The sequence below is a fragment of the Coffea eugenioides genome, chromosome 7 (genome assembly GCF_003713205.1).
Source record: "Coffea eugenioides isolate CCC68of chromosome 7, Ceug_1.0, whole genome shotgun sequence".
NCBI lineage: Eukaryota > Viridiplantae > Streptophyta > Magnoliopsida > Gentianales > Rubiaceae > Coffea > Coffea eugenioides.
Window position 1 is genome coordinate 20,554,113 of NC_040041.1, and position 72,089 is coordinate 20,626,201.

A 72,089-nucleotide genomic window follows, 5' to 3' on the forward strand; every position below is an offset into this window, starting at 1 on the left:
TATAAAGTTTCTGAAGCATCTAAAACTACCCTCACTTCTTTTCCTATCCCTCCATTTTTCTTCATTTGATATAATATCATTGAAGTCCCCTAACAAAATCCATTTATTCCCCTACAACTTCATTCTTTCCTCCAGACCTTCCCATTGTACTCTTCTGGTTGCATCATCCGTACTTGCATAGACTCCAATGCACCACCATTCTTCTTTTATTTCCTCATCATAGACCTTAAGCTCGATTGAGCATTATGAAGTATGGAGCTGTAGTACTTTTACTTCCTGTTTCCATATCATAGCTAGACCACCAGCTTTTCCTACTGGTTCTACTACTAGACTATGATCAAAACGAATCTGCTTCATGACACTATCAATAACTCTTTTTTGATTTTTTGTTTCTGATAAAAAGACTACCTCTGGAGAGTGGAGGCGTATTACCTCCTTGAGTTGGGGAATTGTCAAGGAGCTCCCAGCACCTCGACAGTTCCACGCCACTACTCTCATTTACACAGTGGAGGCTTTCCTGGGCTTGCCTCCATTGCCCCTAGTTGTATTTGCAGAATCTCCCCCAGCTTCATCATTTTTGGTTTCTGCTCCTCTATCTCATCAATCTCCATCATACTGCCAACCTGATTGTCACTTGCCAGTTTCCTCTTACCTCTCATCCTGGGCTTTCCCAGTTCATTTGTGATATCATCCAGAGGTTTCCTTGTGACGCATGGCCTTCTCCTTGCCTGTACTCCTCCTCTTGCATTTCTATCTTGTCCTTTCACCGTGTGCAGTTGGTCTTCCTCAACCCCTTGTCCCTCATTGTTACTCAAATTCCTTTCCTTTTCACCTTCATCCGTATCCATTACCTGGACTATTGCAAGTGCTGTTTTGTTTTCATCTCCTTTTTTGTCTTTTGGTTCTGCGTTCTCCTTATTCTCCTTCACATTTCGCTCCTTCATACCTCCCCTGACTTCCTCCTCCCTCAATTTTTCTTGTTTTTTCTTCATCTTCTTTTGATTTTTGCACCTCCCTTTGCTCCCTATTCTTCTCATCTTTTTTCATATCTCCCACTGTACTCACTTTACTTAAATTCTTCCTAACTTCCTAAGTCTTTACCCCTACTTCCTCTTGTATCCCCCTCTCTTTTGCTTCTGTGGTTCAACCTTTTCTAGGATACTTCCTTCTACCGTTCTACTGGCTCTTAAAGGAGAAGCCATGATGTTCCCTGCTCTCATCCATGCCCCAAATTGTTCTTCTCTCTGGTTATACTCTTTCTCCACTGTTGTTTTAAAATTCTTATCTCCATGTCCTATTATTCCGCATTTGTAGCAGAAGTCTGGGCATTTTTCATATCTAAATTCAACCCATATTGGGTTCCCATTAAACTTGACAGTAGTGCCTCTCGCCAGTGGCTGTGAAATATCCACTTCTGCCAAAATTTTCATATGTCTCCCCTCCTTTCCTCCTCCGGGTGGGATGATTACTTCCTTTACTGCTGAGAACATTTGTCCGCGTTTAAAGCCCACCACTTTGCTCAGCCAGTGGATTGGGAGGTTCCACACTTGTATCCACAGGTGAGATTCATGGAATGCTTCCGTACTCCTCTCTATTCCTAGTGACCATGGCTTTACAACTAGTAACTGGTTATCAATGACCCATGGTCTCCTATTCAGAGCTTTCTCCTTGTCTTTTTCCTCTGCAAAGTTAAACTGGAAAACATTTGGTCCAAGCTCACTGACTTGTAGGTTTCTGGGGTAGCCCCACACATGTGATGTGTAGTTTTTAACCCCTGTTAAATTTGCAACTTTCTCACCCATGATTCTCCCTACCAAGGTCAACTTACATTCCTCGATTCCAGCTAGCACATCATCTGTTTCCAGATCTATTCCTTCCATCTCTTTGTTGCTAAGATCGAACCTTTGGAAAGCCTTTGTAAGGTTCTCCGCCATCCTGTGTTGCTGCTCAATGGTGCCTGTATCAATTTCAGCCGCTATAACCAGATTTGATCACTCCTTGGGGGTAACTGAGTCAGAGCAACCTGAGTTTACCGCAAGAAAACACAGAAGTTAAAAGAAACAAAACGAGTAAAAACAATTAAAAAATAAAGCCCAAGACCGAAGGTAAAGCTTTTTTTTTTAAAATAAACAGAGTGGGGTTGAGCTGCTTTTATGACTCCTCGACCGACATATCAATGCTTCTTGAGATCAATAATGAGGACAGAGTAGGGTCTTGCATCCCCTTACTGAGACAACCTCCACTAAAGCTTAGATCTGATACTAGTTTTTTGGTAGTTTGCCAAAAGATTGGTAGTTTGTGCTTTGGATTACTCGGACAAATCTGATTGGCGGCTTTTTGGTTCGGTGCTGGGGCTTGTGTTTTGAATTCTGTATTGTTTGCTTTGAATTTTGAACGTTTGGATTTTTTGAAAATTTTGGCTCTCACACCGGAGAGAGGGTCCCTACTAGAGAGAGATAGCTCTCATTTTAGAGAGGGGGGTTAGAAGCAATTAACTACTTTCCTAAAACTCTACTTCAACTAGAATAGGAAACTAACTCAAATTGGCTTAACTGTGGTCAACATGACCTTAGCCTTTATTCCCCTTATTAAGGATTCAAAAATAACTCAAGACTAACCCTAATTAACTAACAATTATTGTTGAAAACTTAATTAAATAAATAACAAGAAAAAAGCATGACACAAGTTCGGATCTTCAATGATTCTTGAGCCGATTGCACCATCAACCATCAAACAAATTTCCTTGAACTTGAAGGGAATCGATTAGTTTGGAAACCTAATTTGATTTGGATTGTTGCCAAAATCTGGTCACATAAATCCTTGTCCAATTTGGTTTACCACTTAAATCACACTTAGGAAAGCTTTTTAAAATAACAATTTGCTTTTCAAAAGTGAATCCAAGAATCAATCAAACTGAACTTCCGAATTCTAACCAAGTACAATTGGGTAAAGATATTAAAGCTATTCTTTGACAAATGGAGCATGTGCAATGGTTCGTGTTCATAATCAAGTTGAGTTGATGACATGCTTTTGGATTGCATTTATCAAGACATTCCCCGAGTTCCTCCTTTGTAAGTAAGCACTCGATTTGAGGACAAATCGTCTTTCAAAAGGAGGGGAATGATGAGAACATGAAGATTTGGATTCCCTTCAAGTTCAATGAAATTCGTTTGATGGTTGATGGTATAATCGGCCTCAAGAATAATTGAAGATTCGAACTTGTGTCATGATTATTTATTATTATTTATTTAATTAATTTTTCAACAATAATTGTTAGTTAATTAGAGTTAGTTTTGAGTAATTTTTGAGTCCTTAATAAGGGGAATAAAGGCTAAGGTCATGTTGACCGTAGTTAAGCCAATTTGAATTAGTTAGTTTCCTATTCTAGTTGAATTAGAGTTTTAGGAAAGTAGTTATAAGCTTCCAAATTCATTTAGGAAGTTGTGTCAAGTTTAAGTCAAATAAGGAAACTTGTATTGTTTCCAATTTAGATTAGATTTTTGAGTCTTGTAAGACTATAAATAGCCAAGCTTATGATATTTTCAGTAGCAAGACAATAATGAATTGAATAAAAAATTGAGAGGTTTCTCTTTCTTGTTCCTTTGAGAACGTTCCTTGATACAAAGTGAGTTGTATCTCCTTTGTTCAAGTTTTGGCTTATCAATTCAAGACCACGTTGAATTGTGACGTAATTCTACCAACACCTTTGGTTCGCTAATCCGTTAGTTTGTGGGTTGAAATAATATCAAGATTGTTCGCAATCTCGGGGATTAGAGGGGTCGTAAGGTTTTTCCATCTTTGTATCCATAACCTAGTCAAGATAGATCCTTCCGCTGCCTGATCGATTTGATTTTTTCTCGAGCAGTTCTTGAAGAATTGAGTTCGCATCAATGTATTATTCTTTTAGTATTAATTACATGAGTATTTCTTCAATGTCATAGGTTCTACAATTTTTGCATTCTAGTCCAATAGACTTGTTAAAGATTGTCCTATACCACTTTGTGCATGCATTGTGCCAAGGATCAATGATGTTTTTGACGTCATCAATTATTGCTCTAAACCAATATAGTTTGTTTGCAAGATTAAAATGCTGTTTAATGGGTGAACATAATGAATCACTATAAGAAAATTATCATTCATTGACACTAAAAAATGCCACTTTATATGTGTTTTAGTGGCATTTTTTAATCTAATGGCATTGCCCTTGCGTGTTAGCGATACTGATGCCACTATAGTCTAGGGGAAAGTGCCACAAAAGAGTTCCTATGGCAATATTTTAGCATGCCGTTGTACCAAGAATTCGTGTCATGGGTGCCACTATATCATTTTTTTTTATAGAACTTGCAAATGCCATCAATTTGAGTTCTGATACAACTTTAAATGCCTCTAAAAAATTAAGAAAGTAAAAATTTTTGAAATTAAAAATCAAATTACTCCTATTGACCACGATCATTGATTACAACTCAAGAAAATAAAAGTTTCTCCATAAAAAAAAGTCACAAATAACTAATAAATCTACTAAGAAATTATATGACAACAATCTATACAAATTCATACATTTTACAACTAAAACATGTCTAAAGACATTACCATTTAAAGCTAATAACTTGAATAAGATCATGTCTTCTTTACTTCATTAATCCTCTCAGATGCTGTGTAATCTGCACTTAACCAATACAATGAAGATATTACCTCTTCTCAAGGATTAGTGAGTAAAAATACAAACTCAAGATATTAGCAATAGTAGTTGAAAACTTTACAACGATCAAAGTAGGAAGTACAAAGGGCCACCTTGAACCTACCATAGAGAAATTGACGGGTTTTTTATATGTGTACAAGTTTAATCCCGAATTACACCCGTTTTACTACAAGCATACAGGTCAAGCTAGTAGTTTAAGGTATATATCGGGTCGATCCCATAGGGAGCAACTTTGCAAGTACTAGGTCCTTACTTACTCTATTATTTAAACTAATGATCAATTTAAGCAAGAGAAATTGTAATTACTACTATCTAACTAATCTTAACTAGATATTTGCCAAGGTAACAATGGAGAAAATTCACTAAATACTTGAGTCTAGGGATATAGATTCCACTTATGGCATAAAAGATATAAATAAATAGATTTACCTCTTGTTATAACTCTTGTTTAACTAGGGATTTTTTTCCAACATTACCAAATCTCAGTCTCATGATAAAATGGCTTAAAATAAACTAGTTTTCCCTATTCTCATAGTGAATAACTAGATCTACTCTTATTACTTGATGAAATGCAAGTTTAATTTACTTAAGAGTATCTCTATTCTCATGAGAATACTACTCAAGCTCTATTTATGTTGTTCCATCATTATTACCAACTTTCATTGAATAATCACAACTAAAACCTTGCTATTGGTGATCAAGCAACAACAAGTGATAAGCATACATAAATAAACAAGTTAATACAAGGTGTAACAAGTGCAAATCACATTCACTTCATATCAAGTAGCCATAAGTTTCATCTACTCCCTAGATCTAGAAATTTAGCTACTCATAATATATGACAAGAAATAACATTGTTTCATTGCATGAACACATATTGAATCACAAGTAAAAGATAGATAAAGAAAACTTAGCCAAGATTAGTGAAGAAGCTCCCAATGATCCTCAATTTCTTCAACATAATGAGTTGTACAATGAAGTCTCCAATTGTTCTCACAAAAGTTCTAGCTAGAGAGAACAAGACAAGACTCACTACTAAGTTCTAATGCTAAAATCTGATGAGAACTACTTCTAACATGTCCTATTCTCCCTTTTCTAATGATTCTAACATCTCTTATGTTAAGAGAGTCAAAAAGTAGTTTTTGGACAAGACATAAAGCTCCTTTTTTCTTCCAAAAGGGTCCTTGAACATGTGCAGCTGAAATAGAGATGGAAAGTAGTGTGAACATAGAGCAAGTTGATGAGTAGGTTACAAAAATCAGACTACAATACGCGACCTTGAAATATGCGACTTCAACTCGCGTATTCAAGAGTCGTGTATTGACTTCTGTGAATTTGGCATCAACTAAACTGCTATTGTCTCAATGATGGAGGCCAAACTAACTCTTGTGAAAAACAAGAAAGTTGTAGCTCTTTGAGTTAATTTCCAATGCTTCAAGAATAATCCAATTTGGAGTTCTGTGGACCGAGATATGATTAAAATACCCTCAACTAGTCAGAGCTCTATTTCAGCTTTCGACCATGCACATGTACTTCTGTATTTTGACTTTTTGACAAGGAAAATGACTGAACTGGATTTTGATGTCTGCATATCAAATGTAGATCTATCTCTTAGCTTCAAAATGGTATAAGAATCACCTCAATCCAATGCTTGTAACCCAAGATATAGTCAAAATACCATAAAGTGTCAAAACTATCTTCACTTGCATTTCTTCCTTTGAATGTTTTGCACTTCATATCTTCTTTAAACCTCTTCAAATCATTAATAATCATCCAATTCTCTTCTCAATTCATGCCATTTGATGATTGAATCATAAACCTACAAAACATGAAGTTTTCACCATTAAGATCCATAGAAATGCAATTTTTGCCACTTAAACCATAAAATGTACATTTTTACCAAAACCCTAGCTAATTAGTTGTAAAACTAATTAAAACACACCAAAATTAACTAATAAAATACACTAAAAACATGTAAAATATACTCTTATCAAAAACTAAAGGCACTTCAATGAAGAAACCTAAACACTCTCCAATATTTCTAAAATGAAAAAGGAAATAGTGCCAATCAATTTAGATTTAATCCCAAAACTTGAGGAAAAAAAATTATCTAGTATTTCATAATGCTTGACCATATCTGAACCTACAACCGCACCTTTTGGTTTGCCTAGAAGTCATACATCACAAAACTAAAATATCTAACAAAGTGAATGAGATGGCGACACATTTCACCACATGATAATTAATTGAAGATAACATGCATTGCATCCTTTATTTTTTTTTGGATATTACACCAAGGCAGAATGATTTAATGTAAATGGATTCTAAGTGATACTTAGTTGTCTAACCACACCTGCCATTACAATTTAAAATGTCAGAATATAGCAAATAAATGCACTTCATATTATGTGAATTTACAAAAAGTTATACAAAAAATGCAGATATAGGTAGAGAAGATATGTACCCAAGAAGATATAGAGTTTTCAATTATGTTTTTGAAGCGCTAAAGTAATATGCTTTCTTTTCTTGGTCTACTAATTGTTCTTTATATTGTCAAGTTTTATGCAGAGAACATCATACTATCTCTGTTAGTCAAATAATACAATTCTTCCCCTATATAGGTAATTAAAGGGCCGGACCTGTATTGGGTTTGAGCCTAATGAGTCCCAAGCTTGGCTCATATTTAATTTGAACCTAATTTTTAGATTCAAACTCAGACCGGCTCACTGAATGGTCAGGCTTATTGCCCTTTTTTTCAGGCTAAACGAGCCTAGTTCGGGCTAATCTGGCTCCATTGACAGTCCTAGCCCCTACCTAGGTTTCTGACTAGTTTTTGACCGAAATCCACCACGTGCCTTGCACTTGAGCATTTTTTAGGGACAGAAATGTCAAGTTACATTTCACGTAATCTGATCCACAGTCACTCACAATTCACAAAATGGATTTTTCATCCCTCACATTTGACAAAATAAATTTTTTCATCTCTCATTGATCATGTGTATAAATAGTTTTTTCTTTTTTTTGAAAATTCATGTATATATCTATTTGATTTTACCTGAACAGTATGAATAGCATATAATATATCTCTATTTGATTTTAGTGAGTTTCAATGTTTGAAGGATTTACTTTAATACTTATCAGTTAAGAGAAGAAATAAATCAGGGAAAGAAACCTCATCAATTAGGCAAGCAAATCTCATCAATTAGCGAACTGTGTTTTTTTTTTCATTTTTTATTTTAAACTCTTCAGAAAATGCCAGATCCAATGACACTTAAGATGAAATACCACCAAAGTGTGGCTAAATTTGCATTTAATGGCATGGTAAGCAAAAATGCCACTAATCTAGCATTTTCATAAAGTGAAGAAGTGAATTTTTTTCTCATAAAGGTGACGTTAAAAGTTTTAACCATAGCATTCCCTTGAAAAATGCCATTAAATAGATCCACTAATTCTGATTTTTCTTGTAGTGAATCTAATGAAATAAAAAAAATCAATTAAAGATTTTGAATCTTTAATTATGTTAGGAAGCTTGACTTCTGTTGCTTGACTAATCTTTTTCTTCATTAAATGCTCCTCAATTTGTGTTGCTTGTTTAGAGTTTTTCAACATAGATGAATTTTTTTTATTTGGAAACTTCGTTCATAGGGGTGGGATGGTGGCCTAATATTTTATTAATTTTGAAAAAGAGGTGGGCTTAAGCCTGACCTCCAGATGTACAACCTAGGCGATGTATATATATATGTTAGTTGATAATCGTGAGTCTAAATTGAATGAGGTAGTGACTTGTCAGATTGTTTTGGGGAAAATAAAATATTTTGCCATTTTTTCAGTTTTTCTGCTTCTAGACATTTGGGTTTTATACGCAATGTGGATAATGAAGTGGTTTTAAGTAGAATTTCTCTGTTTAAAAAATAAAAATATAATGTTATTGTGTGAAATATGAAGTATCTTAATTAGTTAAACAAAAATTTTATGAAAGTACCTAGGTACACATTAGTTGTTATCCTTCTAATTCCTATGACTGGCTTGGCATTAGCAATTAGTTATAGTTCTCGTCCTTCATTCTGAACAATGTCTCCCCAAAAAGTGGTAGAAATTTTAAGACTGAGTATGTTTTATAAAACAATATTCATTTTGGTTTCTTCGTTCAACTAATTTCTACCAAGATATATGCAGTATATGCAGCTTGGTATCCAACTGAAGTTGCTACAACTTTCATTTTTAACTTGAAAGGTCATTCAAGCCTTGTTAAATAGCATCAGTTTCTGTCCCTGAAAAAGTTATAGAAGTGCAGAATGTTAAGAAATAAAAGCAATGTAATGAAAATACTAATAAAATTCATCGTAAAATTGGAGTCTGGAGAGGAAGTATGATCATCCTTCACATGCTCCTATGAGATAATCCTAATAGGTAAGCATTTAAAATTACATTCTACCACAAATATTCATCACCTTAAGAATTTTGCATACCATGTAACACTCTCTCTGTGTCTGATTTAGCTATTTGATGAGCCTATGTGTGAATCCACTTATGCTCTAGGAATTTCAATATTTCTTGCCACTAATGCTGATGCAACATGAGTGGGATGGAGGGACACCAATAAACATGAAGCTGTAAAAAGGGCAGATCTTCTAACGTAAGGTTCAATATGATGAGATATGTCCCTATGTAACATAAAGAACACAGAGAACACCATTCTTAGGTTAAAAACATTTTCTTGTTGGCTAGAACAATATTTGTTTACTTCTTCTGTATTTTCAACTAGAAGATGAGAAGCCATTAGTGTAGTATCAGCATCACCACCTTCCTGCCATATCTTGACTTTATCTTTCTTTGTTATTCCCCTAATGATAAATCTTGTAAATGGCTCCACCATCCTAGATATTGGGAACCTGTTCTATTCTTTTTACAGTGGTATCTTGTCAAAAGTTTGTAATTGGATGATTTAGTCGTAAGGTAATTCAGTATGTGGAATTTTGTTTAATATTTCTGCCTTTGGTAAGTCAAATTGGGGAAGTCTGGAATAGTGATTGAGTTCGAACTTAAGCAGACTCAACAAAATGGATATAATGTAGTAAAACAACATATAAAGGTCCATTACCAGGTGACATGCATATCTACCGATGAGTATATACTTGCATCGTAAGTCAAATATTGGTAAGTGATAACCAATGTATCAGACTAACAGCAAAAAATACCCAAAAATGATAAAGAACAAACTAAAAGCAAAATACATGTATGTCATCTGCGAGAAGTAGAATACTATGATCCCTTTGCTTATTGAAAGGTAGGGACATAATACTTGAGCTTGGGCATGGTGAAATACTAATTAATCCTTGACACACAATTTTGCAACAAAGCATCATAAGTATCACCTTCAATCTCAAATCAAGTTTGATGTCATCTACAGATCAAACTTTAAGAAAAAGGTTATTAGGCCACAGGGTGAAACATTCAGATAATTTTTCCCTCTATGATGATGTTGATATGGAGGATGTTTCTTTTTCCAAGAAATCGAAGACATCTGGCTCAACCTCATCACACTGTATATCAACGGCGGAGGCTGGTCACCAACCCCACCGAGAATCATGAGTCTTTTAAGTTGGAACTGTCGGGGTTGAAAAACCTCTGCATAGTTCATGAACTCCAGAGTCTTATCCGGAAAGAAAAACTTTCAATTAATTTTTTGATAGAAACTAAGTGCTCTAGTAGATTTGTGGAGAAATTGAAGCAACAAATTTGATGGTTTGGTATTGGAGTAGATGCGAAAGGAACTTCTGGTGGGTTGGCTCTTTTGTGGAAAAAAGATCTCGACATATCATTGAACCGCTTTGCTAATAGTTTTATAAATCGCAATGTTCATATGCCAAATTATACCCGGCGTTTAACTGGATTCTATGGACATCCTGATGCTTCAACGCAGAAATATTCCTGGGATTCTCTTAGACAATTAAGCAACCAATCTCAGCTTCCCTGGCTTTGTATCGGCGATTATAATGAGGTCCTTAGTCAGAATGAATTTCAAGGTTCTGGTCCACGAAACAATTGGCAAATCATGAATTTTAGTCAGGCCTTGATGGACAGTAATCTGCATGATTTGGGCTATGAGGGTTTCACTTATACATGGTGCCATAGTCAGACTTATCCAAATACAATTAGAGCGAGACTTGATTGTGCTTGTGGAACTCAAGATTTTCTGGACATATTCCTTGAGTCAAAAATCAAACATATGCACTCTATATTGGCTGATCATTTGCCTATAGTTTTTAGCTTTGAGAATTTCATTAAATTTTCAAAGACTAAAAATGAGGCGAGGAGATTTAAATGTTTTATGTTTGAAGCCATGTGGATAAAGGCGGATGATTGTGAAAATGTAATTCATCAATCTTGGAAAAGTACATCTACGGAAAATGCTTGTGTTAATTTGTTAAATAAAACTGATGAATGTCAAATGGGTCTTTTACAATGGAGCAAATCAAAATTTGGTAATTTTTGTTCTGCAGCAGATGATCTAAGGAAAAAAATTGCTAAACTACAGCAAGGACTCTCACTGATGTTGTTAAGGTTCAAATTGGGACTTTAACAAATCAGTTAGAGGATATTTTGGATCAAGAAAACACTATGTGAAAGCAAAGGAGTAAAACTCAGTGGTATCGAGATGGGGATCGGAATACAGCTTTTTTTCCATGCATAGGCATCCAAACAAAGGAAGCAAAATTAGATAAATGGCCTTTTCAATGATGCCGAGCAGTGGTGCAATTCCCATGACGATCTTGAGAACATTATCTTAGACCATTTTGGATCCATTTTTTCCAGTTCAAAGCCATCCCCTAAGATAATTGATGTAGTTTTAGAAAGGGTGCAACATAAGGTATCTAAACGAATGAATGATTCATTGATGCGAACTTACTCAACTATTGAGGAAACAAAAGCTTTAAATCAAATGCATCCTTTTAAATTTTCCGGTCCTGATGGCATGTCCCCAATATTTTATCAGAAAGGCATGTCATTAGTTAGGATGTAGTTAAATGTGTTCTTGACTTCCTGAACAATGGGCTTTTTGATGATCAATTGAATTTCACTTATATTGTGCTTATCCCAAAATGCCAATGTCCATCCAATATAAGTCAATTTCGTCCAATTAGTTTATGTAATGTAGTTTATAGATTAGCATCTAAGGTTATAGCTAATAGATTAAATAAAGTTCTTTCAATAATTCTCTCGCCCTTTCAATCTGCTTTTATTCCTGGTCGTCTCATTACAGATAATATCCTAATTGCTTACAAAGTTAATCACTCTTTTAAATCCAAGTCTGTAGACAAAGAGGGATCCATGTCCATTAAATTGGACATGAGCAAGGCTTTTGATAGGGTTGAGTGGCCTTTTCTTAAAGGAATGATGTTGCCTTTAGATTTTCATCCATCTTTTATTGATCTTATTTCCAGTTGTTTTTCTACTGTTTCTTATTCCTTTCGGCTGAATGGTGTTCAATTTGGTTATCTACAACCTCAGCAGGGCATTAGACAAGCCGATCCAATTTCTCCATTTTTATTTCTTATATGTACAGAGGCTTTTTCTTCTCTATTACAAGAAGCAGAAGCTTGTGGTAAACTGTTAGGAGTTCGAATATGATAGAGTGGCCCCAAGCTTTCTCATTTATTATTTGTAGACGATATTTTGTTATTTGGCAAAGTGACACTACAAGAAGCTAGACATATTTAGGATATCTTGCAACTGTATAAGGAGACCTCGGGGCAAGAGATCAATCTTGAGAAATCAGCTGTGGTTTTCAGTAGTAACACAAATTTGTCAACCCGATAAGATATTACTCAGCTCTTGAATATTGAAGAAGTGGTCGCACATGAAAAATATCTTGGTCTTCCCACCATTATTGGATGCTCCAAATGTGAGGTATTCTCTTCTATCAATGACAAAATTTGGCAACAAATTCAAGGATAGAATGAAACATTTATCGAAAGGGGGAAAAGAAATTTTGCTGAAAGCAATAGTTCACGCAATTCTCACATATTTGATATCTTGTTTCAATTTCCCGATTCTTTACTGATGGATATCCAATCAATGATAAGCAATTTTTGATGGGGTGATGGAAATAAGGCTAGACTAATTCACTGGGTTAATTGAGATAAACTTTGCAGCAGAAAAGAAGATGGAGGAATGGGTTTCAGGTAGCTTAAGACTTTTAATCTCGCATTGTTGTCTAAGCAAGCCTGGCGCATTGCTCCACAACTATCTAGCCTACGTCATTGAGTATATAAAGCTAACTATTTTCCCAATACTGATTTCTTTCAAACTCAAGAAAGATCTCAGCCTTCCTAGTTTTGGCACGGATTATGTGAGGTCAGGAAGTATATTGAAGCAAGAAGCAGATGGCAAATTGATTCTGACTATTTTATCAAGAGCAAAAAACCTGGGGAGCCCCTAAACTATTGTCATTGTCTACTTTTGACCCCTCATCTAAATTTTGTTTCCGAATGGCTATTGAACAATTAAAACTGCACACTTTAAGGACTTGCGGTGACTCTAGGCATAAATTTGGCAGGATTTAAAGGGCATTTTTGTCCATTCATAATTGAACCTTTGGGGCCAGCACCAGTAACCCTCAATTATGAGTTCCAAACAAGAAATGTCACCCTTGTTACATGAGTTCCAAACTGTGACAGCCCCACCTTCCCCTGAGGCGAACCAGAGGGGTTAGCGGACTGCCTGCCCAACTCTCGCCAGGACTAACGGTGCAGTTTAAAGCGATTTATTGCGTTCCGGAACTTATAACGCGCGTAAACAAGTCAAAATGGCAAAATAACCCAAAATAAAAAAAATGAAATCCGGAGTCGGTCATGAATAGTAACCGACCCGTCAGAATCCAACCAAATAGCAAGCAAACATTCACATCTTGAACTTGAGCAATTACAATCCAAAGTGACATACAAAAATTCTCAAAAGTTAATATATACATGGTTTGCCAAATTGAAAGTGAAAACGGCCCTAAAGATACATTTAGGGTTTCACTTCATATACAAAACAAAAGAGATATACATATAGTTCATTCGGCAACCATCTATCAAGATTCATTCCAAAAAGAGTCATATTCCTGTAAGGAAAACAAAAGGAACGGTGTGAGCTAATTGCCCAGTGAGATACTATCACTTACGCACCCAAGTGCATATAAGCATCAAGCTTTCATTCAATATCGTAAAAATAAGCAAAGGCACATGTCAAATATGGTGATAAAAGGATACGGATGGCTCTCAAGAGCCCTTTCCTCGTTTGCATTTCTTGATCGGACGTCATTGACTCTCCGTCAATGTTCAAAAGTACCAACCGTAGACTCCACTTTACTTCCACTCCTTCCACCTAACATACCCCTACCGGGCCCGAAATCCAAACACTTGCACTTTGGTATTACTCGAGTAAACCGGAATCGAGAGTCTCGCATACTACAAGATTCCATAACACTTCCCCAAGGCACATCAATTGGCACGACCAAGCCCTCGCCGGCTCGATTCAATCAACTACCAATGGGGTTGAGCTCAAAAATAACAATTGTAGTCGTTGGATACTCGTCCAAACGACACCAAGCCATGTACTTTCATTTCAAGTAACACTTCGTGTAACATTTCAATCACATGATAGCAAGGATATAAGGCACATAAGTGAGAGTGATAAAGTACACTTTCACTTCAAGCAATTAACATTCAAAGCACCAAGTTCAAGTAGCAAAGCCATATTTTAACACATAAGTGAGTAGTACACTCACCAAGCTCGCAAATGTGGTTTCATGCACTTCCGTCAAAAGAACGTTGTGCACCACGGTCACGCCCTAAAACATGCAAACAAATACAATGAGACTCGATAACGAGTCATAAACCAAGGCCAAACATGACCCCAATAGGGTTCCATAAGCGTATACAAACATTAGAGGAAACCAGAAAATTCGGAAATGCAATTAGCTTTGGCCCTGAAAAAAACAGTTTTTGTCCTCGTTTTGCGGTAATGGCACCAATTTCACTACGATTATCGGATGAAGGTGTACGACCCACCGACTCGAAGCTAAAATACAGGGCTACAACATCACAGAAGGTCACTCAACCCAGTTTTGAGTGCAAACAGGTCAAAAATGCAAGATACTACATCAAAAACGTAAAACAGATTCACCAAAACGTATTCTAGCGGAAACATCATAACTCAGGCTCTCCAAGTCCAAATCCAGAAATTCCAAAGCCAACTGAAAGCTAAGAAACAGGGATAAATTTCATTAGAAGGCCTCAACAACCAATTCGGAATCAATTCCAGCCAAAACAACCAATTACATGCGCAATTCTTACATTCGGGTAAAACCAGAACAGCAATAGTAATTTCGACTTTTCTCATTCTACACTACTCCGATTGACCTGAAATTTTGTAGGCACCTCTAAAATGTCATTCCCTACAACTTTGATGTTTTAAGCCAAGGCCAATTCGGCCTCTAACTAGGAGCTAAAATTTTGGGCAGAATGCTCCCACAAGAACCCTAATTTTCTGAAATTTCTTCCAAACCAGAAATTGGTTGCAATTAATCACTTTTTCCACCTCCTAGAGTCATTATATACCATTTCCAATAATCATAGATAGCCACACAATCATGCTTATATTAAAACAGAAAAATCCCCAAAAATAATAAAACTTCATCACTTCAACCACAAATCAAGAAATAATCCATAAACTTGCATCTCATACTACCACTAAGCATGATTTAAGCATCAATTAAGGGAGGAGGGTGGTTCTTCACAACTTACCTTAAAAACAAGAGAGAGAGAGCAATTGGTCACCTTAACTTTCCAAATAACTTCACACAACAACTCACCAACACTTCCTTAAGTGGTTTTATGGAGCAAAATCAAGGTTGGATGGTTGGTTTTGATGATTTGGAGCAAGCTTGAAGAGTTTTCTTCCTTATGCTTAGAGTAAGAGAGAGAGAAAGAGAGAAAGAGAGGGCCGGCCACTTATGGAGGTTTTTTGATGATTTTTGGTCATTTTTTTGGTTTATTTAAGTCAAATGGTAAGACCATGAATAGTGGTCTTAAAGGTAAACCACTCAAATGGTGACACTTGTCACCTTTTATTAAATACCTACCTAACTTGTCTCTCTTATACCAATCCACTTAGCCTCCTCTAATTATCTCTTAACACCCGGTAAATTAATTCCAGTATTCAAAACTTAACCTAGTTGGCCGAATTTTTCCGAACTTTTCGCACTAGTGGGTCCCACGTCCGGTATACGCTCTTAATTTCTCAAAACCTATTCGATACTAGAAAAATCATCTAAAAATTATATCTACTCCTTAAATTCATCTAGAAATTTTTCTAATCACGAAAATGCAGAAAACAAGCCATGAAAAATCCTAAAACCTAGAAAATAACAAATTACGGGTTCTCACACAAACTCTCTATTTTCATTCTCAACTTCTTCTATGCTTAGTTACATACAAGATTTGGGTGAAACAAACTATACTAATCTACCCTAACTAATGAACTAAGGAAATTCTAGAGAAAGACTACATTTTTGTGTAGTTTCTCTAGACTCCAAAGTTGTGAAAATATGTTGTTAAACCCCCTATTTATAGATGAATTCAAGGTCCAAATGAGTTATTAAAATTGATGTAAAATACTTCTTGAGATTCCTAAAATATTATTCTACAACTTCCTTAAGAATACACGGGGTCAATACGTAGGAGTTAGGTCGCGTATTGCACCCGTGTATTGCCTCCCTTGCAGGTTTGCATTTTTCTGATCAGTCTTCAATTTTGCTCTATTTTTGCACCAAATTCAATTGATATTTTTTCAATAATGGAGGCTAAACTCGCTCTTGTACAAAACATGAAATTGCAGCCCTTTAAGCTAGCTTTTCAATGCATCAAGAATCATCCAATTTGAAATTCTATAGATTGATAAATTACCAAAATACTCTTGACTAGTCAATCCCGTGTTTCAGCTTTTGACAGCAAAAAATGGCTGACTGTATTTCAACTTTTTGACCAAAAAAACTCATGAACTGGATTTTGATACCTTCATAAGAAATGTAGAGCCGTGTCTTAATTCAAAATGGCTCAAGAATCACCTTAATCCAATACTTTTAACTCAAAATATAGCCGAAATATCAAAAGGTGCCAAAACTATCAAATATATATTCTTTTGTACTTGACTGCATTTCATCTTTTGAACATTTTGCACTTCATATTCTCTTTAAATCACTTCAAATCATCAGCAATCATCCAAATATTTTCTCAATTCACTCCATTTGATTATTGAATCATTGAACACAAAGAAATGCAATTTTTCACACTTTGAACCACAAAATGCATAATTCACTAGAAACCCAGTTAATTAGTTATAAAAAATGAATAAAACACACCAAAATTAAATAATAAAACACAATTAAATCACTCAAAATGCACACTTATCAATGCTATTGTGATTATATACATCTCTGACTTCCACACTTACAATCACTTGAGATTTTCCTCATTTCATTAGATCTGCTCATCAAAACATCAAGCTAGGTTATTTAACCATTTGGATATGTGATTTCTGCACAAAAATTCTTGAGTCAGATCTTGGCCCAAGGCGTTACAACACTAAAGGTAAAGTACGTACTTTGCACAATAATGTAATTAAAACCTTGAAGGTAAGATACTTTTTTTCTTGAATTAAAGAGTACAGCATTGTTACAATTGGTCCTTATATTGGGGTGAAAGAGGAGGGGATGGACCTATCTAATATACCGAAAGTAAGATACTTCACACAATAACTCATATGAGAAAAGTTTGATAAACACATAAAATGCCTTTATGGAAATAAATATATTTTGCTTACACATGTTTTGTTTTTTGAGAAATTATGCGTAGTTATTTTAAAACATGGTTAAGGAATTATTCAAATAGATTTGTAGATTCAAAACTTGCTAATCTTCTTGGGCCAAAAAGTTATGTTCTAGCAAAAGGTTTTGGGTTGCTTAGTAGATGAGTCTAAGCATAGACTTGGACGAACATAGGTTAACCACAAGGGGCAACCATGGCTATCAAAGATTTTCCAGTTCATTGTTAGACGAGTGTCTTTTTATTACCATTAAAGTTCAAGTCGAACATTCAATGATTTTTTTTTATATAAAGTTCTTTGATTTACTTGAAGTTTGATTATTTAATATTTTAAATTTGTTAAATTCCTACACAAATTATTATAAGCATTGGTGACTGTTAGGCTCAATACATCAATATAAATGCCTTAAATGTAAAACGAAAATAGGCGAAGTATCAAAAACTAATTTACAGAATATTTCAAAAAAAAAGTCCATAGAAACTATATTTTCATATTTAAAATAAAATAAAAACATATAAAATGTAGACTATTTTTCATTACTTTATTAATTTTAGAAACAAAAACAGCTATTACTAGTTACAGCTATAATTTTGAGAATAAGACATCACCACGTGCATTGCACTTACTCTCAAGCTAGTATAACTTAAAAGCAAAGCTAAACTCTAGGAAACATTCTCATAATATGGCTCCAAAAGAAGACAGGATAGCACACTATACATTGAATTAGGTGAAAGACTTCATCGTTTCCTCCTTTCACAACAGCTACCTCATTCCATTTTTAAGTTAACTAAATAGTAACAAGAGTAAATCTTATATATACTATCATCGTTAGATGAATATCATACAAGTGAAATTTAGATTTAAAATTTAAATTTAGCATATGTGGCATTCATCTAAGCATAACAGTGTATACACTGTCAGTGCATAGAAGATTAATCCTAATAACAATAGCAAGAATGTTATAAACCAAGTATGTGAACAAAGTAAAATATTTGATAAATATCAAGAAGGCAAACAGAAAACAAAAATCATCTTAAAAATTGTACCAAAATTTCCAATGAGTGTAGTATAATCCAAACATGAGACGTCTGTTGATAGGCATTCTACATAGATATGCTAAAGGGTACTCCTGCTACTAGCTAAGCCTCAAGAGAAAAGATGCAAATTAGCTAATCCAAAATTCCTACCAAACATCTGCGTAACTACCTAATCTTCAAAACTTTAAAGCAAAACAAAATTAATCAGTGCTTTCTCAGAAGAAAGGGATAAGATATTTAGCAGGCCTCCTTAATTTGGAAAAGGTCAGCCAATTTTTGTGAGCAAAAGAAAAAAGAATGGACAAAGAGAAATGTAAGTCGAACAGTCACAATATAAAGCAAACTTAAGTATTCCAAGCAACTTGCGACAAAGGAAAATAAAAGTTGAGGTGAATAGTACATATCTAATTTTGCAAAGGATTGACAAGATAACCTTCAATTAAATTAGCATTTCTTTTTCAAAGTAATGCTCTCCAATTGAATTATCATTTCTTCTTCAAACTAATGCACCTTCACTACTACAAAAATAGTCTTTAATGACACATCTATTATGACACTTTTAGAAAAATGTCATCATACAATCTTAATATGACATGCAATAGGAATGGTCATTAAAAAGAAAAAGAAGACACCATAACGACATCGTAATGGTTGGAAACAGATTGAAGAAACTTGATTTTGTTGCAAAGATGAAGGTAGTAAGTAAAATTATGAAACTATAATTACGAGAAACTGTCTCAAATGCCATTGTAAAGGGCATGTATTAAGTTAGAGGATCCAAGGGTCTTGGGTAGGCCTGACTTCCTCAATGCCCAGATTCTGCTACCCAATTGGCAAGCTCAATGTCAATGTCAGTGCCCAGATATGTTGTTCCTTATATTAAAGTACCTAATACTTTCCAGTTTCTTTGTATTTTAATATTTGTTTCATGAACCTACTTTTCAATGTAGTTGTGTTAAAAAATAAAAAAGAAGAACAAGAAGAAAGAAAGAAAGAGAGACTTGAATCTCTGATGCTTTACATAACTTAAAATATTCCTTATCATAAAATACTTATGGCGGGTAAACATGCAAAAAAGAAAAGTAAGTGTTGTGAGGTTACTTTGAAGGACTACTCTTTAGTGATTGTGTCCTTCTATTGCTTGTTTCAACTGATAAACTTCTTGCTCTACTTATTACAACCTGTCAGTCACCTTTGGGTTGTAATTAGTAAAATGGTTTCCCACTCTTAGCATAGTCTTTAAACTTAGAACAGAAAAGCTTTTAGTTTGATTTTTGTTCATTTATGATTTATGATGAATCTCCTGGGCTCAGCAGTTATCATGCTGTTATGCACCATTAGTGATTTTCTGTATCTAACGTTACTTATTTTATGTCCACTATCAAGTGTGCTTCAGAATTTTTATGTTACTACTGCAGAGCAAATGCACAACAGCCAAAGCTTTTTTGTTGGGATTATCCTTTCTTCCCGAGCATGCCAATCCAGAGCTGATTGAGAATTTTTATTCCAGTTTAACTTATAAGCTGGAATATTTTTGCTTGTCCACGTGTGGGGATTGGAGTTATGCTAGTCACGGAGTGGATTCTTTTTCTCTTATATTTGCTTGTGTTTCTTATTCATCATCTCATTTGCCTGTGTGAATTGTAATTTGTCTTGTTTGGTTTACGACACTTGTAGGTGAGTATTGAAGAAAACTAAAGCAACATTGGGTCAAGTGGCAGTTTTTTGAAGACGTCTTCCTTGCTTTGTAGTTGAGTTGCTGTTAAAGGTGTCCTTCATATGTACACGACTAATTTAAAATCATCTAAATTAGTATGTAATTTGTAGACACTTTTGGTGTGGATTTTTTGGATGATGTACTTTTGCTCAAGTTTGGATGATTGTATTGCTTCTTTTATATTATTGTACTAGCTACGTTACAATCCTTCAAAATTTAGGATCTGAGATGCTTGTGCAGCAGGATGAAATGTGATTTCTGACGTTAGATAATATGCAACAGGAAGTTGGAACACTTTAATTTGGATGCTATACTAACAAGTAGAAAATGTCATAAAGGCCTGATCTAGTTACTCTTCAAAAGTGTCATAATATTTCTATCTATTTATATTAAAAAAGTGTTGTGATATGTTATTGTACTCAAGCATTTCTTGTCATTATAAAGTGTCATAATAGGCATAAATAATGACATTTAATAATGTCATAATAATGATAAATTGGGACACTTAAAACTGTCATAAACCTATCGTGACGCGAGAATGGATGACGCTTTCAGTAGAGCGTCATTATAGCCTAAACGTCATGACATAGATCTATAATGACGCTTTTGAATGTCATAAAAGGACACTTTTGTAGTAGTGCTTCTACTTTACTATTCCCTTGATCATTACAAATGAAAACCTGACGTAACGTAACACCCTAATGCAAACCGCTAAAAACTATCTTTTTCATTTACTTTTCATATAAGAAGACAACCCTTAAGGCTTACCCAACTACCACTGCGAGGTATTGTAAATTCTAGTGCGAAATGTCCAAGTGGCCCTCAAACTATAATAAAATTTAACTTTTGACTCTCTAACTGTTAACTAATAAGTTTTATCCCTCCGATTAATAAAACATAAAATTTTAGCCTTTTCGTTAACTTGAGCCGTTATGTTTAACAAAAATAGCATGACATATGTAGTAGTGTCCCTCAAACTATTATAAAGTTCAACTTTTGACCCTCCAACTATTAACTGATAAATTTTACCCCACCAACTAATTATAAATCTTCCATCAATTTGAATCGTTATGTCAAATAGAAACATCACCATGTGTGCAGTAAGGGCATAATCGAGGGGTGTTTTCATCTTTCACAGGTCACGCTAGGGTAAAATTGGACTTACAAACTAATTTACCAAATCTTCAATTGTTGAACTTGACCTAAATCAATTGAAAATCTAAAACTCAAAACCCTAAATAGGAAAATTCCAGCAAGGATAGGCAACATGAATTAATTGAGTTGTCTTCATTTGGAATTTAACTTATTTTTCGGTATTGTTTCAAATTCATTGGATTTATGTGCTTCTCTTAATGACATATATTTGGCATTCAATTCATTTTTTGGGAATATTCCAACAAATCTGGGTTCCCTTCCAAGTTTGAACTTTCTAAGTCTCTCAAATAATCAATTTTATGATAAGATTCTTCTAAAGTTTACACCATTGTATCTAAACCTTCTTGTTTTGTCAAACACTCAATTGGACACATCCCAAATTCTTTATCAATAGATGTTTCTATTCGATATTACGACTTAAGTTGACGAAAAAAGTAGAACTATACGTTTTAATTAGTTGAAGGAAAGGAACTTATCAGTTAATAATTGAAAGGTCAAAAGTTAAACTTTGTAATAATTTGAGGGTTGCTAGCATTTCATGAATCCTTAATCCCTGTTAGACATAACGACTCAAGTTGGCGGAAGAGTTAGAATTAATGTTTTAATTAGTTGGAGGGTTAAAACTTATAAGTTAATAATTCGAGAGTCAAAAGTTCAATTTTGTAATAATTTGAACGTGATAGGGCATTTTCCCTTAAATTCTATAATTACTAAGACCACTTTCTTTCCACAAAACAAAATAAAAAAAGAATGAGAAGAAATAAATCAGACTGATCAAGAAATAGACTAAGTCCAGCACAGGAAAAATTTTCTGCAAAAATCAATACCTACGGTGACTTTTATTAACAAAAAAGGCTCATATTTTACCCAAATTTCTTCATGCAAATACCAACAGTGACTTCTCCGGAAAACGACACTTCTCATGTTTGCAATGCAGTGATACATACAAAATGTTGTAACTTTAACACCAAACCAAGAAAATAAAGAAAGGGCACAGAACAACTAGAATTCCTCCCATTAACTAAATGGAGGATAACAATATACTCTTGGACTAAAGTGATAATAATCAATGATGTTACCAGAACTGGCCATCAAATTACAGAAAAGTATCATCGCACAAACTATTCCTAATTCCAGATATGTTACTAGTTCTAATTGGCACAATAAACGTTTATTAATAACAGGAAATATTTGATTGTGTATAGCCATATTCATTTATTCTGAAAATATTGGAGAGTTCGCTAAAAGTAGGATCCCAACCATCATATTGTCTAAATGCAGTACTAGACATTTAATACGAGGAAAGGACACTATTACACTATCACATGATAGTGTATTAGGTGGAACATTGTAAAACAGTGAAAAGCCAAGGAAAGAGATTAACTTACATTTACTCAAAGATGCCCATACACTAAATCAAAAGCTTTCTACAAGAGAGAGATGGTGGCTAATAAGCACCATTCTGAAACAGCTATTTAAAGATATTTAAAATAGAAAAACGAAAAAGGATACCTAGGACTTGTGTTTTAAGAAGCTCAACATGAGAATTTTGTAAAATAAATAAGCCAAAAAACAATGATTAAAAATTTGGGGCATATACTGGAATTAATTACACCCTGCACGCTATACAATGCACAGCATTAAGACAGTAGTCAAACACTTGAAATTACAAAACAGTATTGATATGAAGTGCTTTAAGCAGAGAAGTAGCCATCTGTTTCACTAAAACTTGTCCTCCAGAACTTTGCCCATCTCTACGTTCCTCGATTAAATTCTGAAGCTTGGATGGAAGATCATTCTCCACAATCAGTTGCTTTGGTCTAGGGTGGTGCTCATATACAGCCTCAGAAGAGAAAGCTCAGAGTGAGGACTGTGGCAAATATAAAGCAACACAGGTACAAAACCAAGTGATACCATTTAAGGCCAGGTTGCTATATATGTTACACAAGTCTTATGAGATACAACTAGATTGGTACAACATTTTAACATTTTAATTTACACACCAGATAGACCAAACTGTATCAGGATTTCAGAAAAATCTTCATTTCAGCAGACCAAAGATTGGCAGAGCAGAGGAATTTGATCAAAGTGCCAACATATTACAACCCATCATCTTTCTATTAATAGACAAAGTGAAAAGGTTGAAACACTATGATAGCCTCAATTGACATGAAATGGTGAATAAACTCCTCATCGCAACCAGATAGGTTTAGGAATTTCCATTCACTTCCAGGCAGGTATAAGTAAACAAGCATGAAAAGCTTTAAGCGAAAGACAGTAGAGGAAACTTTGAAAAAGACTTTGAAGGCACAGGCAAGACAGTCACCAGCGCCCATAGAAAATGGAAGAGATCTTCCAAAAGCCAATGCATGGACAGATAAATAATTTCAGCTTTTATAGAAATAAAATGACTGCAAAAGTTCATATCCACACACAGTAATTTACATTTAGTGAAAAAAGAATTTCCACAGATAAAAGGTAAAGCAGCAGCAAATTGACAAGGGTTAAAACTCAACAAATGCATGAGCAAATTTTTAGCTTGAAATGCTTTGCTTCACTCTTCCTATTTTAGGTTTTTCTTTGGAATATTTTGACTCCTCAACCTCTTATTCTCGTAAAATGCAGGCGATTAAATACTAGGAAGCCATTGAGGTCCCTTGCCCCATAAAATGACACGTTTGAGGTTGTAAAGAGATATTAAGAAATAAGTAGGTAATGCGATTCTTTTTATTCCAACATGGTATATCAATCTTTTTCCCTTTCCCTTCGGCAGCTGGCTTGAGTGGTATATCTTAGACTACTCAAAACTACAATATAAAAATTAGCAAGAAAGTTTTTGTGTCCAAAGAACACAGAGTCCTTGGTCAACAACATATTAAACAACTGCAAACAATATCAACTATTAACAAAAAATCACAGATAGCTCATAGCTGTGGCATAAGAATAGTCATATTACCAACCTTTATTAGCTTCAGCAGATTCAACCGGGCTATAGCATCCTGGTGGTGTAGCCTTAAAATCAGCAGCGGCGTCAAGCCATTAACAGCAAGAGTTGTATTTATTCGGGAAGATTTCCTGAATCAAAAACAAATCAGTGAAACTGATCCCAAAGGTCAAATTGCAATTGTAGCCAGATGGCACTAAGAGACACTTCATAACTCTATCAAAGGTGAAGCATTTTGACTCGATTATTTTAAAATATGATATTAAACCCATTTCAGCAGCAAATTTTTTAGATTATTTGCTCCTGTGTCATCCTAGAAGGACTTGGCACACATTATGGACAGGTTACTTGCAAAGAGAATATTTTCAACATTAACTGCTTGGTTAAGGCATACAAAATGTATAGTGAGGAAATGTCAACAGGTAATACTTTTACAGCGAAACCATTACAGAACCCATTTTATTTACAGGTCCTTGGAAAAATATGCTGATGTAGAGAATGTGGAAAACACCCTACTTCTCAACCACCATCAGCTAGTAAGAAAGCACGATCAGGAAACCTTTCGAAAACTTCTCAGAAACCAATCGAGAAAAACAATTAAGAGACAAAATAAGAGTTCATAATCACCAGTGAACATAGCATGCTAACAAATGAATTTGAAAACACGTACGTTATAATTTTCAAGAAAGGCTCCAGTATATGCAGAAAATGCTGTTCAGGACAGTTCTCGAAAAACTTGACCAGTTTCTGCACAGCATCCTTTTTTAGTAAAGCTTGTTCGACCTTCTTGCTGTCATTATCATGAGCCAAGCAAACAGCAATAGAATCCAATGCCGTGACAGACCAGAGCTCATCTTCTAGCAGGCTCAAGTACACATCCAACCCACCATGAGCCCGTAACTGTTCTCTTGAATTACGTGAAGCATGGGCCATATCGCAAAGCAGAGGCAAGGCATATTGTTTTAGTGGTGAATCAGACATGATAAATTGCATCAAATGTGGAATGATCCCATTTTCTGCTGCCTGTTCCTGTCTCCTCTTATTGATCTTACAGAGATTGAAGAGTGCATGGAGGACCTTCAATTCACAAAATCAGCGGTTAAGCGCCATATATGGCTGTCCAATGAACCTTACAAGCAGAATAACAAGTATGACTCGGCTGCATAGAAATCTTTTCCACTTAACTTCGAAACACCATATTTCACTGCATTCATAGTGATGTGCTGCCAACTTTTGTAAAAGAGGGAAGGGAAAAAAAAGATAGATAGATAGATATATATATATATATATATATATATATATAGAGAGAGAGAGAGAGAGAGGACACCAGAAATACTGGATATAATTTTATTAAGATCAACCGATGCAGGCATTCAATCTTAAGCACCAAAACTAGCTTAATCAGCACGTGGTGGTATTCAGGGGGTGTAAAGCCTTGCGGAAATACTGTGTTAGTTCAAAAGTTGGGCTCAGAGGCAGCTATTTGGTGTCTTCAAACATTGACTAATTGGAGAGAAATTTGATTACTGACAGTGTGCATGAAATAGAATTTCGGGAGTAGAACTAATAGAGGAAAAGAGGAAGAAGGGAAGAAAAGATTTAGACTCCTCAAACCTAAGAAAGGTACTTGATTGATACAATTATCCCTCATTACATAAGCTGTCTAAGGTCTAATAACTTAGCAGGCCTACCATTTGAAGCAACAAATGGTAAACCCTCTTTCATCCAGCTGTATTTCATACAAGATATGATCGATGACTCACACGCTCACATTCTCACATATTTGATGTGAAACCTCTAAAAAATGATTGTTTTGGGAGATGCTTTGAGAAAATAGTTCCTGTAGCAGTTTCCTAAGTATATGTGTCAGAGACAAAAAGTTGGTATGTTGGCATATTTGAAGTGTTCCAAAAACGTTCTTGAAACTAGCTCCATCAAATCGGAGCCTATATTTGCTAGCTAAACAGAATGTCCTGTTGATATGCATATCAAATTAGCGACAAAAAAGGCACTATTATTCACAATCATGAACAGATTTGCATGAATGCAAGTTAAGGAATCACACTACTACCAAACTTAACATGTGAAGCACCTAATCAAGGTTATTTCACCAAATCAATTAGTAGTAGTACTTTCACACAAATTAATGGTTTCAATTTTTTAAGTTTAATCTTGAGTCCAATAACATTCCCGCAAGTACACAAGCACAAAAGCACAAAAAAGCACGCACATACACACATCAAAAACAAAAAGGAAAGAAAACAAAGCACAGGCTAAGTATATCTTCCAGCAAGCAAACAATTTTGATGTACTATTATAAGTAACATGTACTAGGTCCACTGCAAATGTCAATAGTTTTCCAAATTAAAGATCCAACAGATTCAAGAATAGCCTACTATATACCCTATCAGTGCAAAGACCTCTGACTACTTCAATCCACTTAATGTTGCAAGTCCACAAGATAGGAACCATGCACTACTAGTTCAAAATTGTCCAGAACCTTGGTCCTCAACTCAGGAGCAACGACTGTTCCATTCATGCACAATGTAAAGAACTTACCTCGTGATGTATTTGAGAAACAAGAGGACCCTCTTTGAGATCAAGATTTGGAATCAAATATTTGATTGCATCTGCTCGCTGAAGTTGTTCTAAGCAGTGTGGATCCATTGATAGCTGATTGATGCACTTCAATAACTAAGTAATGCAAGAATAATAATATCAGATAAACAGATCCAGGTAGAAATCAAAATCCATGCCACCAATAAAAACATTCTTCTACCTTCACAAGAATAGGGGGCTCTATTTTATTGAACATCTGGAAGAGACGACTAAGCAAACTCTGGCTGCACATATGGGATTTCACAGTTGTGTCTGCCCGAGCAAACTCAAGAAGAAGATCTGCCACTTTTTCCAGATATTCCCTGGCAACATCAGCATTCCAAGGTGATACCATATGACAAAGCAACCCTGATGATGTAGCACTCCCTGGTCTAGCATTTAGAACCCCAGAGCCAGACAGAACCCCAGATGCAGTCTGAGATGCAAGTCCTGACGTAGAAGCCATTCCATCAATAGTTGCTGGTTGTCCAACCTTCTTGTTTGCTGATTTGTATGAATTTCTGGGTAATGAATCCAAGTTACTGTTATCCCTTTCACGCACAGGAACCTCTGTACCTAAGAGTCAAGCATCAGGAGAATAAAATGTGAATGCAATATCAAAAACAAAAATTGATGCCACTCACACGAAATACAATCATATAAAAAAAAGGGTAAAATACACTAAACTCCCTTGTGGTTTGGGTTATTGTCATAAAGCCTCCTCATTGTTTAAAAACTCCCAAAGAGCCCCCTCGTGGCTTGGACTAATTTGGCCAATGAACGGAAATCATCCACTTTGACGAAAAATATAAAATTCCTATATTAACCTTGTTTTCAAACTATACTAAAAGTTAGTTTGGGTTTTACTTAAAGATTTTAAAAACTTTCTTACTTCATTTAAGAAAAAAGTAAAATTCAGGGGTTAATTCAACAAATTCTAAAAACTTCTTGTCTTCTCCAACGGGATGATGTTCAGATTTCAGAACCCATAGCCTTTCTTTTTGTTCTATTTTTCCTTTTTCTGTTTTCCTTTCCCCTCCATTTTCTTCTCCTTTTCTTCCTTTCTTCAGTCCAGCAATTGTCACCTTGCCATCGCCACCATCGTCGCCATCACTATGATTACCGTGGTCATCACCTTCATCATCATCTTCAGCACTATTGGGTCTCAGATTTCATCTAAATTCATGAAATCTTGAATTGTCTAAGAAAAAAATTGAGGGGCCAAACTAAAATTTCAAAACATTCTTCATCTTCTCCGGTGATAAAGAAGTTTCATTATTTTTCTACCGCTGCCTCCACATCCATCATCGTCTTTGTGTGTTTACAAGCAGACTTTATGAGTCAAGGTGAAAATTTTCAAAGTTTCTCTCCTCCTCTGCCTATTATTATCATTTACAGATCTTGCGGCAGCGACGGTAGGGAGCAGCGCCGCCAGTAGCTACCACCAGTGGTGGAATTTAACAAAAATTACACACTCAAATCCAATTTCAGCTTAGATCATGATTATGATATCAGATTTGACCAAAAACAAGCAAACAGTAACAAATATAGGCATGAACAGTGATAAGCAAAACTATTAATTTCAGTCCAAAAACAAAGCAAACCCAACAAATTACTACATAAAAACAATCCTTTGGACCAATAAAATGGTTATATGACACCAATTACACACAAAAAGTCAGATATTTGCGTGGATTAAAAGAAAATTTGTGAGGCTGCCTTAATTCATATCTCAAATCCATCTGCGTGTCTGCCCGCCTTATGTATCAGTTGGTGACCACGATGGCAATGGTGATGGCATCAAATCTGGTTACCAAAGAATGGGCTAAGGGCAATTACTTAAGAGATTAAAGGTGTTGCTGCAAGGACAGTTCTATTGGAGAAGAAGCCAAAGTTTGACATGAACTTTCTTAAGAATCCCCTGGTGCTGCAACAGAAGATAAATATAAGGAGGACAAAGGGTAGTCACGGTGGTTGTGCTTGTGAGGGGCGTTGGTGTTTTGATGCATCTGCAGTCTCTGTTTTGATTGCGGGAGAGGAAAGAGATGAAACGAAAGAAAAGAAAAAAGGATAAAAGGCAACCTTCTGATTTTGGGAGAAGGAAAGCAAAAGAAAGTGAAAAAAAGAAAGAAAAGGAGGGTACAATTGGAAGAAGAAATCGGTTTTTATGCAGAAAAATCAATGTGATCAATCTTACTCACGTATTAGGCGAGTGTGACTCACTCTCCATTAATTTGGATGTTTTTCATCCAAATTCCAGATTAGTCCATAGTATAAGGAGGTTCAATGGGTGCTTTTAAATGATAGGGAGGTTTTTTGACCATCTCACAAACTACAAGGAGGTTTGCTGTATTTTACCCTAAAAAAAATGCTTCACAGAAAAGCTTTACAAATGTCAAATAATGGAGATCACAGTCAAATAAAAAAATAAAGAAAAACAAAGAAAGAAAACAGCAGAAGCTTTCCTTCAAAATGAAGCATTATGTAGTCAGTTAAAAACCAAAAGAAGATAAATCTCTCAAGCTGCTTTTTCCATTTTTTATAGCTTTTCTCTTTTGGGTTGACGGGTGCCTTGGGTCATGGGGCATACACAAGGTCCTGGAATGAAATTAATATGCTTGAGATCTTCATGCTTAGGAGCACCTCCAGAACATAAATTCACTGTAGCCAATCTTCCAAGAGCATTTAACCGTTTTCCTTGAAAATGAGATCATTGTAATAGATTTGACAGCACCAAAAAACAAATTCTAACTGGATTAGGGTATGGGAGTCCCACCAACACAGCCACTCTACTGCAATGTTAATCAGACATGTACGGCAGCGCAAGTAAGAGTCCATAGGTAACATAGCTAAAACTAATTGTTCATAGTTTCTGTCTATAGCTTAATATTCAAATTCTTCCCCTACAATCTGGTTTCGAATGTTTTCACCATAAGTGATTAAATACAATTAGAATTACTACTTTGGATTTCATGGAGTACAAGTTGAGAACAGCAATGCGGCAATGCGCCTTGCAATAATTACATCTACATTCAAATATGCAAAGTTCAATAAAATGTAAGATAAAAATTATAAGATCATATGCATGAACTAAAACGGCCAGTGCATATTCAGATTGCAGCTAGATGTAATAAATGAATGGCACTGCTTGACAAGGAATTTATAATAGTCCTCAATGATTATGTAAATATGTCTGATCACTAAAAATTGCCAAGGAAGGATAACATACAGCAACTTATCCAAGTAATTTCAGGTACTTTCCTTCTTGGATTTTCCCAACGAGAGAGCAGATTTTGGTACCAAGTTAATTTATTACTGTTAGTTTTCTTTTTCTTTTTTTTTAAAGACTAATTCCAGTACCTGCAAATTCAGCCATCAAAAACTCTAACCCGTTTGATTTTTTTTCATTGGATGCATGTAGAAGAGGTAGTATGCTTTCATGTTTCTCCAGCCCAGTCAGATGCCGTACGTACTCAAGCTGACCAGAAAAATGACGTGATGGTGGCTCCTTGTCCAGTAAACTTAGAAGTGGCCGAACATTCTCTTGCTGGGTAGCAGTTGCTGAAAAAATTCCATTTGGTGCACCCTCAGTCATTTTTGCTGGCCGATCCGTGGATGTTCTATTTGCCATACCAGCACCTCTCGGCTGCCTTGGATCAAATTCAATACAGGAAGGATCATTTTTCCATCGATCTGTACTCTCTTTTTCTCTCGAACTAGCAACAGGAAATTCTTTTGCTGCCACACTGACTACTTTGTCCAAAGGTGTTGAATCAGACAATTTTGAACTGCCTGAAGCTTCCAGTGTAGTGTTGCTTGACTGCGGTCTGTCAGTATCAAGAGTAAAGAATCTGGCATCCGGTGATTGTGAAACTGAAGCCCGTGCTGTTTCCTGTGTTCCAGCCGGCAAAATATGATCTAATGTTCCATGCTTAAGTTTAAAGTGATCAGGTTGATCAACCCCATAATGTGATACCTCACTCTGCAACAAGGAAGGATCCAACGAACCAGAACGTGGCCGTGGAGCCAAACCATCTGGTGGGAATCCACCACCACTAGCTATAGAAGCTAGACGAGTAGCCTCATTTAAACTATAAAGAGTGTTGATCAGCCTAAGTAATATACCATTTCTGGCAGCTATGCGACAGAAATCATTTCGAGGGGTTGAGCGTTGAAGCTTGAATACCTGCCACATGCCATCAATAGCTAGATGAACCATTTCCCTGGATTAGGATGTAACAGAAAGAAATAGAATTAATTAGTAACCGGTGTAATATTAAAACCAATGGTCTAATCAAAGTTGGTAATCCCAAGATTGGAAGTGAAGCATCAACTGTTCAAAAAGTCAATGGATCTCAAGGAATTCTTCTGAGTGCATTGAGAACATTAATCTACAAAGTCTAGTAAACATATTGATTCACTGCTTATATGCAGCTTTTCATATTACATAGTCACCTATCAATGTGTTATTTAATATTCTACTCGTTAGTTGTATCTGGAGTGAAATAGTTTTCTAGCTCAAACTTACATGTAATCAAAAAGTCCATTGGACTTATTTGTTAGCAAGGGATGTTGGTTATAGACCATCATCTTCATCAAATAGTCTTGTAAGAGGGTTCAAGATATGAATGCCAATCATTTAGCTATTTGCCAAATAATTGCTTTTTGATTTTTTCTGCTTATGCAACATCTACCTGCTTTACATGTATAATGTTTCCCTCAAACAGCCTAAATCATTGCATCCACATTAGCAGAAAAGAAAATTAACTTTATAAACCAGTCCCGGACTTACAAATTGTAGAATGTACTTTCTCACTGTAAATTACAATTTTCCTCATATGGCAAGCCATTTACAATTTCCGTAAATTAATAAAAAGATAAAAGCACTTTTTTCTTTTGGTACCAAAAGCTTTGAGATGCTGTCAATCTGCAAACACATTTTTAGGCATGTAAGCGCAGAATAACCAGCCAGTCCCAACTACAGAATGATAGAACTGGTCATTCATGGACAACTAAGGGCAATCAATACAATTTATTATACTAACTGTACATATGTATTTATTTGATCATGCACCAGTATCCTTTTATGAGTTCTTATTACTTCCCTGTACGCTAGTCATCAGATATTCTTTTTATCATATTTTATGTATTTGTTTGGTCAGATTTTTTATTCCAAAAAGAAACAGGGACTCTCATTGGATTCACATTCTACTAAATTTAATTTCCAGAATCCAAACAAAAACAAGGTCACTTAGTGAGAAAAAGGTGTTCATGGTATACTTATGAATGCCTGTCCAAGTCACCATCAGATTATCTTATCTTTATTTTATCCATCAGATTAACCCAATTATTATTATTCTCCAACAGGGCTTCTTGTTCCTTCAACTTACGTACTTCACTTTACTATGCAGAATAAACTGATTTCAATTGCCATAAACTGGTCTAGAGAAGCATATTCTCTGGCCATGCTTCCAGGATTCATAATAAAACTTATCCGTTAACAAAAACTTTCCGTAGATTAATGCCAGAATCCCTGGGAGCGTATCATGATAAAAAGAGAAAATCCAGTTCAGAAGGCTCCCATCACTGCAAGTCTCAAGTAGAGTCACAAACTATTCCTTGCAGGTAGAAAGGTTACCCTTTGAAGCAACCTTACCATTACCAGGCTCAACCTTATATTAATCAATGTCAAAGAAACTTGCTAAAGATGAAAATCACAGTGTTTGCTTTCTTACAGAAAACTAAGTACACACCTATATTTTGCATAATCCGCCTCCAGAAAGCCCACAAGAATTGGAATCCCACGGCAAGCAATAAACATTTGCAATGTCAAGGAGCTGCACAAAATAAAACGCTTAGATTTCATTCAAATTACCAAGTCACCAACAAAAGAAACAGCATGGAAAATTTTACCTGGACTGGCACAGTTGCTGCAGAAAATAAGCTGCTTCCATATGAACTTCCCGAGGACGATCAGGAACAGCAAAGCTCATTACAACAGGGATCTGTCAATATATTTCAACAGTAAATCCATGTTCAAATCAAAATTCAAGTCTCTAGACATCTCCAAGTAGATTGGAATAAATTTATCCCCCTCAAGACTTTGCTTTCCTCTCTTGATATCTTCAAAAAGAAGTAAATAGAAATTTTTAAATTCAATAATCAATAGGTTAGGATGTCATACAGCATGTATCTCTACAAGGGAGTGAAAAATGTTGAATATTATTCTGACTAGTGCTTATGTTCAGGCTAAACTGGTTAAGAGAGGCATTACAGTCAGTGACTATAGACTCGTGATGAAGAAGACGATTGTCAAGCAACTGAAAGAAGTGGTTGAGGAACCTGGCATCCACACGAGCATTTGTCAATCTATTAGACACTGTTTGACCCTGAGCCTAGTGAGAAAAAGAAATGGAGGAAGAAAGTAAATTTCTTCAAAATTCCAAAGTCCTGACCTTGTTTGGTTACGGAGCAATCTAGTAAAGGAAATTGATTTCCTAAAAAGTAAGTTTCCGTATGGTTTGCAGATCTTGAAAAGGAAATCCAAAAAAGAAAAAATCTTTGAAAGGTAGCATTTTTTGGGATGTTAAAGAGTGTGTGAGATATTATTTGGAATAATTAGTGTAGCATTTTTTGGGATGTTATGTATGTGAGACAAAAAGGTAGTTGAAAATATAAAAAGGTGGATTGGGAAATGTGTTTATGATGCAAGAGAGGTATTATCTGAAATAATTCAGCAATCCAAACACACTCTTTATTTCTTTTTTCTCTTTCAAATTAACAATTACTGGACATAACCAATTGAAATGAGTTGGCAAAATACTTTTCAAATTCTCAATTTCCCTACAAAAACCATTTTGACGACCTCATTCAAAACTTCACTACCGTACTTGCAAAGGTGAAAGAGAAAATAAATCCTACCACGTCAATTTTCTTTTTCTTAGTTTGGATTGTGCATAATCCAAAAGGAAAAGGAAAAGTGTTGAACAAAAAGATAACCACTTATTTGGCTTAATCAGCATCAATTCTCTTTTTTGAAAACTGAACCTTCTTAATTACAAATTTTTAGAAATGTTAATAAGTACATAAAAGTGATAATCTCTTACTTCAAATTGTTTTGAGGAAATATTAGTAATTGATAGTGTTGAATCTTTAAAATGTGAGATCACTCTAAAAGTTAAGAAAGTAATGTAGTAAAGAAAAACTCTTATGGGATTAACTACATGGACCTGAATGTTTGGGTCAAAACTGAAAATATCAAGGTTCTTCCTTCTTCATTGTTCCAGGCAGCAGTCTTAGCCTCTCTGCAGCAGCCACTGTTCTATTGAACTATGGTGGCCAATCTGGGTGGGAACAAGCCATTTGGAGCATTGATTCCCAGCCCCTAGCACCTGGGAACCAACCTTGTCTCTCTTCTTCTCTCTGTATCTTCGATTTTTCCTTTTTTTTTAATTTCTAGTTAGATTTTATGACCCGATTTACATTTCCAACACACCTTATAATCTGCATGTAACCCAAATTCTAATCACTTTCCACCATTTCCTCACATTTTAGTAAAGAAATCTAAAGAGGGAAAAACAACAATTTCCTTCAAATCCTTTCCTTGAGAGTTTCTTCCACAACCAAACGTGAGAAAACTTTTTGCAGGGATATGTTTCCTTTTACTCACTGGTTTCCTGGAAGCAAACAGAGACTTACAAAAACCACCAGTTTAACAGTATCAGTTTCGCAAATAGCTACAGGTCTATATATGCTACCAGCCACTCAAAGGAAGATAAAATTTCAATGTAAAGAGTATAAAATCCACTGATTTATGAGGCCCGTGAAATCTGTTTCAGGCCATTTCATTGCAGTCATTATTGCATCAGTAAGTATTATACAATACTAGTTTACTAAAGTTGATTATTCTTAAAGTAAAACATGTTACAGGGAACAGTATAAGTACTTACAAGACCCACAAGACAAGCATTCTCCTGAAAGTCACTGTTATCTTTGATTATCTGGTTTAGAAGTTGCAGCACGGAACATATTACCTGAAATTGCAAGTCAAAAGATACTTTACAACATCTCATGATTTATCTTCTGAAAGAGAGTGTATTGTAAAACATATAGCACAGAATTATAGAAAAAAAGAAAAAGAACGTACGCGAGTTCTTGGAACTTCAAGTAACTCTATCAGAGGAAGTAAACCATGCTGAGTTACAAAGACAATTTTCTGCTCAGGCCTTTGGTGAAAGAAAGCAGTCAACTTCTGACAAGCAGCTACAACATCATCTTCTGGTTCCTCTGGCCTCAATGACAACACTAACCTGCTGAACTCTACAGCCTACAGAGAGAAGCAACCAAATAAGCTGCCGCCTTTATCACACTCCAATTTTTTTGGGTATAGTGGCAGGTGGTGGGGAGATTGACAGATAAATACCAAATTTAAGTCAACCTAAACTATTCAAATGCAACATGCATAAATAAAAATCTCAATAAAGAACAAGTCACTAGAGTAGCTTCACAGGCATTTAAACCTTTTTTTCGTTTTTTCTTTTTTTGGTTTCCTTTTTCTTTCCAATGGAAGTGGTAACAAGTAACAAAAGAGGACACCACGATTACGTTTTCATTCAAGTAGGTACAGCAGAACGGGGTAGACATTCCAGAAATTCATATTACGAGATAACAAGCAGAGACAGAGTCAAGGCAGGAATTGGAGGTCAACAAGAGAATTACACCCCCAAAATAATTCAAAAAAAAAAAACTCAAACAGCATATTGTTAATTGCTACAATTAGAAGTCTATGTCCATAGGTCTTTAAGAAGTCCTAGAATTGATCGACTAATTTCTTGACCCCCAACATCATCACAAACTCAGAATCTGAAAAATATCCAAAAGAAATTCCAATAACAATTTCAGACCACAAGCATTTATCGCCGTAGAAAAGAAACAGTTTGCAATTATAATTGAAATAGAATCCTTGGGCCCTAAAGAATTCAACATCATAGATTTAATTTTAAGATACAAAAACAAGCTTTATATAACAAACTGTTCTCATATTTGAGAATTCAATAGTTTGACCTTGAACCCAATTAGCATTTCTTGTTAAAAGGAAATCTTATTCTTTCTTTTCTCATTAGCTTATTAAATTGTTCCACTTGTCACTGGCAAAAATTGGACCTATTGGTCAAACATATCAAAGTTGACCAACCTGATATTAAGTAGCACTACGTTTAAATCTGACGACACCATACCCAAGTGCCCCAGATTTAACATAAATGTAGTCACTGGTTCACTGATATAGGTGAGAAATTGGCAGTAGGGCAAATAGGCTTTTAAGAATCAATTTCACATATCTGCCAACTGATCTCACTATTTTTACCAACTTCTTTCACAATTGGTAAAACAGATTGTTTTATAATCAATTTCAGACATCCACCAGCTGATAACACAATTTTCCAACCAACTTCTTTCCCATAACAACGGAAATTATGCAATGGCAGTACCATATAGATCCTAATGAGTTCAGAATCAGCCAGAAACACTAAAAACAGAAGACATTAAGCACAGATTAGTAGGACAAGTAATTTTATAGTACCTGAAGGTGAAAAAGATTTTCTGCTGGCAACTTATCATCAAAACCCTGGCATGCAAATTAACGAGAAACAAGTGCTTCAGGAACAGGTACTAAAACATCCAGGCAAATACATGATAGCTAAATCATACCAAACCATCCATGTCAATAGGATCGTCTTTGAGAACACCCATCATCAGACGAAGCAGATCACCACCATTTGCCTGCCCAGTTTCATTCTCCATTTTTTGCGCAATGGTAGCTCGTAATTTTGTTGCTAGATCATTCTTGCCAGAGTCAACATTAGTTTGATTTACATTTGATGAAGATGCAGATGTTGAGGCTTCAGCCGAACGATCCCCAAGATTCCTTTCAAGTGGATGAAACAAATCATCCAAGGAGGCGTCTCCAGGAGTGTCACTAAATCTACTCAGCTCATTTTGACTGGAGATTACTGAAGCCTTGACAGCCTTCAAAGTGATCATATACCAAAAAGTGCACGAGAAATTGTGTTAAATTCTCAACTTTTAGTTTCCAGATAACATGACCATTCACATAGAGCAAAGAAGAGCAAGTGGCAACGGTGAAATACAACATACAGGTAGAAAAAATAGAATCTAATAGACATTTCCAGCGTCAAGTCACAGGACAGTGTAAATTCACATCACTGAATGATCAATTTTACCAGTACATAATTTAAATTTTTGTCAAGTATTTCAAGGATGGCAAACCTCAATAGTTTCTTTACAGTTAATTATTCACACCAGATGGATGGACATCCAATGACAACATGAAAGAATAATGCATAGACAGAGGCCAACATATCCAAGCAGCATTCCATTGAAATGCCTGCAGTCTGGATCCATTTTCTTCCTGGTAAGACTAAAGCCGGAGCTAAATTGATGTTTACCTAAAATTCTTTACACTCGAGACCCTCCCTCCAGTTATCTTCCATTATGATAAACTAAAATAGTAGTATCATAAACAACACATGAATACTACTAAAATAGTAGTATCATAAACAACACATGAATGCGCCAACTATGGACTTATTAACAACACCTTTTAGGATAGTGTATTATTATATGCAAACCACTCAGAATCCAAGATCATTTGGATAACCCACATGCAAAAAGTATTATGTGCACCGGGAACACAAAAAAAAAATGATTGGAATTTGGCGAGAAAAATCACCTTGTAATATTAGTTGAGCTTTTATCTATGCTGGCTATTCGCTACCTTCAGGCACTCTTTGAAAATCCACTAGCACCTTTTCCAACTTTTCTTATATCTACCCCCACTCCACTTCACACTCACTGCGCTAAAAAGGGGGGGGGGGTTCCAATTCCAGACATATACCACACTTTAAACATCTACCTCCTTGAACCCTCCACCACCACTAGCATGTTATCATAGGCAGCTAATCACATTAGAAGTCCAAGAATGTTTAACAAACCTTTGTTTGCACAAGTTCCTCAGAACTAAAGAAAGAAATTAAGAGTCTTGAAGTTTAACTTGGGATTCCCAAACTTCAGCATCCATGTTGCCCTCTATTCTATTTGCGAAATTTTAAGCCAATTGTTAGCATACTTGATCCTGATTTTGGTTGTTATGAGAAGGATAGGAATGGAGCCTGTCGTAATGGGTTTCAGTGTTTTGCAGTAATTGTGGGAGGAACCCCAGGGCTAACAAGGTCAAACATTACTCAGAATTAAAGCAGTAACACAAAATTCGTTCAACGGAGTCTGATATTTCAGAAATTAGATACAAGGTCTCTGACTTGTTGAACAGAGTCTGATACTTAAACAATTAGATCCAAGGCCCTGACTTATTGATAAACTGATGACAGAAACACACACTTGAGAATTTTAGCAGTGGATAGAACCTATAGATGTATACACACATGTAAATGAGGCCCAAAAGGTCAACAACAATTTGCTTTATGGAAAAATTAAGTGTCCAATGGTATCCCTTAAGTCTGCAGTAACACTTCCTCCCAAGGAAAAGGCAGAGGTAGATGACAAAAGAATTTGAACCATGTAATTTATAAGGGTCTGTTTGATAACATAAAAAAGTGCTGAATCTGAATTTTTTCAGACATTCAGATGTTTTGAGTGTTTGATAAATGAAAATCTATTTGCTGAACTTGTTAAGCAGTGCTGAACCTGTGTGTACCTGTGTGTATTTTTTTCAGCACAAGAATCCTAACTAAATGCTTAATTCTGATAAGAATCAATAGAATTACTTCAACTACCTTATCTTATCTACCAAATCTACCCTGGTTTGTTAATTATGTTCAAAATTTTTATCTAATTAAACAACATAATATTCTCTATCTAACGATTTTTAGTTTCTCTTTTCTCCTTTTTAATGACTTTCGCATCTTCTCCATATTCCTCATATAATATATTTCATCTTTTATATTAATTTGATTTAAAAATAAATATTGTCATTTTCATACCAAACAATTTTAAACTACTTAAATCATAGATTCTATTTCTTTTTTGAATGAAAGGATATAAGGGCAAAATTATCAAATTAAACTTATTAAGCATTCAGTTATAAATATTTATCAAACAGTATAAATAGATTTAGCATTAAAATTCAGACATTCATATATTTTTTTCAGTGCTTAAAATTCAGCAAATTAATTATTTCAGTATTCAGATTTCAGAATTCAGAATTCAGAATTCAGATTCAGTTTTATCAAACGGAACCTAAGAGAAATTTTTCTGTATAGCAAAACAAGAAAGATCCACATGTGAGAAGTTGCCGATCTTGCAGTCACACTAGGGAAGCTTTTTCATAGTGCCAAAACCTTACAAAATGAACTATCGATTGGTGCTGAAACCTACCTAATTTGGAGGCACAATCACAGCATGTCATATTTTCTTATAGTTTCCTGTTAAGATCAAACTTACGAGGGAGATTGCCTGAAATTTTCTCATCTCTAGACACAACCACATATCTAAAAGCTGTTAATCGAGTTAATGTGTAAACAAGAAGAGAAAGCAAGAAAAATAGCCAGCCACTTCCGATGACAAATTAGCCGGTCTCTGCAGAAGGCAACATTTGAACTCCTTTCTATTAGTTCAATTTTTTTCCCCTTTTGTTAGGGGCTGGCTACGGGTGATGTGGGTTAAAATAGAACTCCTATTCCAGGATGGAGAAATAACTTTTGCTTCTCCAGTAATATCTTCTCTCCATTCTTCCGGTAAAAAGTAATTAATGATATGTGCCTCCTTAATACCTTAGCTCATACAACAAAAAGATGACAATGATGTTCGTATATCCCAACAAAAGCGCAAAAAAATGTATTTACTCTACAAGTATGGAGACACAAACAGCAGCTGGATCAGCTTTACCTTGCGTGAATTAGAATCCTGGCTCTTTACTCCAAATGCAAATGAATCATGCCTGCCATTTACACTATTTTCGATATCCTCAAGCTTTTCAGACACTACACCTTTTGTTTTTAATTCAGAAGATTCCCGCTCACCATTCATGAGCACTTTGTCCTGCACAGCCGGATAGGATGGCTGATGCTCACTCAAATTAGGAGCAGTCTCATCACCTGCAGCATGTCTACTTGAGTGGCTCCCAATGGACTTCTTTTCATGGATAGCCAAGGTAGGGACTTGATCTGATACAGCTTCATCTTCAGCACTATCTGCTCTGTCCTCAAAAAGATTACCACCAGATCCATCTTTGTCTGATGATGTACAAACCTCAGCAGCTTCTGATGATAGCAACTCCTTTCTAGACCCCTAAAGACCATCAAGTTTCATCAAATAGGATATATCTAAGTTTACCTGATTATACCATATGTTTTCAGAGCATTATGAGTAACTGAAAAGAAGAATTCGTGCACCTAAAAGTTCAGTTATATTAAAAAATTTTACTTTCTCAGCTGAAACGTCTTCAACATTGCTCTGATCATCTCCATTTGATATTTCCTCATTATCTGAATCATCTTCCTCTATATTTCTGAAAGGAAATGCACATAGAATAATGAAATGAAACAACACCAGAAAAAAACAAAAGATGATGAGTACAGCGTGAATGCAAAAGCAAATCAGATAAGTTGTATCCAAACAAAAGTGGCAAAAAATTAATAAGGCATATTACAGAGAATCAAAAGCATATCTTTTGTCAGCCTGACATTTAAAGCTAAGCTAAAACATCCCGATCTAATCGGTGTACAGCTTTCAAATCAGAAGAAAAACTAACCAATTCTAGTTTCCTCAACTCATGAAGCACATGAAGACACGCTTATGACCCACCTCTAATTGATTAGTTTTTCTTACCTCACCACTTCATGCGCAATTAAAAGAAAATTTTGTCGTACTATAGAAACCCTTAACATAAACTATTTAGTGGTCTTACAAATAATTTTTCAACAATGCTGAAAGTAAATTTTTCTCCATATACATCCATCCAGCTTTGTTTTGTAAACCACCATATATTTAGAAATTTTAAGTCTTTATGTCTCTGTATATTTTGCTGGGGAAATCCTTATCTTTTAACATCATTTAGTTGTGGTTGTCTACCTATTAATGTAAAATGGCGTTAAAATCTTAAAACAGTAAATATATTTGCCAAATCAGAACTAAAATGAAGCTCAAATGGAACCTCAATTTTTTGCAAGACTTTGGTTACCTGCACAGGGACCTACTTGTGCATTATTTCAGATTTTCTGATATACAGCAAAATTTGTGCTCCATGTAAGCAACTTACTTATAATGCATTTCATCTTAATAAGAATCATAGAGAAAAGTTTTGGGTAGATCTCCAACCAATTGGAGTCAGATTTACCCAAGTATTACTTGGACAAAAATAACAAGGTAGCAGCAAAAAAAAAAGCACAAAACAAAAAAACAACAGAAAAAAGAGCAAGAAATCGTTTCATATGGACAATACCAAGACGCTAAAGAAAAAAAACCCTTTAAATTTATCTACAGAAAATATAAGTTGAAGTTCCATCCTGGTGGTCCATACTGATGTCCAGAACATAGACAAACTTTATATCAAAGGGCACATAACACCGACCTCCCACAAGGTTTAATATGATTACAAGAGCTCCCTTCTTCTTTTAGGTTAAGTAATTTTCTTCATGTTACACAAACATCCACAACATGTTAATCACAGCAAAAGGTTCATTTTGTAATTTCAGAGATGTTAGCAAAGAGATCAGTGGTGATGATAACTACTAATTATGGGTTAAAAAAATCTAAAAAGGCTGACAGTGGAGGTTAATGTAATATATAAAACAAGAAGGAAGGTCCTACTAGAAAACTTTAGGTAAGGTTATGGGAGCTGTACACCTGCAAAATTAACCAAAAAGCAGTAGGTATTACAGAATTTGTACAATTATTGACATGAATAGGTAGCTTACGCCGGTGATTGATGCAAAACTAGAGCTATGTTCTCATTGAACTATATCCCTCAAAGCTAGAAAGATTTTCCACATAATCACCTCCTACTATGTCATAATCTAACCAAAGTGTAGTCTCTTCCAATCTAAAAAGGGCATCCTGCCATTTCTCTTTCTATGCTGAAGTTTAACAACAGTAAAAGCATATCATAATGTATTTCACACCAAATGCACCAGATTTAAAGAGTTTAGTGTTCACTGTGACATTCAGTCATTAACAGATATGAGTTGTGACTAAGGGGGCCGGACTAACAGTGACAGATAGTAATGAAGTTCATATGTAACCAGAACATGCATTTTTGGGTAAGTACTAGAGTATCATCCTCAGAAGTTTATGTAAACTCACACACAGAGATAAGACAAGAAAAGTACAAGCTCATATGAGCCCAAAAAAAATGGGCATATAAGTTCATACATGACTAAGCAACTAAAAAAATCACAGATAACTAATATCCATACACAAAATTTCTTATTCATCAAACTCATACACAAAAGTTTGTGGTGACATTAAGGCATGTCACCACAAACTCATTCACCCAGTATAGTGGTCGCTATCCAACTGTATTGTGTCAATGTCCTCGTCTGAGTGTGTCATATCATTTAATGACACTAACACTACAACATGTTCACCGAAAAGAAGTTTTGAGTTCCTAAACAGTTATTCTCAGCTTAAACACAGTCATGTGCTTACCTCAACGGGGTATTGTTGGTCTTACCTCTAGCAGCCTAAAATAATACAAGACTGCTGTTTCTCATTAATTGTATGAATTTTTTTATATAGCAAAACAAAAATGGCTGATAATAACATGTAACCTCCTTGTCTCCATAAGGGGAATGGAGTAGCAAGGTTGATGTGACCATGAGCAAATTCTGATTTAATAATTGAAGCTCCAGATTGTTTCGAAAAACTAAATATAAGTCTTGCACAAACCCTTAATAAATGACCATATAGCAAAAGAGGACTAGAATCCAATACAGATGATCTGCAATAATACAGATCTTAGGCCTCATTTATGAAATTTAAAAGCCAAGAAAGAAATAGAGGTTAAATAAAAGCAAGTTATATTTTATGCAGGAATGCCTGCTGGGCGTAGGCAGTGACCATTGAACAGATTGAGACAAGGGAAAACAATTCAAATATCTACCTTATTGTTCCACTATGACGAAGCGATGATTGTAAAGCACGCCTTGAATTTTGTATCCAAGGGTGTGAAAGTAATGTCTTGGCATCAGGCCTTTGTCTAGCATCCTGACAGATGATCCTTAATGTCAGAGGCAGGGATTCGTCATAAGATTGCATAATAACAAAAATTCACTCTTCTGAGGTAGCTCACAGGTGCAAACTTTCTTTCCGTTCAACGCGTTAAACAATTGTAAGAAACTTCTTAAATCATATGGACCACAGCTACAAGTTTCCTCTGATTAATTTCTCCAAACCATGTGGGTGGGAATCAAGAAATACAATAAATAAATAAAGTGCCACAAACCAAGACAGAATAAGGCACTACATAAGCAAGCCACCTCTTGTCACCAAATTCTACCACTGAGTCACGTGGTGGAATCAGAAATTAGGCTCCAACTTGCCTCCTTTTGATGGTTCGTACTATAATTGCCAATCTTTTCCCTATGTACTAAACACAGTTTTACATGCTTTAACAGGGATGCACTCCTTCACTACATTAATTATTTTGACACCTAGCCTTTAATAACAAAGCACAAGCAACTAGTAGCATTGAAAATCATTGAAGCATGTTATATAGACATTTTAAAAAAAATTTCAACCTTTAGTGTCAAACCAGTTGTTGATAGGAAAATTCAAAAGTAGCAAGGGCAATGGGTAAAACTGTTGTTCTTACATCTCACCTTCTTAAAGCATTGCTGCAGAAAATCTGTAATAGCAGGAGATAAGCTATCTGGTATAGGAGGATGGTCATCCTGAAAAAGGTGAGAAATAAAATCAACATAAAAAATTTCCGGAGAAAAACTTACAGTTTTTACTTGGTCATATTAATTAGTAAGCAATACCACTGAACCCAAAATTGGCAAAGGACTAAAACCTGTTCTACAGAGTCAAAGCATTGCTTTCTCATTGTCAGAGCAACAAATAACTACAGAGATAAGACAAAGCTTAACCTGCACAATTCGAAAGAGAGCAGGCATCGGCTGGAGATCATAATATGGGGGTACACATGTGAGAAGCTCAATAACAGTGCATCCAACACTCCAAATGTCTGATGCAGCACAAACTCCAGACATTTCAATGACCTGAAAAATTTTATTATGAAGATTTCAATCCCCAGTCTAGATATAACTATCACAACTTCGGACAGCATAAATTCATTACCCTGGTTAAGTTACATACTTCAAAATCCATCACATCAAAAAAGCATCTATTGCTTAAAAAGCACACCTGTCGTTTGGACTTTATATGCTCTCGAAAACTTCTAACACCCCCTAATGTCCCCGAGAAACTTCTCCTACCCCTTATGCCCTTGCACTCCTCAAGCTTCATACCATCAAAGAATCATTTCATACTTCACTCAGTGCATCCTTGTAAGAACACAGAAGGCCCATTTCAGACCTTTCTCTTTATATTTATCAGATTTGCTCCTTTCACCACACAACATTAAAGTTCTCAAGGAGATTTTTATTAATCTGCTGCACAAATTCTAGCTTCCTGCCAATATCTAGCACGCAGCACAAAGCAGATCTAAAACATGATAGATCATTGAGTGATGAAGAAAATTTCCCATACCCGAAAGGATAGGAAAATAAGACTACATTGTTGGAAACTGAGGAGTCATGGGTAATATAACCATTTAATGTTGCTTGCACGATATATCATCAGGTGTACATCAAGTCAGAAGAAAATAACTACGCCCACGTTATTTATTTACAATTACATTAATAATTAGAAATGGCAAATGGTCAAGAGAGTTAGGTTTTAAACAGGATCACAAAAATAACGGCACAATACTGTGAGCAACCAATTTGTAGATAGATTAGTTCGGTTGACTTAAAATGGACCTTGGCAAGCCACAGGTGCCATGCTAGATATGCTGATGGATGCCCAACAACCCATATCACATCATTTTGTTCACAAAATAAGCTTTTCTTGTTCATCCTCAGACTCACAAACGCTAAATAGTAACCAGTGGCCACCAAAATTCTGGGGAAATTCCAACGGGCGGGGGTGGCTGGCCATTTGAGCTTTAGGAGTAATTTTAGAGAGAGAGAGAGAGAGGAATAAGAAGAAAGAGTGCATAAAAGAAAAAATTAAAAGGATAAAAAGAAACACGGAGCCTGGGGCCCAATGGGTACCCAGAATAGCACACACCCACCAACTGGTAAGCGATGAGCCAACAAAGGGTTGATCACCAAGGCCAAAAAGCACACACCATGAAACTAGAAAACACTAATGTGAAGAACAAAAAGAAGATAAGCCAAAAATTGAGCTAGGAAGTACCTCAGGAGCCATCCAGTATGGAGTCCCAACAACTGAATGTGTATTAACATCAGCCTCTGTTAGTTTTGTTGCAACTCCAAAGTCTGCAAGTTTGACAAGACCCTAAAAGCACAAGATCATTTAAGCATTCTACCAAGACAGGTTAAATCCTACAAAGACAACTACCACAGAGTTTCTTAAGACAAAAAGAGAAATACAAAACGATCCAGTGACTGTGTCCCAAAATAAGATAAACATCCCATCTATAGCCAGAGATAGAAATGAACACAAGAGGTGTGCAAGCAAGAGATGCAACAGCAGAGAAATGCCGAAACACAGCCATAGTACCTCTTTGGTTGTCAATATATTTGCACCCTTGATGTCCCGATGAATTACACCCTGTTCATGTAGATACACTAATCCTTCCAAAACCTAGCAAATGAATGAGCCGAGTGTAATAACTGAAACCGTAGTAAAAGAAGGTTTTAAGTATAAACTCTCTTTCAAACCTGAGATATGTAAACAGCAACCAAAGACTCTGGAAAGGGTCCAAATTTATTGGGCTTGATTATGTTGGCAAGTGAACCATTCTCCACATATCTTTGCCAAAAAGGGTAAAAAAGGTCAAAAGCATTTATCTACAATAGCCTAAAAATACAGTGAGAAAATTCCTTAAGCATACTCACTCAAGAATAATATGGAGATGAGTCTTTGTCTTCAAAGATCCCAAGTACTTTACAATATTTTTGTGATTCAAGTTCTGTAAAGTTAAAGCAAAAAACTGTGAAACTCCACTCATATGATAGACATAGATGTGGGAAGCAGCTTGAAAGCAGATAACAATGCAGTGGAGCAGGCTATTTTATTGGAGAATCCACTGAATGATTTTCCGTATTGTTGCCTGATGTGGTTTTAAAACGTTTTGTATTTGCCTGCTTTAAAACATTGTTGCCAGGACATCTTCTGATAATATATGGAAAGATGGCACTTTCATAACTTGCAGCAGGGAAGATTGTCAGTCAACCAAAATGCTTATGTGTAACAAACACAAAAGACAAGCAAGGTGTTATTTTATCATTCGGCATCTAATTACTTTGACAAAATACTTGTGTGTGCACATATTTCACAAGAAGCTGAAGAAGTAAATTTTACCTTAAGCAAATCAATCTCTTGCTGCAACATCGACAAATCGAACCAATAATATCACCCAAAAAGCAAAGAAAAGATTAGTGAGTCGAATACGAAAAAAATACTCTATCAACAATTGAAATACGAAAACACAAAAGTAGCATTTCTAGAAAATCCCCCTACGCCACCCAATTTCTGCTAGTACATATATGCATGGAATATGAAGCAACTAATGCGAGCCTTGAAATTCTTTTCCCAATCATAACCTCGGAAAACAGATCTTTCACCTGTTATGAGTAGTTCTTTTGTTCCTCTACTCATTAGTGCTTTTTTACAAAAGCAGATTCATTGGGACCTGGCATAGGGTGTGCACCTCATAAAAATATGTACATAGTACATATAGAGCATGGGCTCTTTATACATCAATCTCGCTGCCTACAATAGAATCTGAAGACAAGCACTCATAAGCTATAAACTTTCCTAAAACATGCACAACTCCTATTTCCTATTTTAAATAGGAAAGGAAGGTAGCTATATAACTTCCTTTAACAGTGACAAGTTCAACTCATAACCTAACACAAAACTAAAAAGACTCGATGAGACGATTTTGAATTTTCCGGCAATCAAGTAAATGACCAAATTATCCCTCCAGACCTAAATTTCTAGAAAGTACTAAATCTCAATGGACTTAAGCAAAGGTGAAGAACTTCTTATCCCTCCAAATGAACTAAAGCAAAGTGACTAATAAAGGCACTCAATGGATGTATTCTTGCTGCAAATCACACTGCTAGAGCTCCTTGTCGACTGCATCAGTTTAGTTAGGCAAAGCATGCCTTTCCAATCGCAATAATACTCAGAAAAATTTTGGGGGAAGAGAGAGAGAGAGAGAGAAGCAACTTAGCTTATTCAAACTCGCATCCCGTGTCATGGGGAATGAAATTCACAGAGCAACTTAATTACGCAAACAAAGTCACCAAAAAACCCACAGATTAAAAGTGCACGGTAATACAACTACGACTACTGTGAGTTTAGAGAAAGGAGTCAATGAGGAAAATTTCTGGAAATTGTTAGACCGACATACAAGCAATAAGGACAATACAACTTGAAAGTAGCAATAAAAGCAAAGATAAAAAGTATCAGTTGCTTTGTAGAAGGTGCACGCCTTAAGTGCCTTCACCTTAGGCCAACAGGAAAGAGGCATGCTTGATCTTCACACTTCATGGTTGTGAGGCACAAGCCTTTGACTCACTCCAAATTCTGCAACTAGAGCATGCCTATGTACCTATAACAACTATGCTTATGGCCGACCATTTACAACCATCAACGAATAGTAAACTGTACAGGTTTGGCCTACATCATACTGGGAAAAATTGTTAAAAGGGTGTGCTTTGCTTATTTCATATGGAGCCATGGAGGGCATCATAGTTCTTCACCTTTTATTCTAAATGGCATTTCTGCTGATTCTTGTGCAACGTGTGGACATTTTTTTTGGACATTTAGCAGTGTAATATAATAGGTAAAAAAATTCAGGTGAAATGCCCTTTAAAGACTCTGCCTCTTTAATCTTTAGGCACCCAGACCTGCCTTTTTTGCTAATTCTGCCAATTATATTTCTAGTCATCCATCTAATCCTCCTTAATTTATGCTGCCCAAATTCATGGATCAGTTTATTTATCCCCTTTTCCTCTACCCTTCCTTTTTTTCCTTTTTTGTGATTAACCGTACAAAACAAACTATCTTTTACGCAAGAGCAGTCAAAAAAAAACACAAACAAAAGAAACAGAGAATGAGGGGCAGTAATTAAGTATACCATGATAATATTCAGGTCTTCTTGAGCAATATTCTCCAGAGAGACTTGCTTAATAGCAACAAAGTCTCCATTCTCCAAGTCCAAGCCTTTGTATACTCGCCCATATGCTCCTTTTCCAATCTCATCGCCGAGCATCTTCACCAAGCAGAATTCAACGCATAAACAAATGAATGCAACACAAAAATGAAACCTACATTGGCTTCCACATTGATTCTTGCCAGAAAATTTGCTAAAATCCAAAACCCAACTGCTCAAAAACTTTAAACTGTTAAACCAAACACCTCCCCCCCCCCCAACACGCGCGCACACACACACACACAAAGAAGTGCAATGTGATTAACTTATCAATAAAACTGATTGCGCATTGATCAATTTGATCAATAAAATCCCGAGCACCGACTGAATCATGAAACCCAATATTCTCCAAACAAAGATCATCTAACAGTTTCAGTAAGAATTTTCTCCAAAAAAGCAAAATTGGGATCATGAAAGTAAACAAAAAGGGTGTGGGAATTCAAAGAATTCTTACATATTTGTTGTCAAGTGTCTTGGACTTGTGAAAAGCAGGAGTTGTTGATTGCCTAGACATCTTCACAGCTTTGCTTGTTGATCAATCACCACAGAAATCTAGGATGTCTTCATTTCTCCAGCAGCATGAAATGAAGACAACCGCTGGAATGGAGAAAAAAAAACCCAGAAAACCTAGACCCTAATGCAATTGTGGGGTTTTGGGGAACCAAATCTTAGTGACAATTGGAGCAAAAGGGAAAGCAAAAAGGTCCCTTTCTCATGGAGAAACTATGGATATGAATCAGACGCCAGCCAATGAGAGGGGTGAAAAGGAAAATGCATAATTTTCCCGAATCGGGGAAACCATGGAGCAGAAGTCCAGGTCTGAAAGTTTATGGAAAGTTTTCTTTCTTTGCCTTTTGGGTCGTTGCATTGGGAAAAACTCGGACCGGAGCGATCGGCTAGAGCTGCCCGGTCGGAGTCATCTAGTGAGACCGGGTAGCAGTTGACAGGATTAAAATCGGGTTTGACTCAGAAAAATCGGTTTCTTTGACCTTTTTTTTTTTTTTTGCTTCTTGATGCACTTTTTTTCACCTTTTTTAATTTTCCTTTAATTTCTTTGAACTTGAGTTCAATATTCAAAACTTTTCTAGTATTTATTTTTTAACTTTGGATCATTTAGACAATTATTATTGATCTAATGAATTTTCTTTTAATTTTAATTGTAATTTTAAATTTTATATTATGTCAGATAGGTCTTATCAATTTAATTGTAAACTCATCCATTTTCGCTTTTTTCTTCTTTTTTTCATCTATTTTCATTTGAAGGTTAAAAATACCATAAGTGAGAAGTGTGTTATGGTGTTGTTTTAATTCATTTATAACTAAGGTATATTTATAGCATCATTCAATTCTCTAATTTTTTTTATCCCAACTCGTTCAATTGAACCCATTAATTCTTGGCTCATAAAGTCAATTAAATGGCTACCTTCCTAATTTTAGAAAACTAGTACTATAATCTACTAGATAGGTATCTCACACATTTGTGGAGCTTCAACAATTTTGAAATAATTGATCAAGAAAATGATGTCTTTCTTGTCATTTTTCATTCTAAGGAGGACTATGACAGGATTTTGAAAGGTGGTCTTGGAGGTTGTTCAAGGCCATTATGTCACAATTAGTAAATGAAGGCCATTATTCAGAGCAAGTACAGGAAATATTTCTTCCTCTGTGGTCTAGATTTGTTTATTGTGTTTGTCTGTGATATACTTATTTGTGCTGAAATAAATTAAAAGTAAGCACTCACCCCTTATGCCTAGATTGATCATGATTTGTGAAGGCCTTCTAATTTGCATTCATTGTAAGTAATGTGGACATGCAATTGATCAGGCCTTCATCTAGTTTGCTTTCACTATAAGCAATGCGGACATGCAATTGACCGGTGTCCATCAAGGCATAGCTAGGATGTAATTGACCAAGTAACTATTTTTAGTTCCTAAAATATTGATTATGTTTGGATATCTAACTATTTGAAATATTATTTGCCATAATACTTATTAAATTAAAAAGACATTTCAAATAACAAAAAAATCGTTTGGATTGCAAAGAATAAGTTGAAACTAATTCGATTGCCCACAAGAACACGTATTTCCATGTAAGCTGTTCCACGTAGCTGCATCAGTTGAATTGCTCCTTAGTTTATTTCCATTACACTTTGCAACCGTCTCATGTTTAGTGCAGCAGCCTTTCCATTCATGTGAGATCTGGTTGTTATGATGAAGACATGGCAAGTGACACCGACAAATCTAAAAACCACAGAACTAGCCTAAAACGTTTAATGCTGTTCTTCCGTTCACTAGACATAGCTAACCAGAATATCATTTAGCACAAAGAAAAAAGTACTTCATTAATTCAAATTATCTCTCCATCCAGTTACTTTGGGAAAAGTTGCAAATGTCATTGGTTATATTGAGAAGTCATGGTTAAGACTTTTTTCATCTCCATTACTTGATAATAAAGGCAGCTTTGGTAGCCAAAAAATTCGACATTTGAATCTACAAACTTGCATGGGTAGAATTTATGATCCACCATAGCAGCAGAGTTTGTTTTATGCCTTTATCCTATCCTAAAACTACATAGAATTCCTGCGATCATGTATCACATTTGATGCTATACCACCAGTACAATAGCAACTTCGAATGCAATGCACCATATAATATCCCCTAGACTAAAGCAACACACAGTCCACAATTTGGTGCACTAATAGAAGTAAATTGCATCTCCTATTTTATGGCATTAAAAAGATCCTACTACTAAACTACCCCTTAGAATAAGTCAACATTATGAAGTTGTTAAGGCCACTAATATCATTGTCCTGATCTTCCTAATTTCATGTAAAAGCTGTAGAACTTCCTTAGTTATTACCTAGTATTATATTGACATTAAAGTCATCTTACTACTGTCTTCGTCTACGTTATGCAGCATACATTTAATTAACAATGTCTTCTCTCATTACTTTCCAAGTTTCTATCTCCTGCGGGGACATAACCAATGGTTGTATCTGCGGGTATGGACCAACTCTACCTTCACTTCAACTTGCATGTCCTCTTATTCGTACTGCAATAAGTGATCATCTGAAACTTGATTTTCACTTAGAAAAATTATGAAATGCGCAATATGTTATCACTACATTGATATGCTTTTGCATATATGAATATGGAACTAGCCCTTTCAAATAGGCAAATTATTGCTTCAAAACACTGAAAGTACATTCAATTATATTATAAAGATAAGAGTAATAAGTATTGAATAACTCCTTCGGCCCTTGGCCTCGTTCACGTCCTTGTCCAACTCGTGTATCACATCCTCCCTTGAATGATGCTGAAAATCCAGACACCATCTTATATGCAGCATCCATAAGATAGACTTACCTACATGCATATAGGAAATACAGCAACTTATTTAACTCTATGCTCTTCGAAATAGAACAATTAGCGCATGATGATGTTAAATATTTGAAATAAGTACTAAATTTGGACCTAGAGAAGGAACTGGAAAGTCAATGTGCATTTTCAGTGCAATTTCTAATACTCGTGCATCGTGTGCGCTACCCTTCCATTCAGCATATATATATATATATAAACAAATCACATATCATGGTCATATATAATTAAAATATTTTGCAATTGTATCACATGCCTATTATTGTAGACCACTTGCTCAGTTGTAGAAACTAAAGCAATGATATGAGTGCCGTTCATAGCACCCATAACGTCCTGCATTTTAAATAATATTGGATAGTTGGTAGAAGAAAATCGAAAAACTTTAGAAATGTAGTACGCTACCATATTCTGCTTTGAGCAAGAGATTTAATGAGTTTTTTTACTAATTGCTTATTTCTATGACTTACTAAAGGGGACAGAGTCACATATATATTTTTAAAAAGTTTGGCATAGCAAATGCTATAGCAAAATTAGCATACCAAGGATCAATTAAATATAAAAATGTGTTGTGCTAACAAACTGGTAGAATTTTGTCATCTCTAACCTTGAATTAAGGATAATACTTGGTGTCATATCTTATTGGTAGATACACATTTGTTTGTTTTGGTCGAATAATCTTTTTTGCAAATCTACATAGCTCCAAGAGCACTTTCGTAGCATTTTCTGTGGATGATTTCTGTTGAATGTTGAAATCTCTCAGTCACAACGCAAGTGCGCATGTTATGACTCAACATAACTAGTGTCATGGCCAACGACTCCTTAATTGACACATGCTTGTGGAAATTTTAATAACACAAGGATTTCATAAAGTCATCATGAAATTATCAACTATTATTTGATAATTCTCCAATATATATACATAGAGGGTGACCTGTTATTAGCTCCTACATTCATTTTCAACCTGACATATCTTCGTTGCGGCAAAGTACTTTGATAAAAAGGCCATCGTATTGTTCCGCTTCTGATGCAAATAGAAATATTGTTGCACCATTGAGAATTATCTCATCATCTTTTTGAAAATTGGAGTCATAAGATGAAGCGAAATATAAGATGAAGTTGGGCATTCAAAACCTGAAAAAAGTTGGAAGTAACTAATAAATAAAAAAGTTTAAAATGCAACAAATATCAGATGGTTATGCATGGATGACATCGAAAAGAATGATGGAACTTGAATGTATGATAGGGCTCTATTATGTTGCATTTTAAAGGAATGATGCAACTTACGGTCAAAAAAATCTCTATTTTTGAGATGTAATTCTTGACAAGTATCATTTAGAGTTATTTCTAGACGGAAGATTTAGTAATCATTGTACTTCTGTGGAGGAAAAGAATAGGAAATGGAACACCAAATTGGTCAAATGTTATTGTTTGCCTCTTAAGTGAGATTGTTGCCTTTGATCTATGATTATGTAGTGGCTCACTTGGCCTTCCTTCCATTATCCAAAATTAATTCATTTATTGCACTCAAATAAATACATTATCCTGAGATTTGGTCCACAACAGCTAAAATACATATATGTTACATAAAGAAAAGAAAAAGAAAATAGAGAAATTTGAGATGTGAGAACTGTTGGCAATTGAATCTATACATTTTATTCATAAGATATCTAAACTCTGATATGGAACAAGCAGTGAAACTACCACTAATTTGAAAATTTATGAAATTCGGCTAGTTTTAACTATTGATCATAGTTATTAAACTTGGCCCGGTCCGGCGGTTTGACCGGTCAACCCGGAGAACCAGCCATTGAACCGGGTCGGTTCACTAATTAGATCGTTTCTACAAATGACCCGTTGACTTTTCAACGGCCCGGCGATTCAACCGGGAACCCGGCCGGTTTTGTGAACAAACCAGTTTTGAGGAAAAAAATCTTTCCAAACCATAGTTATTAAACTCGACTTGGAGAGGAAACCGGCGAAGGAGGTGGGTCAACGGGTCACTGGTTCAACCAGTGGGTGAATGGTTGAATCAGAGTGGGTGAGTGGTTGAACCAGAGTATGGGTGGCGGATGGCAATAGATAAGTAAGGGTTGGCTTAGAACCGGGGCGGTGGGCAGAAAAAGTATACAAAAAACCTCGTGAGCTTTGTCATAGTAGGACCATCCGCTGACTGACAATCTCATTGGAGGTTTTGAAAGTTGCCAGAGCCTATACTGTCTAGCCGATGTTAACAACAGAAGGTCCGAAGTTATGCTTTCCTTTCTGACGAGTAAGTGAGTGCGAGCAGGTAAGGGTCGTGCCCTTCATGGAGGGCATAGTCCTTTCGCCTAGGGAAAGGGCCCAGCACCATCTCATCATTTCTCTACACCATCTTTTCCATAAACGAATTTCTCGTATAGAAAGTGAGTAAAGGTGATCAAGTAATGACTAATCGCTGCCCTCACTCATCCTTTCTGATTGTTCTAAAGCCTTAGACTTTGAATCGCTCACTTACTCAAAGGAGTTGGGTTTGAACCAGCGGTTCACTAATATATATTTAAATATTATGTCTTATAATTTTTGATATAGGATATATGATATAAATTGTAATAAACAATGTCATAACAAATGTTCATTTAATTTAATTTGCTATAGAATATTTAATTCATATAAGAATCAGCAAAACATAAATTTAATTAGTAATCCACCAAATTTCAAGTGTAAAATTTTATATGTTTAGTGTAATTATCTAGGTAACTTACAAATTTTAAGTGCAAAAAATTATTAAAAATAATATTTGTCTTTAAAATAAATTATGTAATATGTTATTTTTGAAATCTATTTAATAATTTATATAATTTAGGGGTCATAAGCTTTTATTAAAAGATTTCAAATAAATTTGTTTTGGAGAAATAAAAAAAATAAAGATAAAATTGACAAAACGTTCATATAGTATAAGAATGGTAATTAATTAACATGTGACAAAGTGGTTTGGTGGTGAGTATATCATAAACTTACTTAAATGTCTTAGGTTCGAATCCAAGCAAAGGTTTGGAAAGATTTTTTTCCTCAAAACCAGTTTGTCCACAAAACCGGCTGGGTTTCTGATTTAATCCGGTTGAATCGCTGAGCTGTTGAAAAGTCAACGGGTCATTTGCAGAAATGATCTAATTAGCGAAACAGCTCGGTTCAATGGTGTGATATCTTACAAAATTTTTATTATTTTAAAATTCCACTTCAAGTTATTTAAATATTTAACTGCCCATTTAATCCGAATATTATTTTTTTTAAACCACTTTAGACCTGATTACATGGAAATTATAGTTTCGTTATATTTTAAAGTGACTCGTTTCAAAATTTAATTTTTGGAAGCTCGTTAATTGAAAATAGTGAATACGCGATTGGGGTCAATAATCGATTCGAGAATACTATAAACTTGGAAAATTAGAGACTTGCAGGATGGACTTAAGATAGGTATTTTATGTTTAAATACTCAAGTGATAGTTATTAGTACCACTATTATAAGAATTTCTTGGAAGTTTCGCTTTAACGCGCTTAATTTGGAGATACGCGTTTTACACGCGCGATATAATTGAGGGACTTTAGACCCTTATTTTGGGACAATTAAGAGTAAATAATATGAATATGATTATGAGTGCATTAAAGGTTTAGTGCACTAGTGAAATGAACGCGAGAGGAATCGAGTACAAAATGCGGGCGTACGCGCACTATTAAAGAGTTGACTTTTGCACCAACTTGAGCCACACATTAAAGGTTCTTAAGAACGCTTTATTTGAGCAAACACTCCCTTTCCTCACTCCAAGAACAGCCGGCCAAGGGAAAGAAAATAACCAGCCTTGCTCCATCACTTTCTACTCCGAATTCTTGCACCAAATCTCAACCAAATTGATAGAACAGTTATTTGGCACATTTCGCAGTGTTATTTCGGCCTAATTTTAGATATTTACTGTGCTAAGTACTGAGGTCTAACTCATATTTCACATTGGTATGAATTATAGGTGATCGGCATTAAAAATGATCTCGCGGGGTGAATTTCCAGAAGACTTACCGTTCCAAGGTGTGGCCACGCCTTGGAAGGTGGACGAAACCGAAAGACGGACCGTGGTCCACGTGAACCCGGAGCGTGGGATCAGAACTCTGGAGACAACACTAGGCTTTGCACCAGACGTTTCCTTCTTTGACTCTTCTTGGACGGCGGCTATAAAAAGAAAAGGACAAAGCAAGATTGAGATGATCTTTTTCTTAGTTTTAGTTTTACTTTTCCCAAAAGAAAGTGAGGGTCAGACGCTTTCTCCTGTTTCTTTCTTTTACTTTTGTTTCGCCTGCGGCTAGTGGCCAGGCATTGAATATTTCTGCGGATTGCATCTGGGCTCTGTACAACGGAAACCCTTTTTCACTGTTTGCTTTTGACTCTTCTAAATTCCGTGAGATTCCTCTTGTGTTTTTCCAATTCTTCGGAAATCAATTGAATGTACTCAACTAAATCACGCGGGATTGACACGATGAGGAGCGGCTAATTTCCTCCTCTACCCAAAGGTTGACGCGAAGGCGCGGTCCATAATATCTGTGAGATCTAACCGAATCTTCATTATTTCCTCCAATTAATTGCTGTTCGTGCGTTTCCTGAATTAATTGTTCATGGGTATTTGATTAATTGAATATCAACGGCCGGGTATTTGATTTAATTTAATAGCCTACTGCCACGTTAATTAAATAGAATCCGTAATTGTTCATTTAGTTAGCGCCCCGTGGTAACCACCATAATTGGCTTTATGATGGGGAAACGCAAGATCTAATTTAAATAAACCTTCTTAGCGTGTTTATTGGTTAGGGTTGGGTTCTTCTAGCTTTAATGCAATTGGATAATTAAATTCCTACGGTCGTACCTAGGGTTGTTATCTGGTTAGAGAAGCAGTCAATGGTCGTACCTTGACTGTCGAAAAAGTACGGAAGAGCTGGTTGTCAGAGCTTATTGATGGCTATAACCAACCTAGTGATAAATGGGTGAAATATCTTTGCATCGATGAGCATTTAATTGGACCGTGCCAGAGCAGTTGATCCTTTGGGTAGAACTTTTGTTAATTGCTATTTTTATTGAATTGTGCTTTGTGAGTTAGTTTTGAATTTTGTTTGTTTTATTTTATTTTATTTGTGTGCCTCCCATTGAAAATCCCCCAATTCTGTTCTACGGATTTGGAAAGAAATAATTTCCTACCTGCTCCCTGTGGATTCGATCCTACTCACCGCTATATACAAAATTTGTAATTTTCTTGAGTAGGTATTTATTATTGTGCAGGTTCGGCACCTGTCACAAATCAAACCAAAATTAAACTACACCTAGTTGAACACTTGGGGATTGTATCTAGCTAAAAAGGGGGAGCTTTTCACGGTTCATTTTGCAGTAAGGAAGGCCGAAAATTCTGTCTTGTTCACCAACACAAGTAAATGGCGATCAATTCTCAAATTCTTGGCCTATGGAAGTTGATTTACACTTATGAGCTTAGATATCCATGTGGGTGGCTTGTTATTGTTAGAAAATTTTGAATGTGGGCTCTATGAACTCCCACTCTTGGGTTGATGGCTGATATGATGCTTGATAATGGATTTAATATTGGTTTAGTGCTCAAATTTGTAGATTAGTGGTGCATAGCTAGTATAAACTTCAAGAAATGCATAGATGTAAAGTTTCCAATTCTGCCCCTGTTATGATTGTGCATCTTTTTGCGGAATTTTGAGGTTTTAATGGCTTGTATATGATGTTTATATGTTGTGTAGATGGTGTATAAAGTTTCATCGAAAAATATTGAGGTTTGGTTGGTCAAATGGATAAATCTCACAAAGTTAGCAAACCTGGAAAAATTTTCCCGTAATGCTCAGACAGCCTTCTTGTTTCGTCCATAACTCTGTGCTCCGATATTGAAATCAAGTGTCGTCAGTGGCATTTGAAACTAGACATTCCCAACTTTCCAAAGGTATAAAAGGCAACCCCTAATTCCACCCGTTCTTCTCGCACAAGTGAATTAGTATACGATCCTGAGGTTGAGAAGGCAGCGCGTAGGCGGAGGCAAGAGACCAAGAAGCGAAAAGAAGGGCCCTTATTTATTGCAAACGAGTCGGTAGAAGACGAAGTAAGCATGGCCAACACTCAAACATTAAGGGAGCTGGCTGCCCCGGAGCTGACTCACCAGCCCTTATGCATCACATTCCCCACTCTGGCTGAGAATACTGCTTTCGAACTGAAGTCGGGGCTGATTCACCTCTTACCTTCTTTCCATGGTCTCTCTGGTGAAGAACCCCACAAGCACGTTAAGGAGTTCGAGGTGGTTTGCTCTAGTATGAAACCTCCTGGGGTCACTAAAGAGCAAATTAGACTGAGAGCCTTTCCGTTCTCTCTCAAGGATGCAGCTAAAGATTGGTTGTATTACCTACCAGCAGGTAGCATTACCACATGGGCACAGTTGAAAAAGAAGTTTTTGGAGAAATTCTTCCCTGCATCCCGGGCTGCGAGTTTGAGAAAGGAAATCTGCAGCATTAAACAGTATCCCGGGGAGTCCTTGTATGACTATTGGGAAAGGTTTAACAAGTTGTGCACTAGATGCCCACAGCATCAAATTAGTGAACAACTGTTAATCCAATATTTCTATGAAGGACTCCAATCAACTGATAGGAGTATCATCGACGCTGCGAGTGGGGGAGCACTGGCAAATAAGACCCCGAGGGAAGCATGGCTGCTCATTGAAGCTATGGCAGAGAATTCTCAACAGTTTGGCTTCCGTGAGAGTAACCCTACCCGCAGGGTTAATGAGGTGGAGTCGACATCTATTCAGCAACAGTTGTCGGAGCTCACATCCGTTGTTCGACAATTAGCTGTGGGGAATGTGCCCCAAGTAAAGGCCAGTGGAATCTGTACAAATATGGGTCACCCTACTGACTCATGCCCTATATTGCAAGAGAATGGGGCGGAACAAGTGAACATGGCCGGAGGCGTGCCCGCGCCTCATAGGCAATACGATCCATACTCCAACACGTACAATCCGGGTTGGAGAGATCATCCCAATTTCAGCTATGGAAATAGGCCACAAAATGCATTCTCCAATCGTCCACCAGGATTTCAGCAACCATGGCAACCGAAACCGCAACCCTCATCCTCCAACTCGGGAAGTTCCTTGGAGGATATTGTCAAGAGTCTGGCTACGACTACCGCCCAGCTCCAGCAAGAGACCAGGTCATTGACCACAAATATGGCTCAACTCCAGCAAGAAACTAGAGCCTTAACCATGAGCACCACTCAGTTCCAGCAGGACACAAAAGCAGGCATGAAGGATATGGAGGCTCGAATAAGCCAAATGGCAACTGCTATCAATCGCTTGGAGTCCCACGCTTATGGAAAGTTACCCTCACAACCTGAAGTAAATCCCAGGAATGTAAGTGCCATGACGCTGAGGAGTGGCAACGAACTAGAAGGGCCTAAAGTGGAAAGTTCAAAAAGCAAAAGTGAAGAGGAGATAGAGAAGGAAATTGAAGAGGAAGGGCGTATTCGCAAGGATCCTAAGGTAACCTTCACTTCTCCGCCCACTATTAAATCTAACTTACCTCCTTTTCCTTGCAGGTTGGAAAAGACAAAGAGGGCAGAGAAGGAAAAAGAAATCCTGGATGTGTTCTGCAAAGTTCAAGTAAACATCCCCTTATTGGACGCGATCAAGCAGGTACCCAAGTACGCAAAGTTCTTGAAAGACTTGTGCGTTAACAAAAGAAAGCTAAGGGGTGATGAAAGAGTGATGGTGGGAGAGAATGTATCAGCTGTACTTCAAAGGAAACTCCCACCCAAATGCGGAGATCCAGGTATGTTTGCTATCCCCTGTAAGATTGGTCATTCTAGTATCAAAAATGCCATGATAGATTTAGGAGCTTCTATTAATGTGATGCCTAAGTCAATCTATGATTCCCTAAATTTAGGACCTTTAAAAGAAACGGGGATAATAATTCAATTGGCTAATCGTACATGTGCTTATCCGGATGGGATAGTTGAGGATGTTTTAGTGCAAGTAGATGGATTAATTTTTCCTGCTGATTTTTATGTGCTTTACATGGATGATAGAAGTACCCCAAATCCATCACCCATTATATTAGGAAGACCATTTTTGAGTACTGCCCAAACTAAAATTGATGTTAGTAAGGGTACTCTCACGATGGAATTTGATGGAGAAATAGTCCACTTTAATATTTTTGATACAATGAAACATCCTGTTAACTCTCATTCTGTGTTTGCTATGTATACCACTAATCCCTCTGTGCAAGAATTTTCTAAGTTTGCTTATAAGGGTAAATCCAAGGTTGCTGCGAACAAGTCCTATAGGGTGAAAGCAATTCATGAGGTAAAAATGGAGAGAAAATTTAGGAAAAAAGTTGCACTCAATGGCCATGTGGATCCTGGAGGAGGGCCACCAATTACAAGGAAAATTCAATTACATCCAAACTGAAGAGTGGTGCTGTGTCTAGCCAAAGACGTTAAAGAAAGGCGCTGCTTGGGAGGCAACCCAAGGATTACAATATTAGTTGTGATCATTTTTCCTTACTTTATGATTTTTCAGTTTTATCTTAATGTTTTGGTTGCTTTTGTGGTGTTGGACAGAAGAGTAGGGGTTACAAGGCGTGCTCACGCCTTGCAAAAAAAAAAAAAAGAAAAAAAGAGAGAGAGCGACATCGTAAACGCGACTCAGAGTCACGTTTACCTACACAGTCGCATTTTCATTCCTGCAAAATTTCTGCAGGAAACGTGACTTAGAAAACGCGAGTTGAAGGCGCGTTTCCAGTCGCGTTTTAATTCCTGCAAGATTTGTGAAGGAAACGCGACTCAGAAAACTCGAGTTTAAGGCGCGTTTTAAATCGCGTTTTCTGTGTCCCAATAAAGGCGTCAGAAACGCGATTTCAGCTCATTTCTTCCTCTCTTCTTAATTTTCCAGGTTCGGGCTTTGGAGGCTCGCATGGTCAACGTTGATGCCAATGTAGCTGGCATAGCACAGAATTTGGCGCAATTTCTGCATCATACGGGTTTTCCTCCTCCAGCTGCGCCTCGTCCACCTCTTTGACCGGATTTCAGGGAAGTGTTGCTGTCCTCTCACCCACTCTTGTTGGTTATTTGTCACATTGACGACAATGTGTCCTATAGGTGTGGGGGGGCCTAATGGGGTGCTAGTGTTTTTAGTTTTCTTTAGTTTTTAGTTTTATTTCTAGTTGCTCATTTTCTTTCTTTCTTCTTGGTGATTATCTCTCCTGCGAATGAAAAGAAAAAAAAAATTTCGTTTGAGGGTTATTTTCAAAGTGGACGATGTTTATCAGTTTACGCCTCCTGGTGAGGGCGGGCCGCGGCCTCGGGTGCCTAACACTGCACCCTCCACTGACTCGCCGCCCCATCCGGACCAGGCGGGTCCGTCCTCCTCTCATCCTCCCCCTGCTGGAGACCCCCGCTACCCGGACCTCCAAGTGGGTCTTCATGAACTCAACACCCAACTGGCAAGAATAGATGGCCGGCTTATGGCGCTCCAGGTTTTCGCCCGCATTCAGGCAGATAATCAAGCAGCTTACTATGCTCATATTGGCTTCCAGCCGGCGCATCCGCCGCCTCCTTAGGCTCCGGGCGCACCTTTTCAGTAGTCAGGGAAGTTTTCGCTCCCTCTGCCCTTGCAATTTATTTTTCTAGGTTACATTGAGGACAATGTAGGTTTTAGGTGTAGGGGGAGTGGTTTCCATTACTTTCTTTTTCATTAGTTCTTTCTTTTTGCTTTGTTACTTAAAAAAAAAAAGAAAAAAGAAAAAAAGACGACAGAAGAAATGGAAAAAATGAAAAAACATTGTAGTTAGTCGCCTTTTTGGTTATTTTTATGCTTGTTAGTGTTGGGGCATGTTGCTGTGATAAATGACATAATCAAAGTGAGTGGGTATGTGGTCGTATATGCTAGCCGTGCATTTTGTTTCCCTTGGCAATGTCATCGAATGTTGAGTATACTGGAATTCACCCATTTTTGTAACTCTTGGGGAGCTTTTGAGCCTTACTTGAGCATTTTATTCTTGTTCGCTCTATTTTGTTTGATTAAGTGGGTATCGCACATGGTATGAACATTCTAGAACTTGCTATTTTGTACATGTCAAGACCGCATTTTGATGAACTGAGTGCATTTGAAATGATAAGGGCATTTAGGATTTAACCCTCTTCCGCTATCTAAAAAATCAAGCCCTCATTTTATATCCCAATAGTGAACCAACTTGAGCTTCTGTCCTTCGTTTCTGGTTGATATCCGTGTTTGTTAACCCGAGACCTCTTTAAACTTTCTTTTTTTTATCCCTGTGTTGTCAAGGGATGTCTGAAATCCACCATTTGTGCAAAGCAAACGACTTTGGGGTTGAAAGTGCTGTTAGATTAGGAGCTATATGATGCTATCTTTGTGTAAAGGAGGGGAAATTGGAAAAGGTTACTGACCAGAGGACTTCGGCTTACAGGGCGTGCCCACGCCTTACAGGACTGTCTCTTGAAAAAAAAAAAAAAAAATTTCATGAAGAGACCTTGTGACCAGAGGACTATGGGCTACAAGGCGTGCCCACGCCTTGCGAGCCGACTAAAAAAAAAAAAAAAAAAATTTGGGGCACTTGTACAGGGTGTACAGCAAGTGGAAACTGCCTTGTTAGTGAAACTCCTCCAGTAGAGCACTGTGGTTATTGGTGAGTTTCGGACATTCTCTTGACACTTTACCCCCTATCCATACCTTCTTGGCCCGCCTTTCACCTGAGCCCCGTTACAACCCTATCAAAGTCCCTTTGATTTATGTGTTTAGTTCACTTTTAAAGGGTGGAGATGTGATAAATGTGCAAGCCTATGGTAATGGCATTCCGTGATGTTGAATTGAGCGTTCCTAGTATTCGTATATACTCTTTGAATTACAACATGTCCGGTGTGTTCTACTTTTGGTGATATTGTCAGGGACCCTAGATGCTTGTGTTAGTATAGACTATTACATGACCTCTGCTCTCTTGGTTGTACTTCTGAGCTTCGAAATGCTTGAGGGCAAGCATTGTCTAGGTGTGGGGGGATTTGATAGAACAGTTATTTGGCACATTTTGCAGTGTTATTTCGGCCTAACTTCAGATATTTACTGTGCTAAGTATTGAGGTCTAACTCATATTTCACATTGGTATGAATTATAGGTGATCGGCATTAAAAATGATCTCGCGGGGTGAATTTCCAGAAGACTTACCGTTCCAAGGCGTGGCCACGCCTTGGAAGGTGGACGAAACCGAAAGACGGACCGTGGTCCACGTGAACCCGGAGCGTGGGATCAGAACTCTGGAGACAACACTAGGCTTTGCACCAGACGTTTCCTTCTTTGACTCTTCTTGGACGGCGGCTATAAAAGGAAAAGGACAAAGCAAGATTGAGATGATCTTTTTCTTAGTTTTAGTTTTACTTTTCCCAAAAGAAAGTGAGGGTCAGACGCTTTCTCCTGTTTCTTTCTTTTACTTTTGTTTCGCCTGCGGCTAGCGGCCAGGCATTGAATATTTCTGCGGATTGCATCTGGGCTCTGTACAACGGAAACCCTTTTTCACTGTTTGCTTTTGACTCTTCTAAATTTCGTGAGATTCCTCTTGTGTTTTTCCAATTCTTCGGAAATCAATTGAATGTACTCAACTAAATCACGCGGGATTGACACGATGAGGAGCGGCTAATTTCCTCCTCTACCCAAAGGTTGACGCGAAGGCGCGGTCCATAATGTCTGTGAGATCTAACCGAATCTTCATTATTTCTTCCAATTAATTGCTATTCGTGCGTTTCCTGAATTAATTGTTCATGGGTATTTGATTAATTGAATATCAACGGCCGGGTATTTGATTTAATTTAATAGCCTACTGCCACGTTAATTAAATAGAATCCGTAATTGTTCATTTAGTTAGCGCCCCGTGGTAACCACCATAATTGGCTTTATGATGGGGAAACGCAAGATCTAATTTAAATAAACCTTCTTAGCGTGTTTATTGGTTAGGGTTGGGTTCTTCTAGTTTTAATGCAATTGGATAATTAAATTCCTACGGTCGTACCTAGGGTTGTTATCTGGTTAGAGAAGCAGTCAATGGTCGTACCTTGACTGTCGAAAAAGTACGGAAGAGCTGGTTGTCAGAGCTTATTGATGGCTATAACCAACCTAGTGATAAATGGGTGAAATATCTTTGCATCGATGAGCATTTAATTGGACCGTGCCTGAGCAGTTGATCCTTTGGGTAGAACTTTTGTTAATTGCTATTTTTATTGAATTGTGCATTGTGAGTTAGTTTTGAATTTTGTTTGTTTTATTTTATTTTATTTGTGTGCCTCCCATTGAAAATCCCCCAATTCTGTTCTACTGATTTGGAAAGAAATAATTTCCTACCTGCTCCCTGTGGATTCGATCCTACTCACCGCTATATACAAAATTTGTAATTTTCTTGAGTAGGTATTTATTATTGTGCAGGTTCGGCACCTGTCACAAATCAAACCAAAATTAAACTACACCTAGTTGAACACTTGGGGATTGTATCTAGCTAAAAAGGGGGAGCTTTTCACGGTTCATTTTGCAGTAAGGAAGGCCGAAAATTCTGTCTTGTTCACCAACACAAGTAAATGGCGATCAATTCTCAAATTCTTGGCCTATGGAAGTTGATTTACACTTATGAGCTTAGATATCCATGTGGGTGGCTTGTTATTGTTAGAAAATTTTGAATGTGGGCTCTATGAACTCCCACTCTTGGGTTGATGGCTGATATGATGCTTGATAATGGATTTAATATTGGTTTAGTGCTCAAATTGGTAGATTAGTGGTGCATAGCTAGTATAAACTTCAAGGAATGCATAGATGTAAAGTTTCCAATTCTGCCCCTGTTATGATTGTGCATCTTTTTGCGGAATTTTGAGGTTTTAATGGCTTGTATATGATGTTTATATGTTGTGTAGATGGTGTATAAAGTTTCATCGAAAAATATTGAGGTTTGGTTGGTCAAATGGATAAATCTCACAAAGTTAGCAAACCTGGAAAAATTTTCCCGTAATGCTCAGACAGCCTTCTTGTTTCGTCCATAACTCTGTGTTCCGATGTTGAAATCAAGTGTCGTCAGTGGCATTTGAAACTAGACATTCCCAACTTTCCAAAGGTATAAAAGGCAACCCCTAATTCCACCCGAGGACCCCGTACCAACAGTTTAAAGATGACTATCCTGTTTCTCTATTTTTCGGGAACGAAGTTCAGAAGCTACAATTTGAGGCTCGAATTTGAGCTAGTTGTATGCTGATTTTCAAAACGATTTCCATTGTGAAATTATATTTTTATGAATGTATTTTTGAACGCCACTAACCATGCTTAATTCCGAGTTGAATTGAGTGATTTGTGATCAAAATATGAAACCTGCCCTGTTCTTGAAAACCCTAAATTTTGGGCAGAATTGAAGCTAGACTTGGTGTGGACTTGCCAATTGAGTTTCTTGGAGTTAAAACACTTAACAAATGTACCATGAATGTTCCTTAGGCTTTTCCTACACAAATAAACCGTGTTTGAAGGATTTTCCTTGACCAAATGTTTGGAATGAAAAATAAAAAGCTCAAGGCAGTTTTGCCTTAGGATTTTTTGAAACTTTGGTTGTTTGGTTGACTACCTTTTCGAAGTTATTTCTCCATGAAATTTGGTAGAGGGACAACCCTTATATGGTAATATGATACTGTTGATTATGGTGTTATTCCGAGGCCGTTTCATGACTCAAATAAATTACCAAAGTTCATGACTCGAGTTTGGAAAACCCATGTTTCACAAGGGAATTTTGGTAACTTTGAGTTGCCATATCTTAGTACTCAAAACTCCGTTTCTCGTTCCTCTTATTTTGTTGTAAACTTGGATTGCGACTCTAAAAGTGTTCCAAATTTCAAAAGCTAGTTCCAATCGAGTGAATTTTGCTGAATTTTCAAAGTTGGCCAAAAACCAACTTAAATCTGCCTTATGAACCAAAGCGGCGACTTCGAGCTTATTTTTGAATGTTATCCATTTGGAATCTTATAAAAGTGTATTCTAGAAACTTTTAGGATCTTGGAAGAAGTTTCCAACAGTACCAAGTTTTTCAATTTTTGACATGTGGAATGTGAGATATGATTTTTCAAAATATCGTATCAACACTGAAATTTTTCGAATTTCAAGGAAATGGAGTTTTTCAAGTACTCCTTATTCCTTCGATATTACTTGAACGTTTTATATCTGATTTCCAAGATGAAAACTAAATTTCTCTTTTACTTTGAAACACCATTTGAGAGCCTCGATTTAGGATAATTTAGCCTCGTTTCACGAGACTTTCTAAGATTGTACTATAGTACGATCTTCTTTAATAGTAGAGGTTTGTGAATGATAGTTTATTATTATTTGCTCAGACGCACACGAGGACCTTCAAGAGTATCCCACAGTGAACGCCTAAAGCTCCGAGGGACATTTCTTCCTCATTGCTTATATTGGTGAGTGTCAAGTGTATGAATACTTGATACAAATTTAATTGTTATGATTGTTCGGAGATTTTGAAAATGGAGGCAAGTGTGTACTTTGTCGCACTCGTTCTTATTTGAAATGAATGACTTAATCGAATGAAATGAAATGATTGAATGATTGAATGAAATGAAATGGTATGCTATGGTTGCATACGTCGTTGGAGTGAATCTCCTCGACTCTCAAATGAAAATGGGGGACGCTCAAACTCATCGGCCGACCTTGGACTCGAGCCGGCATGGGTTTGGTCGGGAATCTTGGCGAGTCATGAGATAATGAAGTTCGACCTAATGAGAGGTCTTGCTTGGTATACTCGTGGAGTATGGCCTTATAAATGTCTTGCGGGCCCGGGAGGTGCATGGTGGACGGAGGGAAGTAAGTGGTGATCTATGGAATGAAAATACCGACCCGGTTGATGGAGTGTTATCGCGGGAAGGTATACGAATGACATTGGCAAAACAAGTGGAAATTAGCTCCTGAGAGCTCCGATATCCTTGAATTGTTTCTGCTTATTTTTCCGCTCGAATTGTTATTTATTGCAATATTGATGCTTTACTTGTTAAATTGGGGTTGTTACTTGATCAATGTGCTTGCATGCGTGTTCTTGGCCTCACGAGCGTTTTGCTCACCCTGTAGATTTGTTTTCCTTAACAGGTTTGGGCTTGGAATGAGGTTCGGAGGAATTTCTCTTTTGTGTACTCATGTAATAGGGTTCCAACTCTTTTATCTAGACTTTTGGATATTGTATATTTTGGGTTGTATTATGAAAACCCGATGTAAGGATTGAGTGATTGTTAAAAATCATTAAACTTGAACGCTTCCGCGCTACTTGTATGTGTATTTGCTGGTTATCGACTTTTAGCACTGTTATAAGTTTGATTAGAAATTGCTTGAGTCCTGACGAGAGTTGGGCAGGCGTCCCGTGGATACCCTTTGGTTCACCTTTGTGAGAAGTGGGGCGTCACAGTTGGTATCAGAGCGCTAGGTTAGAGATTTATATGGAAGACATATTAGATACTCTACCCTTAAGACTTGAAACCGGATAGTTAAGTTATACCTTAAGGGATACTTGGGGCATACTAGTGATTGGATTAGGCATGCATAAACGACATCCGAACTAGGTAGTGATTAAATTTCTAACCCGAAAAATGCTATTATTTTGCAGGGATGGAAAACGGAAATGGAGTTCCGGCAGCTAACGGGAATGACTATACTAATGGTCTTGTAGTGCCTCCTAGGCCTATTTTCTACCGAGCGCTAGGTGGGGGAGCTCGAGTACTCTATTTCCCATCTGACAGATATCCCCGATGTTCGTGTAGGGTGACCTTTGCCTACCATGCTAATGGTCATGTAGTGCCTCCTATGCCTATCTTCTACCGAACGCTAGGTGGGGGAGCTCGAGTACGCTATTTTCCATCTGACAGATATCCCCGATGTTCGTGTAGGGTGACCTTTGCCTACCCGAACTGCCTCGTGCTTGTTTTGGACGACGAGCGTCGTCAGTTAGTGGATCTTAATCGGGATTTATAGGCAGAGGTGGATGAATTTAGACAGATGGTTAGCGCTCAGGGTGAGAGGATTGCTGAGTTAGAGGAGGTACTCGAGGGCGAGGTGGCCACATTTGCAGTGGTTCGTGAGGAGCTCCAGAGTATTAGGGCTCAACTTACTAGGCTGAGAGAGGAGGTCCGTAGTCGGGCTTCCGACATCTTGACTGATATTACTAGGCTAGTGGACGAAGCGATGGAGGTAGTCCAGAGCCCTGAGCAGGAAGAGGATCCGGAGGAGAATCCTGAGGAGGAGATTCCTCCTGATAGTCCTACTGTAAACTAGGTCTGGATTGATTGACCTTACTTTTGACCCTTTTGACTAGTACAGTTAGAATTAGCAGGGGTGATGCTAAGTGCTGAGGCCATTGTATTTTGCATGACTGTGTGGCTTACTTTTGAAGCACTTCCTTTTACTTTAGCCTTCTGTGACTAAAAGTACTCTTGTGGCACCTGTGTACTATATTTTTGTGACTACCCCATGACTTGCTAATTGTATGAACTTGAAATGCTAATGAATGTAAATTATTGTTATTTTTAATATTTTCTTGATTGGTTCCTGCTTTCTACTCTGCATTGCATAATTTATTTATTTCTTGCACTAGGCACGCCTAAGTTATGGAAGGACTAATAGGTGGTCGAGACCGTGGTCGAGGTCGTGAGCGAGGGGTTGGACAAGTCCAACCTCAAAGGGATGACCAGGGATCGGCAAATGGACCGAACCAAAGTCAGAAAAATATTGAGGGTAATCAAGTGGCTACTGCCATTAATAGAATGACTGATATCTTAGAGCGCTTAACTGATAGATAAGGTCCTGTACCGCTTAACCAACCTGGGGGTCAGGAAAGAGGAGAGGATAGAGTTTTAAAGAGGTTCTTAAAATTCAATCCGCCTAAGTTTCTTGAAAAATTCGATCCTGAAATAGCAGAGAATTGGTTAGAGAGGATGACCAACATATTCGCCACCCTAAACTACACTGAGGATAGGCGAGTGAATTTTGTCGCTTTCCAATTTGAGAGAGTAGCTCGTGTTTGGTGGGATATGATAAAAGGAAAATGGGAGAGAGTTCAAACCCCTTGGATCTGGGAGAACTTTACGAGGGAATTTAATGAAAAATTTCTTTCACCCTTGATTCAAGAAAAGAGAGATGATGAATTTATTAAGTTGAAACAAAAAGCCCTTAGTGTGGCAGAGTATAAGGGGAAATTCACTAAACTTTCTAAATACGCTCCTGAACTAGTAGTCAATGAACGGAAGAGGATTAGAAGGTTTGTACACGGGCTTAATATGAAAATTCGGGAGGGCTTGGCTGCAACCCAAATTTCTACTTTTACTGAGGCTTTAGAGAAGGCACAAAGGATTGAAAGTGCAAGACTGCAAGTGAGGGACTTTCACAATAGAAAGAGGAATTTTTCTAGCTCTACGTCTGGGCAGGCTAGTAAAAGTGCACAACCTTCCAAGATGGGAAGAGGAATGGGAGGAATAAGGACCACTGGAGTTTCTAGAGGAACTTTATCCAGAGGAGGTCGCAATGGACCGGCTCAGGCTAGAGGAGCGCCTTCTACTGGTTCGACTGTGACTCCTCAAGTTATTTGTGGATACTGTGGTAAATCCAACCACTCTGAAAATGACTGCTGGAGGAAATTGGGAAAATGTTTGTTTTATGGTAATGCTGAACATCAAGTCGCCAACTGTCCGAAATCACCAAAAACAGGAGGTAACTGATAAGAGTTTATTTTACGTATTTTTAGTGTGTTTTATTAGTTAATTTTGGTTTGATTATTTAGTTTTATAACTAAAATAACTAAGGTTTTGGTAAAAAACTACATTTTATGTTAAAGTGGCTAAACATTGCATTTTATGAATTTTTATGGTAAAAACTTCATATTTTGTAGGTTTAATGATTCAATCATCAAATGAAGTGCATTGAGAAGATATTTGGATGATTGAAGATTGATTAAAGTGAGGAAAATAAAATATGAAGTGTAAAAGGAAGAAATGCAATTTGAGGACAAAAATCAAGAAAAGTCAGCTTTGACAACTCAGACATATTTTCGTATTTTGACTATATCAGGAGCTACAATGATCGGATCAAGGTGATCTTGGTACCATTTTGAAGCTAAGAGATATATCTACATTTGGTATGAAGACATCAAAGTCCAGTTCAGCCGTTTTCATAGTCCAAAAGTTGAAATACCGAAATTCAACTCAGCTGTCCAAAGTGGAAAACAGAGTTCCGACCAGTGTTTAGTATTTTGATCATATCTCAGTCTACAAAGCTCCGATTTGGATGATTCTTGAAGCATTGGAAAGCTAACTCAGAGATCTACAACTTTGGTGTTTTTCACAAAAGCCAGTTCGGCCTGCATCATGGAGAAAATCGCAGTTGAAATAAGGACAAAGTGAAAACGCGAGTGCACAAAACGCGAGTTGTAGACGCGTTTTGTAAAGGCGCGTTTTCTGGCCGAAATTCTGCAATTTGCTCAGTCAATTCTCCTGTGTTCATACCACTTTCCAGCTATAAGTTGCAAGAGAATTCGGTGCACATGCTTCAGAAGACAAAAGGGCAGACAAGGTGGCTTATTTTCAAGTCAAAAACATTTGTTATTGACTATCCTAACAAAGTTGAGATTTGGGAATCAAAATGTGGAATTTGACTTGGAAAAATGGAGCTCTTAAGCAGTTTATATGCAGAGACATTTTGGGTGATTTGAATAGGAGGATACGGGAGAAGCTTGAAGAGTGCAGAAATGTAGTTCTTCCATTTCCTTAGTGTAGGATAGTGTAGTAAGTGTAGTTCATCCATTCTTTTATATTGCTAGACTAGGATTAAGATAGAGATGAAGAAGGCAAGGTGATGAGCTCAAGTGACATGGGTTACATTCCTTTCCAACTCTTTATCTTTTGTATTTGATTCCAAGTTTAGCTAATATACAAGTTCTGGATTTTATATTTAATATGTGCCTTTAAAGTTTATACCTTGGGTTTGGTTGAACTTTCTATAATTGTTAGTGTTATTATTTGGTTATTTGATTGCTATGATTTGAGCAAGTTATTTAGCACTTTAGCTCTTGAAATCATGATTAATCTGGTACCATTAATTGTGATTATCTAAGGTGTTGTTTCTGCAATGAAAATTGAGATTTAACACTAGTTCAAGAAGTGCTAAACATAGGGAGTACACTCACGAAAGTAGAGGTGCACCTATGTGGTTTTTAGTGATTCATTTCATGTAATTTCACTGAAGAAATGAACTTGTAGCTAATTTCATAACCATGAGAATAGGTATGGATTAGTTATAAGTATAATTGATTCACTACGAAAGTAGGATTCAAATGCATAAGGAAATTACACCATAATTAGCCTAGATGTAGTAATTAATGATCCAAATATAGCACTTGCATGAGTAGTTAGGGATACCATAACCTAAGGAGCTTTCATTTGTCATTTCGTATAATTTCAGTAGGTTAAATTTGTTATAATTTATTGATAGTCTAAATAATAGAGAAGCTTTAGTAATACCGGTAATTGTTCACTTTTCCCTGTGGGATCGACCCGATATATACCCTAAACTACTAGTTGATCTGTATACTTGCAGTGAACGGGTGTAATTCGGTATTTTTTTAGCTTGCACGTATGTAAAATACCCATCAGTAACCCTCAGAGACCAGAAAAGTCAAACTCTAAGCAGATCAGTGCCGGAGGAAGTCGACCGAAAGTACCAACTAGGGTTTATGCACTGGATTATCAACAAATCCCTGAAGTGACTGAAGTGGTTGAAGGTACAATTCCAATCTTTCATCGTTTAGCTAGAGTTTTAATTGACCCGGGTGCAACACATTCTTTTGTAAACCCTAATTTCATGATTGGGATAGAATTGAAATCAGTTAAATTACCGTATGATTTGAAGGTTAAAACACCTACTGGAGATCAAAGTTTAATTGCTAACATGATATATAGAGACTGTGAAATCTGTGTTGGGGAGCGAAAATTATTGGCCGACCTGATAAGTTTAGCAATTAAGGGATATAATGTGATTTTAGGAATGGATTGGCTAGCCCGTTATAATGCCTAGTTAAACTATCGAACAAAGATTGTAGAATTGCGCATTCCAAGAGAGGCAACCCTGAAGTTGGATGTAAGGGATAAATTGGTTT

At 36.6% G+C, this 72,089-nt stretch overlaps 2 protein-coding genes and 1 non-coding gene across 4 annotated transcripts; all 3 read right to left on the reverse strand.

Moving 5' to 3' along the window:
* Positions 1-1,103: 1,103 nt before the first annotated feature.
* On the reverse strand, positions 1,104-1,934 carry LOC113777103. Its single transcript, XM_027322150.1, has one exon. The coding sequence runs from the start codon at positions 1,932-1,934 to the stop codon at positions 1,104-1,106; it is 831 nt and encodes a 276-aa protein (XP_027177951.1).
* A 20,911-nt stretch (positions 1,935-22,845) lies between these two features.
* Positions 22,846-49,276, reverse strand: LOC113778012 (MAP3K epsilon protein kinase 1-like). 2 transcript variants are annotated; one of them, XM_027323258.1, is made up of 24 exons: positions 48,926-49,276; positions 48,397-48,531; positions 46,611-46,631; positions 46,145-46,218; positions 45,968-46,058; positions 45,807-45,890; positions 45,480-45,581; positions 44,147-44,278; positions 43,877-43,948; positions 43,159-43,262; positions 40,482-40,566; positions 39,945-40,346; positions 36,732-37,049; positions 36,604-36,648; positions 35,170-35,349; positions 34,973-35,056; positions 32,937-33,028; positions 32,777-32,860; positions 30,384-31,246; positions 27,205-27,593; positions 26,985-27,119; positions 25,096-25,502; positions 24,442-24,556; positions 22,846-23,324 (listed from the first exon to the last, which is right to left on the reverse strand). In XM_027323258.1, exons 1-24 carry the CDS (start codon positions 48,983-48,985, stop codon positions 23,148-23,150), a joined length of 4,251 nt encoding a protein of 1,416 aa, XP_027179059.1. In that variant the 5' UTR covers positions 48,986-49,276; the 3' UTR covers positions 22,846-23,147. The 2 variants fall into 2 exon arrangements, with proteins under 2 accessions (XP_027179059.1, XP_027179058.1); XM_027323257.1 differs by having other exon boundaries at positions 27,205-27,599.
* Positions 49,277-58,354: 9,078 nt separating this feature from the next.
* On the reverse strand, positions 58,355-58,461 carry LOC113778958. The gene has a single exon (XR_003469420.1). It is a non-coding gene; the product is annotated as a small nucleolar RNA R71 (small nucleolar RNA).
* Positions 58,462-72,089: the final 13,628 nt, after the last annotated feature.

Excerpts from the sequence above, each read along its gene's own strand:
- LOC113778012 (XM_027323257.1), bottom strand. The coding sequence starts at position 48,985 with ATGTCTAGGCAATCAACAACTCCTGCTTTTCACAAGTCCAAGACACTT. Across the intron at positions 36,649-36,731 it reads CTATTGACATGGATGGTTTG|GGTTTTGATGATAAGTTGCC; the intron begins GTATGATTTAGC and ends TTTGCATGCCAG. Across the intron at positions 32,861-32,936 it reads CAGCAACTGTGCCAGTCCAG|CTCCTTGACATTGCAAATGT; the intron begins GTAAAATTTTCC and ends TATTTTGTGCAG.
- LOC113777103 (XM_027322150.1), bottom strand. The coding sequence starts at position 1,934 with ATGGCGGAGAACCTTACAAAGGCTTTCCAAAGGTTCGATCTTAGCAAC.